Genomic DNA, 60,948 nt, shown 5'->3' with positions numbered 1-60,948 from the left:
TGTCACTTGATTCTTCTCATTTGGTCCAGCCTCAATCTCAAGTCAAACAAGCAACATTTTTCAACGTTGGTTGTAACTTGGCTTCCACATTGATTTCCAGGCTCTGTAAAACAGAACTAAATACTTTGAGATCCTATAGTTTTAAAAACTCTAAGACAACTGAGCCAATAACTTCTGCCCCATTTGCCCACTGTCCCATTTCTTCACTGCTCATACTCTCCCCCTGCCCCCCACCATGGTCAAAGAACTACCATTTTACCTTCTCTGCATGCAGAGGGCTTGGAAATCTTAATGGGAAAATAAAAAGACCATAAGCATATGACTGTTTCAATAAATACAAAAATGAGTGCTTGTTTAATAAGGCATGGCATAATGTATGCTTGGTGCATTACGGTTTTATATTTACAGATGCTTTGCCGTTTGTTTTTTCTTGGGTTTCCATCCATTTCTTTTATTTGCCATGTTTTCAAATTAAAGAACACAACCAAATCTTCACATAAAATCTTTTTTTCTTTAAAGTACTTGCATGAGTTACACAGCAATGAAGTTATAGCCACATAATATTTATCAAATTTATCTACAATGAAATAAGTATCGACCGTAAGTAAAGCTTTTTAGAACAATGTGTTGGATGGATCCCGAGATGGATCCTGAGAACTGTTGTCAGGAAGGAAGTCCACAGACTGTCCCTTTCCTTCCTCCCCCCCCCCCCCGCTATAGAGAGCAGTAGGAGGACCTTCCTGAAGAGCATGGAATGGGGCGGAGCTCCACCCAAGGTGTCTGTGCCTGATTTTGGCCAATCCTCTTTCCTACTCCATCCCATGCCATTCAGAAAGGTTCCCCAGTTGTCAGGAGACACTTTACAGGCCAGCAGCAGAAGAGAGGAATGAATGAATGAATGAATGAATGAATGAATGAATGAATGAATGAACGAACGAACGAACGAATGAATAGAAAAGGCCCCTTCTGCTACCTTCTTTCTGTGGCTTGCTGCTCATGGTTCTCAGTATCCAACCCATAGCTTTAATTTTGCAAACATTTAAGCTCTTGAATTGCTTTAAGATCTCCCACTGAAATTGATGGACCAACTTCCACATTTAATAAGGATTCTCAGGATACTTAAAAAAAAAAAATCAGAATGTAAGACTAGGCCTGAAAATTGTTACTGCTATTAATGGTATTCAGTGGAATTACTCCTGAATGACACCGCTGATTTTCCTGACTCGTAGTGGTATTCTCACATTGATGAAGCTCTGAAAAAGACAGAATTTCTTGCCAATCTATCCAATGCATTTTGTCAAGCAAATGAGCACTTATAGGCTCAGACCTTATGCAATATTCATACAGATTTCCATTCACTAAGAGAAAGGTTGAAAGGTTAAAAGAAAAATGTCTGAATCAAATCCTACTGATTTGATATCCCAAAGCTGCAGTACTTTGGAGCCAGCCAGCCAGCCAGCCAGCATTCACAGCTGTTTTGAAGCATTGCTGGGGTTCTCCTTTCAGACAAGATAATTAGGCTCGTTGCTATTAACATGATTTAATTTTAAAATGTCTATCCTACCCCATCCTTTTGGCTCATTTACAATGCAAAAATGAAAAGCTGCTCAAATGCAGATTAAAAACAACAATTAAGATATCCTCAGATTTATCCCCAGCCACTAAAGATGCAATCCTAAAACTAGGGAGCAAGCCCCATTAAACACCGTGGGATTTATATCCGAGTAGATGGCATAGAATTGTAATGTAAAAGGCTCTTTGCCTTAAAGTGGCAGAACTAAATGGATGCAAGCAGTGGAAACATGTGATATGGATACTGCAGGACTGCAGGTGGAGAATCTCTAGAAGTGAATCTAGTTTGGATGGAAAATCCTCCTTTGCAGTTTTGATGGATGCTCAGATATTCTTTGAATATTCTTTGGATGCTGTTTTTGGCATCCAGTTATATTTTACCTCCTCTGGGGGGAGGGACAGAGGAAGTGCAACCATGTTTGTGGCTTCTGTTGGATCTCTCAGTGGCTTTTGATAGCACACTGACCATGGTATCCTCATGGACTTTCTCTGCGAGTTTGTGGTTGGAGGCACTGTTCTGTAGTGGTTTTTCTTCTACTTACAGGGCCTGTCTCAAAGAATTGCATTGGGGCACTATGTGCCTACACCCTGGCAGTTCAGTTGTGGGGTGCTGCAAGGCACTATGTTATCCCAAAAGGCTATTTAACATCTGTACGAAGCTGCTTGGAACAGTCATAAGGAGAACTGGGCTCAGTGCCATCATTGTGCCTGCCAACGCTATTGTTCAATTAAATCTGAGTCGGGAGAGGCAGTGGAGCAGCTGAACCAGTGCCTGTATGCAGTGGTGGGCTGGATGAGGGTGAATAAACTGAACCTGAGCTCTGTTAAGAGAGAGAGGCTGCAGGTGAGTAGCTCCCAGCTCCTAGAATTGAGGGCTTTGACTGTTCTAGATGAGGCGGTAAAGGTAAAGGTAAAGGGACCTCTAACCATTAGGTCCAGTCGCAGACAACTCTGGGGTTGCGGCGCTTATCTCGCTTTACTGGCCAAGGGAGCCGGTTGTACTCACCCTGAAAAAACTGGTAAACAGTTCTTGGAGCCATAGTTGTTCATGGAATCCCAGGGGGCAAAAACCACCTACCAATCAGTGTTGGCTATCTTTTCTTGGGTTGGCAAAAATACTTTGGCTACTCTGATTCATGCATTGGTAACCTCATGTCTAGACTATTGCAATATACACAGTGTAGGGCTTCTCTTATGGCTGGTATAGAGTCTGTGGCTACTGCAGAAGGCCACAATCCACGCAGAAAGTGGCGGCCCTCACCAGATACTTATCATACCTGTACTATAGAACCTGCACTGGCGGTCTATTAGCCACCAAGCCAGGGCTATTTACATATAAAGCCCCCAACAACTCTGGAACAGATTTACCCAGATTTTCCTTCCACTGCCTGGCAAGGGCATTAAGATTCTTTTTAAAAAAGGGAACCTTGGTTAGCCTGGTCACAGACTGATGACCGTCAGTTTGTGGGACTGCAGTGATGAGCTTTTTCACTAGTAGCACTGGTGTTGAAGAATTAATTTTCTGCTGAAATATAAGAGGCCCCATCTGCATTGGCATTCTAACAGCTTTTGAAGATGCATCAGTTTATGTTGATTTCTTAACCTGAGTGTCCTGTTCTTAACTGTGTATTTTAATTATGAATATTTATATCTTAACAGTTTGTATAACTTGCTTTTAAACTTTGTGAACTGCTTAGAAGCTTCCCCCCTCCCTTTTTGGCATTAAGTGGTATATATATATATATATAAATACAAAATAAATAATATTCAATATCTTGGTAGTCGATATCTTGCAGTCCGTGATTGTCAGCATGCAATGGCATTTAGTTATGAGACAGTGCTGGCAGCTGGTGAAATGTGTCTCCACTACAAATCCTGGGGACAGCTATTTTACTTTTATTTTGCTGCGTTTTTGTTTTGTTTTTAGAAGTTTGTGAGCAATGGGATGTTATCATGCCCCTATCACTTCCAGGAGTCATCTGGTTTCAAGCTTCTCCAAGTGGCAATTACTTGTCTTTAATTTTTTAATAATAATAATAATAATAATAACGGTAGCTCCCTTGCTCAGACCACCAAATCAAAAAAGGTCTTAATTCTGCATTGATTTTTTTTAAAAAAAACAAAGATACACATTAACGTTGAAATGCAATGGGGCAAACTGCTCTTTGGGGGCATGAATAAATGGCATGGAGCATTTTTAGGCTGATCAACCCATCTCTATCTGAAAGTTCATTTTGTGGTGGGCATTTCCACACTTGATCTCACCCCCTGGCCTGAAAAGTTAATATGGGACAGGGAAATAGTTATTCTATTGCAAGTGTAGTTTGTCTCCTAAAACACCTCCACTTCTATCTGATCCATGCTCTAATAGTGTTCAAAGAGGAGCTGTCCTCCACTTTGTACCTGTGGGCAGATGTTGCCTTATGGCTTCAATGACTTGTGGAGTCCATTGTGTCTTTTAAAAATACAGCACTAGAACCTTGAGCTATCCATTCTGTGAACTACTATTAGACTATAGCTGTCTTTCTGCTATCCTGCTCCTTAAATAATGAGTACCCTGCACATCATACACACATTTTAATATATTTTATGTAATATATTATATATATGTATATATGTATTTACATCCAAACACTCCTGTATACCTCTATTTCATATTTTTAAGTATGTACACGCTAAGGCCAGTCTGCCCATCTCGTTGTGGCACAGTTCTTGGAGGACTTGGGTTTCTCCTCCTCACGCTGTGGATGGCTGAGTGAAGCTCCTCTGACTGGAGCTTTTGAGGCTCAGGACAAAGGTGGAGGAGTTGCTTTTCCTGCTAACGCTCAGGTCACATCCTTGCCGAGATTTTAAGTACCGGGAGGAGCAGCAGAGGAAGCGACGCAAGAGGTCATGGAAAAGGTGGCCAGTGAAAAGCATGTAGATCCAGGGGTTACAGCAGCTGTTCAGACTTGCTAGGAGGGTGGTGATGATGAACGCCACTTCTGTAAGGGAGAAAGGCATCACAGGTAAACAAACAGTGCGCAGTTCTGCGAAGTGTTAGCTACAGCACTATTTGCTGGGGGGAAAGGGCCCATATTGCCACCACCATGCCAGGAGGGTCAGAAACAAATTGGAAGGTGTTATACATGCCCGGCCTTGGCCCTCCTTCAGCCCAGCATGTCCTGCAGTACTTTCAATGGCATTAAAGAGGTGGAAAGCAAGAAAATATGACATGATCCTGGGTGCATGACTAGAACATGGTAACTGTGTAGAAATTGATAAGAGGTAAACCGACCCTACCATTTGGCAGCACCAGGAGATCCACCTTAGATGGCAATTTTTGACATACATACATTGAAAGAGCAAGAAACTATCACTCACTAAAATCCTGCCCAGGTGCTCCATGTTAAATCAACACACAAAGAGGAAGTGAGGCTGCACACCAACCCCTACATTATGTGCACTGAGTCACCCCCCCCCCCACTGCATCTCCACGTACAGGGCAAAGGTATTCAAGGAGAAGGCATCTATGCCTAAAGCTGTGAACACAAAAGCTTTCATGAGACCTGATTGCAGGTGGTTCCAGGTTGCGTAGAAGCCTAAGTCCCCCTCACTACAGGTGCTGCCTGATTCCAAAAATTAGAAAGTAGAAAAATCCATTGATACACTGAGAGAAAAATCAGCCCGTTACCATGTCATTTTTAGGCATGGATTTCTCCAACGTTTCACTCAGCAGAAAGCTCAAATCTTTTTCAGATGCTAACAGTCTGATTTACTTTGAACTAGGGATGAAATTCAATTCAGTTTGCATTTAAGGCAAGTCAATCCAATTTGCACTTCCGGAAATGATATGTGAACCAAAGCACAACTTTCTTTCAAAATTTGCACTTACCTGAATTTTGTGATATGGCTCTCCAACCAAATAATGTTTACAAAAATGCATATACTAGGGTAAAATGAAGCCTCCCCATCATCGCCCTACTCTTTGCTTTCAGGAAATTGGAGGTCAGGTTTTGTCACTGCACTAATCATACTAAACTTTTACTACTGTGTTTGTACTGTCTCATAGGATTTATGGCCTATTATTTTGTTTGTGCTGCTGTAAAAGTGTTACTGAAAAGTAATTACAATATGATTGCTTTCAGCTGTTTAATGTTCAAGGAAATAATGCCTGTAAGAATCACTCCCTTTGCATGCTAGATGGAAAGATTGGAAAAGGCTGGAGGAACTTTCCCATTCGTTAACTACGCTTTAAAATTACCAGACATTTTGGCAACTCATGAATTAGTTGCACTTTCTGTGAGGTCTGATTTGGCAGGGTCCAGTCTTACTCAAAAAGCATAGCTGAGGACATTGAGATCAATGTCAGCTTTCAGACTGCTGAGAGTCTGAGGGCCCTGCACCTGAGAGTCTGCTGAGAGTCTGAGGCCCTCTCTCCACCAGGCCCAGGGCAGGGCCTAGGGCTGCTGCTGCCCAAGAGAGAGTACTATTTACGTTCTTTTAAACTGCTTTTTAATTGTGTTTTTAATCTTTTTTACAAAATTAAAATTCTTTTTACCTGTTTTTATGTGTTTTGGGGAGGTTGTTTGGCGGTTTCTGTTTATATTTTGATTATGTATTTTGTGTTTTTATCTTGTAATTTTATCTTGTGAACCACCCTGAGACCTGTGGGTATAAGGCGGCATATAAATATAATGAAGTAATATAATAATAATAATAATATAATTCTATCAGTCTCAGTTTTCTTTTAGGTGTCAATATTACACAAGGCCCGTCGTGCACCACAGCCACCTATTCCCAACATGACAAAGTATTTAAAAATCACAGGAAAGGTTGTTTATATAACACACTATCTCTCTCTCTCACCCCCCCCCCAAAAGACAGTATAAGTTGCAACACTGAACAGCTGGATCAGTCCAATGGCCAATCTAGTCCATCATCCTATTCTCACAGTGGTCAACCAGATGCCCAGGACCAGCCAACCCGTGAGGCAAGGTGAGACAAATCAACCCAATTTGCACTTTCTGAAATAATATGCAAAGCAAGGCACAGCTTACTTTCAAAATTTGCACTTATCTGAATTTTGTAATACAGTTCTCCAACCAAATGATGGTCACTAAAATGCATATACTTGGTTAAAGTGTGGGTAATAATGACTATATTTGGCAGCAGGATCCAGCCTCCAAGGACTGCGTCAGCTGCTGCCGCCGCTACTACCATGGTGGCAGCAATGGCTGCAGCGTGATCCTTGGAGGCCAGACCTGCCAATGCTGCCTCTACAGTGGCCTCTTGGTGAATAGGAGGCACTGCTGTTCTTCTCCCACCCCCAGGGAGAAAATAGTGAGGGATGCCTCTGGGGTCTCCTGGGGTCTGCACATGCCTGGCTGGATTCAGAGTGGATACCTTTCCTCCCCCCCTCCCCCGCGATGGCCTTTGAGTCCCACTTCAACTGTCGGGTAAGGTTGATTTGATTCCATCCTTTTCTACCAATGTAGATCTTCAGTCACTCACTCCTCCCGGGTTGCAGGCGACACCATTTTGCAGTTCACCTCAGGTGCCAAAATGTCTTGGGCCAGCTCTGCAGATGCCTGCGGGAAGCCTGCAAGCATTCTGCTCGCTTGTGAATCCCAGCAACTGGTTTCCAGAGGCACGATGCCCCTGGAGTGGAGGTTGCCCATTCATTTGCCTCAACTGAATCTTTGTCAGCAGCAACACTGTGCTTTGGATTCTACAGGCTGATCTGTGAGAGGCTGCCAAGCAAATGGCCATCCTGTTTGGATAGAAGGCTAAGCCAGATGGGTTGTGTTTGCTTACCCTTCTAGTGCTGCCGTTTAATATCCTAACTGATTGCCTCAGGCATACCCTTACAACAGCTAGACATGCCAGGGCCATGGTCCTGCTTGCTTTAAAATGTTTTTGTTTTGTTTTTTAAGGTGACCCATATTCATTGTGGAATAAATCCCTTCAGATGCCCTATATCTGCCAGGAAAGAGGTATGTTCAGCTCATGTGGGGTCTTTGAAGTGTAATAAATCACAAAGCAAACAATGGTTTTAGCTATTGCTAGCAAAATGCCCTGAGTGGTATGTGTTTGTGTGAACAGAGGGCTTGCATATTACAGGGATCTCTGGGTATCTGGGCCTGTGCAGTGCATTGCACACACATGCATGTACAGTGGTACCTCAGATTACAGACGCTTCAGGTGACAGACTCCGCTAACCCAGAAATAGTACCTCGGGTTAAGAACTTTGCTTCAGGATGAGAACAGAAATCGTGCTCCGGCGGTGCGACGGCAGCAGGAGGCCCCATTAGCTAAAGTGGTGCTTTAGGTTAAGAACAGTTTCAGGTTAAGAACAGACTTCCAGAACGAATTAAGTACTTAACCTGAGGTACCACTGTACTTCTCTCTCTCTCTCTCTCTCTCTCTCTCTCTCTCTCTCACACACACACACACACACACACACACACACACACAACCCCTTTAAGTGAAGATTGAGTCATCTAGCAGCATGCATGAAAAGCAGGTTTCTTCGGGTGCTGTCCTTTATCTTTGCCAATGAGTGTGAATGCAATCTTTCCTTTCACATGGGAGAAAAGAAACAGGCTTATTTCTTCTGCCCCTGGCAACTCCATTCACTAAAAGTCATATATATAGTCCTGCCTCTTCTTAGTCACATGAGTCTGACATTAGAGTGCCCCAGTTCTGGAATTAACTTAGATAGATGTATATTAATATAACAGTGACCCATAAGAGGAAGGGTTTTCATTCCCATTGTTGCTTGGTCCACTACAAATGGTCAGAGACTGCTCATGCATTTTCATTAGACTTGCAATATTATCTAATTTATTCAATATGAGTTGTGTAACTATGAAAAATAGCACAATATCCTGACAAACACAATGTTATGGGTCCAAGGCAAGATTCATATCCGGCAAGCTCCTTTTACAAAGGTTTACATAGGTTTTATAGTAAATGTAGTAGGTTAGGTTTCTTCATATATAAATAAAATGTAAGGCTGTCATTATGCAGCCCCAATTAAAACATTTGTTGTGCTGCGTCACAATCCTGGATTTGCATGAAGTCAGGGAAGGGGAGCAAAAGAGGAGGCAGCTTGCGCAACAGCAGTGGCCATGGTATTAGAGCAAGAAGGGATGATCATGGAGAGGGGGAAAGTGGTGGTTTAATACAACAGCTGAAGTTTGAGTAAAGCAGGGGATGGAATGAACTGAGAGGGAAAATGGTGGTTTTAAACAATGGCAGAGGTTTGAGTATAGTACTATGTAATATTTGAGGGTTCCGCATTCTTAATCTCTCACATGAGGTAGCTGACAAATGGAAAACAGAAAAGTTTCAGTACAGTGAGAAGGGCAATACACTGAAAGGGAAAAAAGTGGCTGTTTTAAACAGCAGCAGAAGTTTGAGTAAAGTGGGGGTGGAGGAATACAGAGGAAAACTGGTTTTAAGCAACAACAAAGGTTTGAATAAAGCAGGCCACACACAGTTGTGCTGTCTCTTCTATTTACAGATAGGTAGCCGTGTTGGTTTGCCATAGTCAAAATAAAAAAATTTCTTCCAGTAGCACCTTAAAGACCAACTAAGTTAGTTCTTGGTATGAGCTTTCGTGTGCATTCTTCACTATCTGAAGAAGTGTGCATGCACACGAAAGCTCATACCAAGAACTAACTTAGTTGGTCTTTAAGGTGCTACTGGAAGGAATTTTTTATTTCTTCTATTTAGTAACTGATAAACTGTGTGTGCAGTTTTTTTCTGTGTTACTGTACATTAAGTTTTCATATAGGCTAAGATACCCACAAGCTTTTTTTTTTTTTCATTTAAAGGTATTTCATGTGCAAATAGACTTATTGAAAGATACATGTTTTAGTTATATTGTTAGCTTTTAATTACATCCTTGCATGTGAACCAGTACATATGTAAATATAAATGTTTATTATGTTATAGAATCATAGAATTGTAGATTTGGAAGGGACACAGAGGGTTCTAGTTTCATTGCTCTTTCTGTTGGGATACTACATTTTTTTATTTATTTTTTGGTAATGCTGGGGACTTATAAAATTTGACATAGTGGGTTCTCCCTCATGGAGAGCACAGGTTGCGGGCGGGGCTGACAAGACACCTCACTGTTACTAGGCAAATGGTTTGGCCATCCTTTAAGCAGGGGTGGGCTGTTACTGGGGAAATCTCGATGTTGCCATTTGTTGACTGACAGCCCTATTTGTTAAATACAATGCTCGCAGCGAGGAACTTCCTCTTTTTGCTGCTTACTTCGGATCACCCGCCCTCCCTTCCCTAATTTTAGGCTGTTTGCTTGACCTTGCTATGTCTGTCATGGGGTCATCTGCTTTGGGGCAGGGGCCTGGTAGGAATTTTGTCCATTTGGCTGATTAGTGTGTGCCACTTGGTTTTTGCCTACTGCGTAGCAAATCGTCACAACTTGTAAGGTTTGCGGTTAGGCATTGGTCTTGGAATTGGTTGGTGGAGGGGTATGGATTCGGCTGTGCCTGCCCCTCCAAAATGCTGCTGCTGCTGCTGCTGCTTCAAGGGTTTTCCATTAAAGGAACCCAGGGGCTCCCCATGCTTTTGTCTGAAACCCCCTGGCAAGGGGCTAGGGCCACGCAAGTCCCTGGGAGCTTTCTGGGGAGAGGTGAGGCATGGTTCCCAGTCTCGTCTCTCTCCCCAGGTGACTTACCCTTCCTGACTTCGCGGGGGGTGCGAATGTCAGAGCTGTCCCCGTGCGGGGGCAGTTAGTGCTACCAATGCCTAAGCAACCACTCACATTGCTGTAATTTGAATAAAGTTGTGGCCAAAATTATGCCAAAAACCTTAAACAAAAATTAAGTGTCAATTGTGTTTTTCTTTGGGGGGGTGTCTTGGGGACCTCGACGCGCAAAGCTTGGGGTCTAACCATGTCCTAATCGTTCTCTGGATAGCAGGATGAGTTTGGCTATCCACATTGTGTCTATGATGTATACAGACACCCACATGTATGTGTGAGGTTGGGTCAAAGGTTATTGCAGGCTACAGCGTGGTGGTGGTGGGGAAAGCAATCTAAAATGTTTAGACAAAAAGCTATTATGTTTGAAAGAGTCCAGGGGTATCAAGACTTCTGACGCACATTTGTTAATATAGGGGCACAACAACTCTGCCCAGAAAAGCTCTTTACAGCTCTACATCTGGAGACTGGAAGATAAACATTTTGCTCATTAGGAAACTTCATCGTGCTGCTCTCTCAAATGGGTTTTTGTATTCCAAACGCCTGACCCAGCCATGCCTCTGTTAATCAGAGTGCTTCGCTTGGTGGATTGTTAGCTTTTGCACTTTACATACACCTTTCCAACTGAATGCATATCAGTCTCTGACAAGCGCTGTAATGAAAGTTATTGCGTGATCCTAATCTTGTTGTCTCTGTTGAAAATGTCACCATGTGCCATGTGACTTACTGGTAAATCTGTGGGATTTAGTCCACAGTTCAGATGGCAGTCTTAGGGATCTTTCTTCTTGACTGTTTCGCCTCTCTGCGTTAATTCCTTGAATGATTCATATTCTTGTAATATGGATTTAAGTACTGGTAATTATAACGGATCAGCTTGCAAACTTGCAATAGAAAGCAAAACAATAGTTATTGACTGTGTTGGGCTTCCATATGGCAGGGGTACATCAAAGGGCACTGCGTCCATGCCCCCAACCCCTTTCTTACAGAGCACAATAGCCATAACCACTGGATTGTTCACAGTACTATTTTTCTAGAAAAAGAGGTGCCAGAACTTCCCATGAACACCTCCCTTATTCTCGTATAATGGCAATGGTGCCCACCTGAGAGGTGCCAGAATTGATCACCTTCTCTCTACTGGGTTTTGGCTTCGCTGGAACTCTAGTCAGGCTCATTGATGTTCCTCTCCCCCTGCCCTCTCTTCAGTTATAAGGAACTCTAAAGCATCACTGTCAATAGTTGTATCTCTCCCCCAGCTGTTATTTATCTGTCCTATCCCGGAGGAGAAAGAGGCATGTCTTCTCTGGCTATAGATTTACCTCTCAGCCATTTTCCAACTTCAAGCCCTGCTGACCAGGACCCTGGTCCAGCACCCACACTGGAGAGGAACACAGTGGGCAGTGGGGTGGTCCATGCCATCCATTCACAAAGCACATAATAAACACATTCTTATAACCATTGCCTGTTGAAATATCCTCCCCTCTTGCAAAAAAAATAGAAACACAGCCTTTGGAATTCCAGTTAATGGCTTTGCAAGTACGATATTTGCAAGTACAGGCAAAATACAGGATCAACAACATGTCTCCTCAGCTTACTCTGCACACAATGTGGGTCGTTTTGATGCACTGAAGGAACAACTCACCACCACCACATAATACATCACGTGTCTAGACAAGCAGCCATAGTAGAGTAATACCTTTATTAGGACCAAGTCAAATGTGACAAAGTAGTGCACAAGCTTTCAAGTTTTCTGGAACTCTTTTTAAGGATGGAAGACTGATAGTTAAGAAAACTGCAAGCAAGCAGAGATGGGGAGGGTGGGGGGCATGGGGGAGAAAACTGGCCATGATGTAAAAGCCGCAGGCTCCGTAGTCTGTAAAAAAATTAACTCTGTGTATCTTAATTATATTATGTCTCGCTAGGCGCAAAACAGATTTCAAGATGCAACTACGACTACCAGGACAAAGAACAATACTGGTTGTTTCCCTACTTTAAATCATTTCCCCTTGAAAATGCAAATGCCAGCAGTCACCTGGATCGACACTAAACAAAGTACACATGTCTTTAGTGAAGTAAAGAGCAGATAGTCCCCGAAAGCTAATTTTAGGCAGTTTCACTAGCTAAACTATCAATAGAATTTGGTAGTATTATCTAATGTTTGGTCCAGGGCATGTAGTCCCTGAAAGCTAAGTTCATTCTTTAGGTGATCATCTTCCTAGATACTTTTCCTGAATGAGTAAATTCTATATCCTCTAAAACACACAAAAGTTGTAGGTAGTATCAGTTGATCCTAAAAATTGTATGTAACTATTTTATATATGTTTTTGTTGCATTGCTTTAGTTTTTGGGGGTTTTTCCCCAGTGCACCAGCCAAGCTATCTATGATTTTTGTGGTCCAGATTCTAGGAAAGCACCTAAAAAATAAACCACAGTTTTCAACAGAATAGGAACTGCTAAAGAATACTTGTCAGGAAAGCCTAATGAGCAATTAAGTTTCGTGAAAGTTCCAAAGGCTCCCGAGTGCAGTGTTAATGTCTCTCCTTTTAGGTTATAGCTGAAATGACAGATCACAAGTGTCTGTCAACATCTGGATTCTAGTTTGCCAGGAGGTTCTCCCTGCTTTTAAGCTTCTCTAAGCAGCAAAATTCTCCATGGGTGTCTTGGCTCTCACTAAACTGTGTAATGGAGACAAGTATGGTTACCAGATTATGAAAGATCAGGATTGAACACTAGTATCCTTCATAAAACTGTCATGGGAGCAAACTCTTGCCTTGACCTACAGCTGTGAGTCATCAGATGGTGAGTAAACAAGTCAACGCATGTGTGAACCAGCCCCAGATTTATGAACTTATCCCCTGTTTCAGTTCTAGAGGGAACTATCTAGAACAGCAGGCTGCCACTCAGGACCAACCGAAGTCTCTAGGTTGCCATTCGCTCATTCCAATATATTTTGCGCAAGCACACAGTGATGCCTCGGTCCATTGTTTTGAAATAACTCTTCTGAAAGTGGCATTGGTCCTTCATGTGCCTGAAGGATGACAAAAGCGAGGAGTTCCTTGCCCTTGATATGTTCCCTGTATAAGGCCAACCACAAGATGAAGAGACCCCATTTTCCTTGCCCTGCACCCTTGTTAACTTTTGAAATAATTGGTAAAACATTTCAAAGAAACATTTAGCTTAGGACTCTGTTAGAATTTTTGGCTAACAAAACACCTTATCAGAGATAAGGAAACTTCATGGGGAGTGGGGGAAGCAACATTGCTCAAAAGGTGACATATAATACCAGGAAGTGTTTAATTCCTTTTATCACTCCTATCCCCAATTGAATTTGTTCCACACTTTTCATTTTACTGTTATCTCTGGTGAGAGATAAGTGGTTTCTCTGCACTCCTCAATTCTCACCCCTCTTTGCCACCTACTGTTTCCCCTCTAGTCCACGCTTTCTATGCTCTGTCACCTTTTGCAGATAAAGTTGTGGTTGTCAATTTCTGTTTTTGCTAGCAGAGGTGCAAAAAGTTTTCAAACAATGCTCTCGATAAAGAATAAGACAAAGGTCCCTCTGGTTCACTTAGCAGTGTATGCACACAATGATAATCATTTCAGACAGTCTGACAAAAACCTTTCAGTCTTCCTGTGATGCTTGAAAGAAACAGACCAGATATTGGAAACATTTGTTGCTATTTACAAGAAGCATTTGGTTCCCTGAAAGTATTAACAGGTATTAACAGGTTGTAGCAATCTGGTTCTCGTTTCCTCAGGCATACAGCTAAGGACTGGGATCTCCCCAATCATGACAAGGCATGCTGTGGGGATAGAGCTTGCTGATCTGAAAGAGCTAAGGCTATAATTGTCACAGAAGCCCCACCCAACAAACATAGTCTGTGTTATGCAAGTACTTGGGTTGAACAACTGCTCCAGGACTGCCTGTGCCTTGGCTGGCCAATGGCTTATACCAGTTGGAGAAAAGCAGTGTCTTTTGGTAGTGATTCAGGACCCTGTGAAAATGTTTTACAGATTATGTTTCCACACTTTTCTTCACTGCATGTTTTGCAACGTTAAAGCCCTGCAGGGGTTCTTTCACCAAAGAGTACTTGCCCCAAAATTGGGTTTTGGCTTCCAGGATAACAACAAGCAGAAGGTATTTGATTCCTGGATATAGTTTTAGCAGGAAAGAAAGGCTAGAGAATATCTTGCTTCAATACTTGGTACTCAGACATAGGCACTGATATTTATTGCATTGCATTCATATCACGCTTTTCCCCTAAATAGGCTTTGGGCGAAGAAAAAGTCTCTTGGCAAAAGTGTCCCTTTCTCAGTAAGCTTCATGGGCTAAGGGATGAATCTGGGGTTTTCACACCCAAACCTATCATTCTAGTCACCCGCAGCGCATCGGCTCTCAGTTCAAATAAGCAAGTAGCACATGTATCTTCTCCCCCACAAGGGGAAAAAAAATCAACTGGAGAAAAGATTTGAATGGGGAAATGGTTAGAGGAGAAAGTGTTAAGCAAGACTCTACTCTGCTGCTCCTCCATTTACTTGCAGTATCCTGGTGATGCTTGTTGTTGAATATAAAAAGAAGAAAATGGGGGGGGGGGATTGGACTAGACACGCAAGGGATTCCTGGCTTAAGAAACCAAGTTTAGACCACAGGAGCTAGGTGTATATGATATTACAGCTGTCAAAGTGGCATCAGTTATGAAAACTTAAAATAACAGAACTGGAAGATACCTTACGGGTCTCTTAGTACAGAGAGGGACAGCTAAATAGCATCCAGTCTTACCTAGCTCTCATCATCCCCAGCAAATCTTAGTGTTAAATCATTTGTCTATATTCACTTGCAAGGAAATTCTTCCCCACCTCCTGAGTTTTAACAGGTGGATATTTTTTTTAGGAGGTGTGTGTGCATAATAATGACTTGGAAATGTCTGACTGTGTGCTCTAGGTATGTAACTCCAAACCCCTCATTCCTAACCGACACATTTTGGAGCAGTTCTTGATGTCCCATTAAGGGGTTCAGGTTGGGCAGCAGAATATGCTTTTGACCCCCCCCCCCGTATGATCACTCTTGAGCCCCCCATGCCTTTACAAGGGAGCATCAGGGTTTGAAGTGATGTGAGGCAACATGTGAGTTCTGTCTGTGGGGTTTAATCATTCACACACATAAGTTTCTGCTTGATCAAACGACAAGCACACATGTGTGGTAGTTGATAGCCTTGAGTAGCTTTTCTACAGAGTGTTGTTGTTGTTGTTTTTCTTCTGTGTGCTGCTGGTGGATAAATGCTACATGGCTAAGAATTCTGAAAGGTAGCCTTAACCCATTTAGAGAGATGAGTGTTTCCTATTGCAATGAGTGTCTCCCCTCATAGCTCCAATCCTGAACCAAGCCCCCGGGGTGAGGTCCACTGACCCCTCACTAATGTGCTCATTAGCTTTTGGCAGTGGTTTTCAGAGGAACAACCTGGAACCTCCAGGCTTTGTGTACATAAAGTTCCTCCCTGACACAGAGGGGCAAATTAAGATTTGGAGAGGGAGGATCACAGACACTCAGTAACTGACATCCTATCTATATGCTAAGAGATCGCTTATGCCAACCTTTGTGGGCAGATGAGAGGCAGCTTTTACAAGCAAAAGGAAACTGGAGCAACCACTAGTTTCAGTAAAGGAACCCAATCGCTGTAATTTTGTCATTGCTCAAGAAGACGCACCTGGTCATCTCAGTTCACAGCACGGGAGACACCTCCTTGTCAGCCCTCCATTCAGCTTTTAAACTCGCCAGTCACTGACAAGCTGGCCACCCATTCACAAAATTCTTTTTATCATTTGGTCTCACTTCAGGGTGAACCCAGAGTGTCTTTGTGAATCCACCAGTATTTTCTTATGAATACCAGTGTTGTCTTATGATCATTTTATATTGCTTTATGGAAACCATTTACCCTTGTTTAAAAAAACACAAACAAATAAAGAAGCCCATAATATATTAGAGATCTATAAATGCATTCTTCTCCTTCCTGCTGCTTATTCTTTCTTCACATGCCTTACTATCCTGCTCCCCATTTTCAAAACATCCAAGTCCCTCATTTGGGCAGGCAAGGCAGTGAGGGAGAGAGATACCATGTAACATACCCAAGGTCACATAAAGAGTGGCCAAGGTCTCCCAGGGTTATATCTCAACCTTCTCCACCCCATCATCACCCTGCAAGTAAGCAAGCTGGTCTTCTTGCCATGCCATCTTAACATGTCACAATTTATTTTATTGATTTATTGTTGCTGAAATACCTCTTGCATATCTTATTTCACATTGCACTGCAGATCAGCTGGTTTGATAATGAGCTCAACTGAGATACCTCTGTATTTTTAAAAAAGAAATTATTGGGTGGCAATTCTCTATACTCATTGCACACAGCTTGTATAGGCAGGGAAAGGAGGAGAGAAGACTGTACCTTCTTTTGGAGCATTTTCGTCCCATGCAATCCACATCTGCACAATGAAAAAAGGAGTCCAGCACATAATGAAAGCTAAGACTATGATGAAGGTCATTTTGACAGTCCGGATCTTGGCTTTGGAAATGAGTTTGACACTGCTGACCCTGGAGAGGGTGCCTCTATGGGGATTCCTAGAGGTCAAGTTCACATTGGTGTCATGAAGGGTCTTTAGCTTCACATTCTGCCAAATCTTGAAGCTGATCAAGCCATAGCAGATGGTCAGCATGACCACAGGGATAACGTACACAGTCAAGGTTATCCAGGTGATGTAAGCTTTAGGTCCCCAGGGCTGGATGAAATTTGCCCAGCAATCGAACACCCCATTATCCACATCCTGCATGGAAAATATTTGGAGTTGTGGGATGCTAAACAGAAGGCACACCATCCAAGTGAGGAGGACAGACAACCGGTCAGACCTCCTACGTAAGGACCTCAAAGGCTGGCAGATGGCCAAGCACCGATCCAGGGACATCAGCAAGAGCATGTAAGTGGAAGCAAACATCCCCACCACCTGCAGGTATTTGATCAACTTGCAGAGGTAATCTGGCCCAATGAACCTGAAAGTGATGTCCCAGATGAGCTGAGGCAAAACCTGGAAGACGGCCACCACCAGGTCAGCAATGCTCAGGTGCTTCATGAAGAAGTACATGCGGGAGTGCTTGTGGCGGGTCGTGTGGATAGCCGCCAGCACACACAGGTTTCCAGTCAGGGCAAGGAAGAAGATGAGGCAGAGCACGGCCACCTCCACCTTGGCAACGTTCTCATTCCGCTTCACGTGAGTTCTGTTGCTTTGGGACGTCTGGTTCTCCACACTGGAATTGCTCAAGGAGCAGTTGTAGATCCACGGGTCACTTGCGAACAAGCAGAGAGTATCCATGGCTGGCTGCTTCCCATCCAGTGCCTTTTGCTAGATTGATATGAGGGTGGGAGCCTCTCTCTGTGAGCTGCAGTCCCCTTCACAGCTCTCCCTTCCTTGGGACCAGGCCTTTCAGTTCTGCTTTCCTTTTTCTGCAACGCCCCTTTGCTCCCATTTGGTCTTTTCTTTCCTAGATGTATCTCCACTTCGCTCCCTTTGGGTCATTCACTAGCGTTTGCACATGGAGAAGAGTTGTGAGTGGCTTTTCCCTCTCTGCAGGCTTAGCTGATCTGGGAAAAGTCTGGGGCTGAAAAGGTCCAAGCAGCCAGCTCTGTCTTCCTGTTACCTTCAAAATTACTCGACCCTCTTCCTCTTCGGCTCCTAAAGCAGTCACAGAAAAAGCAAGGAAATGTGTTTTTACCAGAAATCAGAATCACCATCCCTGCTGTCCTCTCAGTGCTGGACCCTTCCCAGAATGCTGCTGTATTACTAGGGCACTCATTCAATCTCAGGACCGTTTCAGTTTGTTTCAATGGATTGCTCCAGTTTACTTTAACGCAACAATGAGCCATTGGTTCACAGAGTCCCTTTGGAGCTGCGGTGTTTATTCCAACATATCACTACATGCAGATCAAGGGAGAGAATAAATAAATAAAAACTACACACTTGCACATATTATCTGTTGTTGCTAAACACGACTTTCCTATTTGCAAAGAAATCCTGTTTCTTACCTTTAACTCATTCCTTTCTTTTAGAAACTCATTGGCTGTAGAGTTCTTTTCTCCCTTTAAAATGTAGTATTTCCAGCTACCCTTCTCCAGATGAGATGATCCAAGGATTTCAGGTGAGTGTTTAATCCCTGTGACACATCCAGCTGCTCCACAAGTTTGCTCTCAAATGAATCCAGGAGGACAGAGTGGAGGGAGGGGGGGTGGAGGAGGAGCGGAGGCTGCAGTCAGCCCTTCAGAGTCATTCATGGGCAAAATATACTGCTACTGTCTAAACACTGCGGAGATCTGTTTTTCCATTAGGTGGCGGAATAGGCCACCGCTTTGCTCTCGTTTGCAGTGAGGGACTAAAAGCTCAGGAGAGACAGGTTTGAGATTCTACTCAGCAAGGACCGCTTTCCAAATTAGTTTTAGATGTGCACAGTTACACACAGCTGTGTCTTAAGAGGCATGGAAAAAATGCAAAGCCAGAACCCAAAGAACAGCAAAATCTGTTCTATGAGTCCAGATTTGGGGGGGGGGGGCAGCTACTTTTTGCTAACACCTCTCCACACAAATCCCTACTGTGCCTTTGCTGCATGCAAGACCAGCCCAAGATATTTTGCTGCCTGAGGCAGAACAGCAAATGGGTACACCACTAACTGACATCTATAATATCCAAGACTCACTAGGCTATTTTGGTGCTTGAGGCAGAAATAGACATAAGCACCTCTCCCTGAGAGCAAAAACAAGCAAACAAACCACAATAATAATTGACAATTTCCTGGCCTTTCATGAAGCTCATCTGCAGCTGTTGGAAGTGACTACTGTACTCTGCCTACTGGCAAAGCCAGCTATAGGACAAATAGTGAGGTGGCATGCTGCTCACCCACCCAAAATGGAGGAGTTAAAAATTCCACTGGCCTGAGGCAAAGCTCTTGCACTTCCCTGGACTAATGTGTGAAAACAGTGAGCAAAGATCTGAGGAGAAGATAAGTGACTGCACCTTCCAGCTAAAGATCAATTTCATCACATAAACAGAAACCACACTTTACATTTCCAAAGACCTGGAAGTGATTATTGCTACTATTGTTCTTATTATTAATTACCTGTCCTTAACCCTAAGGTCCCATGCAGGGCTTTTTTTCCAGCCAGAACTCACCGGAACTCAGTTCTGACACCTCTCAAGTAGACCCCATTGCCATTATAAGAGAACATATGGGAGGTGAGTGAGTTCTGGCACCTCTTTTCCTAGAAAAATAGCATTGGTCAAAGGGCAGTTTAGAGCAAATAAAACACAGTTTTAAAAGTGTTTTGTTTTTTTAGAACTGACAATCACAGAAAAAGGTGGAACCTACAAATCAAGTGTCAAGAGCCAGGGTAAAGAGGTGTGGCGCTTCACACATTATCTCCTCAGAGGCAAGATATAATTATTTGAACTGTGAGAGGTATGAGGACAGGCCTTGTGGATGCCCGAAGGAGCTGATGTCTCTGAGTGACACTTTTCTGGCTTTGTCAGAAAGCTCACAAAATTAGAGTAATCTGCCTCACAACCTTTGCTCCAATCTAGTCCTGGTGACAGTGTTTGCTTAAACAGCTGTCACACCAAATCCCCCAAAGATCTTTTTAAACTCCATGTTTTTTTTAGCTTTTTGTGGGGGGGGGGGGAGTACAGCTGTGCTGTGAGAAGAATCTTGGGTGCATTTGGGTACATTGTGCATTCCTCTGAGTCACAACAGTCATTTGCCAATTTACCTCTCTGGCTCTTCCCTATATTGTTCTGCACTAAATGCTTCTGAGTTTTCCCTGGGTATCTCTTCTCCCACCCTTAATTATTTAATTTAGGCAGGAATCCTCCCCCCTCCAATTTAACTGAAAAGCATACAGTACATGTTTTGGTTCAGCTGCACCTCCTGTCTTTTCCCTATTTCTTTGTTAACAAGGAGATAGTTTCATCCCGGTAGCTGGAAAAGTGGGGTGGGGGGATATGGGTGCTCTTTGAAGTGAATAGATTAGATGTTGATTTCTTGAAGTAACAATTTAGTTGTGTGGTAAAAGCTTTGGGGGAGAGCCCCATCTGTTAGGCTGGATTGGAGCTGCAGTTTAATTACTCTCCTTTTGTGTTGACAATCAGACTACATAAAAGAATGTCAGGCGCTAATGAAAAATGGCTTTCCTGTTTACAGCATTTACTGACAAGAGAGAGACAAGGGACAGGATCCAGCTCTTAGGGGTTTATATGCTGTTTAGAAGAGTCCAAATGCCTTCAAGTGTTTTGTGACAGGTGAGGAATGGGGGGAGACCGACAACTTCAAAGGAAATTTGAATTCTATATTCAATTCCCTGCAAAAATCCTAAAGTTGTAACCCCAACTCCTAATTTTTTCTCTCTGAATAAATTATGCAAGCAATTTTGCATATGTATGCTCCTTCACTTCTTATTTCCATCTCTGGTTTTATGTAATGCAATGGGGAAGAGGAGGTAGGACATACAGATCAGTCCAGGGTGATATTCAGAGAGACTTCAGACTGGTACCCATGATAAGTGAAGCAGGAGTTCCCACCAGCCCACTGAAATTCCCCTCCAGATTCTTACTAGTTTTAAAGTTTTTATTTGCAGACACTTATTTGTTTACTAACTTGGAAGCTGGACCAAATAGATTCAGCAGAATCCATCTAAACTTTTGGAACAACTTTAGGGGCATTTGAAAGGTATAAGAGCTCTCTAAGCATCCTCACAGCTCAGCTTCCTGTGACCAATCAGATTCTGTTATTCAAATCCCCTATTATTTAGGGGCGGGCTTCAATTGCACCTCTACACGCACACACACACACACTGAAAGAATGCACTGAAGGGGATATGGAGTCCTGTGAACAATCTCTATCCCTTGTTGCAGATGTGTGCAGTAGCCTCAGGGAGTGAGGCTACTAGACCAAATGGCCTTGCAACTTGCTTCATGGGCTATTTCAGTTCATGCAGGGGAGGATTCATCTGATCTTCCTTATTGTGAAGGCATTTTGGCATCACGTATGCCTTTCACAAACTATTTGTATGCTGACAATGATACTTCTACATTTGGACATTTTTTTCCTCAGAGAACAGAATTCCTTCACCAGAATATTAATGAAACACTGACCAACAATCAACTAGCACTCATTTTCTCGATTTAAATCAACAGTGGATGCAAGACGTCCCTTCATTTATTCATTTATTATTTCTGCTGTTCATTTATTTTTTGCTCCAAATGTTGTTCCTCACGCCTCGCACACATTCCATGGACTGCCTACTCCGGTTAAACGTACAGCAAAAGCATTTTATCCAGTGGGCCTTAAATAAGCAGTTTGAGACTGTTCTTTTCGAGGAAAGAGACCGATAGTCAAGCAAGATGTGGCTTTGGGAAGAAAGCTATGCCTCTGATATTGTCACCCCCCAAACCTGTGGGTAGCATGCGCAGCAAAGAAACATTCCCAGCTGTCAGCTAAACACAAGGCTAGAGATCAGGCCTTCTCCCATGAAGCCTTTTGTGTTTTGGTTAAAGGTGAGCCCAAATCACCACAGCTGCCATTTCTCCACTCCACTCCAGTCCTCCTCCAGTAGCTTTGCTTTTTTTAAAAAATCTGTAAATTACATAACTACAGCAATACTGCATTGTCAGAACATATCATTCTAGGTGGATGAGCCAGCGTTTGTCCCAAGCGATGGCAGTTGCAGTGGCAGCTGTAACAGAGCATCCCATTGCCTCTCCGTGGCCTCTTACCTTGAGCAGCTTGTTGTGGCTGCTGGAAAGTGGGCAAAGAGGAGAGATTGCCCCCACTGAAGCCCAGCCCTGTGTGATAATATGTTGGCTCTGAGGGGCAGGCAGAGGGCAGGGCTGCCATGGATGGGAAGAAAGGGGGAGCAGAGCAGAGAGCAAGGAGTCTTGATTTAAAACAAAAACAAAAAACTTGGTGCGTCCCTGTCTAATTATGCCCCTTTCTAAAATTTACAAAGAACAAAATAAAATAAAATCAGGAGTAAGGGTTTTTCTCAGGACAGTGGAGGGTGTTTGTTTTTGTGTCCCATTGTGTGGTGGTGGTGGTACACGCCCTTTCTCTGGTAGGAAATGCTTTGTGTGGAGGCTGTGGGGCACCAAAAAAGGGAGGTCAATGAGGGTCAGCTGTGGGGAGTGAGAACACCTGCAGGGGTGACAGAAACACAGGCGCTGAAGGGGCAACATCGCCTCCAACATTCCTCAGGTGAAAATGTCCCTATTTTCATCTGAGGAATGTTGGAGGGTATGTATGTGTGGGAGTGTGTGCCCACACGCTGTCAGGGACTGGGCAGAGGAGGAATGGTGGAGACTGCCTCCCCATCCTGACCCTTCCAGGGAGGAGGAAGAGGAAGACAGTATAGAGTTACAACGGGGGGTTGAGGGAGGTTGCAACTCAGCAGATGAGGGGGAAAGTTGGGAAATCGTGGGAGAGTCAGAGCAACAGCTGGCTGACACGTTGTCACTAGAAAGCAATCCAGACCCTCCATCTCCCAGAACCCGGCAAGCTTTAAAAGTAGGAGAGCAAAGAGCTTGAAGACAGAGGGCACTTAGTGGCACCCATAGGGGAGATGATGATGATGATGAAAGAGGAACTGGGAGAGAAGGGGGGTGGGAATGCACTCGGAACAATGCCATTATCCAAGAGGCAGTGTCCTATAGCCTCTCTCTGTAAAGTTTAAAATAAAAAGGGACTGTTAGAAACTTTTTCTTGTCTTTATACTTTCCTGGGCAACCAGCCAGAAGCTGCTGACAACACTTTGACATCACCATTAACGCCAATTTTGGGCAAGATTGTGCTGATTTTTTTGGTGATATCTTCCCCAAATGGATGCAATCTTGCACCAAATCAGCACTGGTTGAGGTGGTACTTCTCCACCACTAGTGGAGGTGACAGGTCAAGCAGGGCACCTGTGGGTATGCCTCCTTGGGGGCTTCTGGCCCCTGAAGCAGAGGTTTCACCCTGCCTAATAGCAGGGCCAGCTCTGGGAACAGGATAAAGACTTTTTCCATAATAGGCTAGTTTCCTAAGAGAGCAATCCTGTACATGTTTCTTCCTCAAAAGTAAATCCTGTTAAGTTCAAGTGGGTATTTAAGCAGTTTAAGAGGCAATGGCAAAGAATTTAAACATGTGGTCCTACAGCTGCAGTCTGAAGTGGTAGGATCTCAGTTTGAACAAGTGGTATAGTCCCCAAAGAGCCACACAACGTTTTTTATTCTGAACATGTTGTTTTATCTTTGCAAATTTTCTCTCTCTACTGAAATGCATGGATAATAATAATAATAATAATAATAATAATAATAATAATAATAATATTGTACCCCTCCCATCTGGCTGGGTTTCCCCAGCCACTCTGGGCAGCTTCCAACAAAGACAAAAAATACACTAAAATGTCACACACTAAAAACTTCCCTGAACAGGGCTGCCTTCAGATGTCTTCTGAATGTCAGGCAGTTATTTATCTCTTTGACAGCTGATGGGAGGGCGTTCCACACGGCGGGCACCACTACCGAGGAGGCCCCTGAGTTTCCTCAGGTAGTTAACTAAGTTTTATGCAGAGTAGACCTACTGAACTTAATGAGCAAGCTAGGGCTATTAATCCCAATGGAATTTATTTGGCAAAATCTCAAAAAAGAGAAGTTTTTGATCTATTCTAAAGGAAATATGCCAAAATCTACACTACCAACATGGTTTGCCATACGTCTGGATTTTCCTGGGCATTTCAGAGATTTCCGCCCAGACACAGTTTCCGACAGCCAAATCCTGGCTATGTCTTGGAAATTCTGGACATATGGCAACCCTACATTAAAGTGTTTATGCTCACAGCTGCCTGCTAGATGAAGTTAATTGTGCTTCCAAACATAGTTGTGCTGGGGCTCTCTGCTTGTTCTTCATATTCAGCCCATGCTTGACATACTCCATCCAGTGCACTGGCAGTGAAACTTAGTTACTCACTTCTCTCCTCTTTCTGCCATGCTACTCCTTGGTAGAATAAAAACCCATCCATCATGCGAAAAAGAAAAGGAGAGAAACAACAGGTTCAGAACAAAGCGTGCAATTTGAGTCAGTTTCTACGAATAGGCATTGATCTGCATACAGACTGATACAAATAACCCGAACTGTACCAACATAGACATTTGCATTTCATTTGCGTATCTTACCTTTGGCATCACGTGATTCATTGCTTCCACAGGCAACCTGCAAATTACCATACAGTTCCTTGTTTCCAAAGGTAAAAGTTAGAAGCCAACCAGCTTCTCTTGACCTTGCCTGACTGCCCTCTGCTACAGATTTTGTATTATTTTCTCCACTCCCAAGGTACATTACACTGCAGCACACATTCAAAGCAGGAGGCTGGATGTGACGGCTCGAGATCACTCTAGCCCCGTGATTCTATGTTTAGCAACACTCACCTTCCTGCTTATAGCATCACATTCTGGTGTGAAGTGAACGACCTGCCTGCGTCTCTTTTGGTTGTCATTCATGGAGTTACACTGTTCAGTCTGACAGCACTTTGCTTTGCTGGAAACTCCCACCCCACCCTTTTTAATTTGCTTTCTACCTAAGCAAAAAGAGCTCTCTTCCCCTCCCCTTTGTTAGAAGGAAAGGCTTCAGGGAGCAAAAGATGTAGCACTGCCAGCTTTATAGCTTGCCACCCGCAAGATGAAGCAGTGGAGCCTCAGTCCAGACTCAATTACGCATGCAGGGCACAGTAGTGCCGCTTTGCAGGAGACTTCTAGCGAGTGCTCTGCTTTCAAAAAAGGAAAACAGCTGCCTTTTGCTCCAGCAGGACATAGTGCTGCCTGCTGATTTCTGTAGGTGTGCGTGTATATGTATGTGTGTATATATATATATATATATGGCTCAGTTTATAAAGAGCAGGAATTTAGACAACTCTTTTAAAAAATGTGAGACTTTTAAATGGTAGGTCCTTCAAAAGCTTCTAAACTAGGATAGATAGGAAAAAGTGTGACCTTCATTTTTACTATTACAATTAATCCCTTACAAGCAGCATCAGTGGATATGGTGCAGCCCAAAGCATCACAAGCAAAAGCAAGCAAGGAAAAATTAGGCATGCATATTTCATTTTAGTATTTGTTTATAAGACTGCATATATCGGTTTCTCAGGTAGTTCCTCATCCAGACACTGAACAGAGGACACCAAAGCTTTAGCTGAGCACAGTGCCTCCAGGTGCATTTGATAGTTGGGAGAAGGGATTAAAACACGAAGGAAAATGAGTGTAATACAAGGCAAATAAGAACAAATGCAACCATCAGGGTTAGCCATCAGGCTCAGGAGCCACTAGAAGAAGAAGAAAGCCTTCTCTTCCACAAATTTGCCAAACCCTCTTTCAAAGCTATCCAAGTTGGTGGCCAACACTAGTGGGAGCAAATTCTATAAAGTCTGAAAAGTTGTGTTTAAGTTGAAGATCACGGGCTAAACCATGGGTAGGCAGACTAAGACCCGGGGGCTGGATCCGGCCCAATTGCCTTCTAAATCCAGCCTGCAAACAGTCCAGGAATCAGCGTGTTTTTACATGAGTAGAATGTGTCCTTTTATTTAAAATGCATCTCTGGGTTATTTGTGGGGCATAGGAATTCATTCATCCCCCCCAAAAAAAAATATAGCCCAGCCCCCCACAAGGTCTGAGGGACAGTGGACTGGCCCCCTGCTGAAAAAGTTTGCTGACCCCTGGGCTAAACTAAGGTCAGTTTAAGGGTGGCTTCAGGAGCAGCTTGTTCCTGATTCAGCCTAGGGATCAGCAATGGGAATGGATGTTTCTGCTGTGCTCTTCCTTGTTATCTTCCTCCTGGTACATGGATGCCCGTGGACAATAGATGGAATGCTTACAATGTAATTATCTGAATGAATATTCTTACAATATAATTATGTGAATTAATACAGGAAATGAAAGAGAGCTGGACTTCTGGTAGTTGCATATATTATTAATATTTGAAGCGGTAGCTCATGCGCCCCCCTTGATGAGAACTGGCACACCTCACCTCAGAGGAGGTGAAAGATGCCTCTGCTCTAAAGATCAACAGTATGCATAAATACAGGATGCATGACACACACACACACACACACATATATATATATATATATATATATATATATATATATATATATATAGCAAAACCATATGCAAAACCTATTGTAGAAAGGTTTGGAGTCTGATATCCCAGATCCTACGAACACATGTAGCATTGTGATGGCCAGAATGATGATTCATAAATGTCCAGTTGTTGATGATGAAAGGAGAACAAAGAGTGCATAGGAACCCAAATAGATGTCAGGATTTGATGTCTCCATCTGACTGTACAGCTATCCACCAATCATGATCATAGAATTATAGAATCTCAAAACTGTAGAGTCTGGAGGCACCACAAGAACCATCTAGTCCAACATTGCAATGCAGGAATCTTTTGCCCAGAGTGGAACTTGAATCCACAACCCTGAGATCAAGAGTCTTATCCTCTCCTGACTGAGCTATGCTGGAGGGCAATATGTAAGAAACACTTCCCAAGAAACTGGAACATTTTGATCATCTACAGGGTCATTTTAATAGCAATGCACGGAGTAATGCGTGGAGAATATTGTATACTGAAATACGTTTTACATTATGTTGAATTTTTCTAGCACTGTTAATAGTTTGTTGATTGCTCTTTTCTAATGAGACTTCCCAGAGATGGCAGAAAGGAGTTAAACATTGGAAGAATGCATGTGCCTCATGAATATTCGCTCCCTGTTCTGATAAGCATGCCACACACAAATTTGTCAAAAGTATGGTTGATTTAGCCACCAGAGTTTCTGGGTTCAGAATCTGGATCAGAATATTTAACCCAAATTTCAGGATGCCTCAGATTTCAGCGATGAGTTGAGAGTCCAACTTCCAGTACACCTGTGAAAACATAAACAAATGACTTACTTAAGATTCATGCCAATGTTCCACTTAGGATCCACTTAACTTCACTGTAGGCACAATAAATGTTCGTTTTAATTGATGAAACATCTCAAAGAGAGAGAGAAAGAGGAAGAAGAAGATTTAAAAGCCATTAAACTGGACAAATGGCTGATGTTACCTGCAGATAGATGAAAGCTTACAGTGCTGCTTGCCAGGACAGTATGGCCAAGTCCTCGCAGTGCAAGCAAAATATGAAAACATGTTATATAAAATCTAAACCACAATCAGTTGACTAGCTGGAATTTGATGAAGCTAAAAAACAAAACAAAAACCTGGGAAACATATAAAAAGAACCAGATGGTGAATGTCCTCAATAAATGCTTTATAAAAGATTCCACAAAGGGTAAACGTAAATGCAAAAGTGGGGAGTGATGGGGGCAGCATTTTTTGGCTGCAGCCCACAGCCTTGTATGATTCATGTAGTCTCAAGTTAAGAACATGAGAGTTGTCTTGCTGGATCAAACTCAAGTTCTAACTGGTCCAGCATTCTGCTTCCAGTTGTGGCCAGCTCGATGCCTCCAGGAAGTTTATAAGCTGGACATGAAAGCCATAGCTGATTTCTGTTGTTTGGCCCACAGCACCTGGCATTCAGAAGAACATGGGGACTGAATACGGAGTTGCTGTTGCTAATAAAAGGTTAAGGACCCCTGAATGGTTAAGTCCAATCAAAGGCAACTATAGGGCTGCGGAGCTCATCTCGCTTTCAGGCCAAAGGAGCCAGTGTTTGTCCACAGACAGCTTTCCAGGTCATGTGGTCAGCATAACTAAACCACTACTGGCACACAGAAACACCATTTACCTTCCCGCTGCAGTGGTAGCTATTTATCTACTTGCACTTTGACGTGCTTTCGAACTGCTAGGTTGGCAGAAGCTAGGACAGAGCAACGGGAACTCACCCGGTCGCAGGGATTCGAACTGCCGACCTTCTGATCGGCAAGCCCAAGAGACTCAGTGGTTTAGATGACAGCACCACCCGCTCCCTTAGTTGTTGCTAATAGCCATAGACAGACCTATCCTTCATGACATTGTCCCATCCTTGCATAAAGCCAGTCTTAGTAAGTGCTAAAAGCCATTGGTCTGGATCAAGTCAAAGGCTGAATGTGCACCAGGTTGCACATGTGACTTGCACATTTGGTCACATGGGTGCTTTCAACCAGTGTTTTTTTCCTTAAAAAATGTTTAGGGGTACTCTCATTTTCCTACTCATATTGAAACACTGCCCCTCAATGAGGCCAAACTTAGATTCACAAAATGTTTAAGGATATGCGTACGCCCAGAAAAAAGCACTGCTTTCAACTGAACACTTCTCTCAATACTTCTGGCCTCACTAGTGGGCAGTGTTGGATGGGATGTATTCGCACTGTGTATTGTTGTCCCCTTCCCCTCAGTTATTACTTCCCCGCCCTACCTAAGTTCTGGAAACTACAGGTCCATTGTGGGCCCGTGTGCAGGTATTTGTTTACCTATGCACAAGGCCAATTCATTTTTTTTGATGCAGGTTTTTCAAAAGACCCAGTGTCCTTTCTCCAGAGTTTGCCTGGAGAAAACCGGTTCACAGATTTTGAAAGGGTTGTCTTCTCCACTCAATGCTGGGGATCATAAAGGGGGAGGGTGCTGTCACATTCAGGTCCTGCTGGCAAGCTTCCCATAGCCATGTGGTTGGCCACTGTGAGAACAGAATGCTGATCTGGTTGGGCCTTTGACCTAATCCACAAGCACAACCCATCACAAACCCTTTATCTTCATTCTGTGAAGCTAAAATCCATGTGTCATGGTTCCTGGGTCCAGATTTCTGTGCCAAGTCTTTAGCACGGCTACGAATACTGTGATTTTACTAAGATGTTCCTGTCAAGACATATTCCTGAGCATTGCCTGATTTCTTTTTATTTTCTTTCGACACAGCTTGCAAACTGAAGAGATAAGGATACCAGTATTTCTATTTGACAGGCTACTCAGTACTACAAACAATGAAATGTGGAAAGTTCTCCAGTGGCATAAGAGAGCTCTAATTCTTCCAGCAGGCCTTGTTCGAATCTGGGCCAAACACTTGGAGGACTTAAAGCCACAGTGCCCATCTCTACTGTAGATAATTTTGCAAAGCCTAGAGTGGCCATGTAAAAAGCTATTTGGAAAGAACATCCTATCAAGCCTACACCCTGTGGGGCTTAAAGCTTTAATTGATTATTCTCTGTGATTAATTCATTAAAGCATTAATCCTGCCTTGCAGATAAGTACACACACATAAATAAAAAATTAACAGCCCCCGCTCCCCCAAAAGACATGCTATTTTGTCTGCCCACGTACATGTTCCTGTGTGGCTCAGAGAGGCTTGCATGTTAGGTCTGCCAAGCTTCACTTCAGCAAGACATTCATACTCACCCCAGGCATGTCAGTAACTGGGCAGTTATATTAATTTCAAGATTTCTAAAAGGTTTTCAGTTAATTAGTGACTGTGGGGAGCTGCAACATAAGTGGTTGCAGAAGACAGCATGTTCTGCATTTCAGATACCCCAAGGAGAAAAAGATAATGTGTCTGCAGAAGCCGCCGCAGGCAGAGGCCCCTCGCGACAAAACCTCTTCCTACTCCAAAATCTGGGAAGGGCATTCCAACCCCAGGCAAAGAATAAGCTCCTGTCATTAGTATTGAAATTTGTGCAAAGAGAAATTATCAGATTTATGGGGCACTTTTTAAATGGCTTTTCCATCACCCTTGCATCAGCTCTAGAAGATAGATCACAAACATTCCCCAGTTACAATGGCATGAGCTTTCATAGCCTACCGCCCACTTTACTGAATACTTTGTTATATTTGTTAGTCTTTAAGGTACTATAAAACGATCTGTTATTTGCCCAGGCAGGCACATTATGTGACCCGTGAGAGCAGCAAAATAACCAGACTGTACAACAGTGTTGGGATAAAATCAGGCCAAATCTTTATTGACAGCAGCAGGCAGGGCCAGGGTTGGCATGGCATTGGGTCCTAGGGTCAGTTCATCATTCCACAAGCCCCATGTTGATGGAATGGATCTGCTGGGTTTGGATCACTCCAAACCTATATGATGGGAGTCGGCCAGTGTTGAACCTTGCATTGGTGCAAGCCAAGCAAGCAAGGTTTCACTGGGGTACCAGGGTGCAGATTCCGACCAGGCAAATACCGAACCCACACTTGGGTTTGCCATGGTCAATCCTTGCCCCAGGCACCTTATGGGCCCCCCCTTTACTATGTTGATCCTGACCAATGAATCAGCATTGAAAGAACATATAAGAACAGTTGAAAAATCTCATGCAACAGAAAATGAAAAAAAAAAATTGTTCCCCAGTATACTGTGTACCCCAAGGGAATACTTTTTTTGCATACCTCCAACTGTACATAGATATACATGTCATTTTCAATGCTATACATGTCATGTTCAATGCTATATAAGTCACTTACATTTATACTCATATTGTACTAATTTGTCTATGTGTTTAATTAAATATTGAATAAAATTCTTGCATTGTGAAAAACAAAGATTATGATGAAAAGTGAAAAACATGAATTGCAAAAAAAACCTATAGCTTATAGAACAAAACTAACTTCATATATGAAATCAGCACGTTGAAATTAGGTTAGAACAATTGCAGGTGTCAATGCAGCAAAAATTGTGTTTCCCAGTGATATTCTTCCACCTAACAAAGGAAAGCCATAATTTCACTGAGGGAAAGGTGGTGGGGGTGGGGGACCCAACCAAGTGCCAATCAGGTTGAGAGAGAAACATTGCTTCCCAGCCCTGTCAACCAGTGACCCTAAATTGCTCAGTGAATGTTCTAACCTGAGAATGGGCAGGCAGGAAGCTCTCAAAGCAAAATGGCTGCGAGCTCCAGGGGAAGCAGCCTTATATAGGTTTCCTCCTTTCTTCATCAGCAAGGGCTCATGGGTCACCTTTTCCCCCATGAGCCCATCACACAGAGAAGATACTGGGCAAAACCTTGCCCAGTGTTTTGCTGCAATCTATGGGACACAGTGCCGCCGGGTAAAGGCGTCCAGTGCTTCTTGGGCAGAGAATGGGGCTTCCCAGATACCCTAGAGAAAATCTTACTTGCTTGCACAGCTGCCAAATCCGCCTGGTTAAAAATGCTTTTTAATCATCTGAAACTGACCAGCACACTATAACTCTGAGATATATTCCAGAAATAGGTATATCCTAGGCTACTCAATGAACTTTCTACAGTACAGCATATGCACCGCAGATGTTGGCAATGCTACGTTTTGCCACACACCCAGATCTCCAGACCTACAAGGAACGCATCCTGACGGTGGTATTGTCACCAGATTAAAATAATAACTGAAGAGCTAGCACTGATAAAAAGGAAGCGTGCCACTTGCTTTACTACAAGGAAAATGTAACATGAAAGCAGCCTTTGCATTGCTGTACACCCCACCACCGAATTCCTACCACGTGATCAGTCATTCTGATTTAATCATCAAAAGCAAGAATCCTGAAATACAGTGAGAAACATTTTCCCACAGTGTATCTTAAACTCAGCAGTCGCGTGTCCACAAAGACCCAAAACTTTAAAGCTCATCAAAACTTCAAAGTTTTGAAAAGTTTGGGTCTTCTTGCTTGCTGATTTTTGGTGGTGGGGGTTTGGTTTTTAAAAAAGTACTATTCTACACTTCTGAGCCTCATTCATCAGTTACTTTTAACATGAAAGAAGAAAATTCAGTTTGATTTTTTCCCCCATTCCCTTAGTTCGCAGTGTTCCTGTATTAAGAACAGAGTGCAGTCATTCACACAGAAATTATGTATGGAATATTTTCTTGTAATGTCCAGCTCTGCTGCCTCTTAGCAATGAGTGTAACAGAAAGGAAAAACCTAAAAGCTCCTGGTATTTCTTGTTCGACGACCGTACTCCCAAAGGCTATGCGTACATTTGCACGACCCTTTCTATGTAAGTCAAGAGGTGTACAATAGAAAAATCAAATGATTTAAGTGTGTGCGTGTGAACGAGATTGAAGCTATTTTATTTATTTATTATTTGAAGCATTCTTACCCTGCTTTTCAGCTCAAAGGGCTCCCAGAGCGCTCATATAAGATCAATAAAAATAAGCCAGTCCCTTCCTACAGGCTTAAAATCTAAAAGACACAACAGAAAAGGAAAAGGGACAAGGAGGGAAGAAAACAAGTAAACTCAGGCACTGATATTCTCCTCACAACAATCCCATGAGGACTGTCTCAAGATCACTCAGAGAGCTTCATGACTAAGTGGGGATTTGAACTTTGGACTCCCAGGTCCTAGTTCAACACTCTAACCATTACACCAGTGTTTCCCAACCACTGTTCCGCGGCACACTAGTGTGCCGCGAGATGTTGCCTGGTGTGCCGCGGGAAAAATTAAAAAATTCGAAAGATTTTTTTTTTTAAGTCAAATTTTCGATTGGGGCGCCGTCACTAGATGACCCCTGGGGTTCCCTCCCTCCCGCTCTGCGCCTCCCTCCTCCTCCGGGGAGGCCATTCCTGGCTCTCGGCCAAGGCTTGGCGGCTGCCACTCACTCACTCGCTCGCCCACCCATCCCTGCACCTGGGGTTCCCTCCCTCCCGCTCTGCGCCTCCCTCCTCCTCCGGGGAGGCCATTCCTGGCTCTCGGCCAAGGCTTGGCGGCTGCCACTCACTCACTCGCTCGCCCACCCATCCCTGCACCCGGCCTCTCCCCCTCCGTCCCCGGCGCGGGGGCTGCCGGGATCCGTAGTCCCCTCGCCCTTGGGCACCGCGACCGCGCAGGGTGCGCGAACTACGTTTCCCAGCGTGGCCTGGCGGGCCGGGCGTTTTGTTTGAAGCGCTCTTCTCCCGGCCATGGAATGAGCGCAGCAGCGGCGGCCGGGCGGGCAGGGGCTCTTCCGCGCAGACCCCGCGCAGCCTGCCTGCGCCCCCGCGGAGATCGGCCGGCAGGATGGAGCCCGGGGATCCCCGCGGAGGCGGAGGCTGCCCCCCAGATAGGGCTGCGTCGGGGGGGGGGTATTTTTGCAATGCTGCATCCGCGCCGGAGGGGACTCATCAGACCGCGGGGAGACCCCTTGGCGGGCGTGCAAGGCAATGCATGCGTGCAGGTGTTGCATGGAGTGCAGTGCAATGCAATGGCAACGCGGCGCCCTGCATGCATGCATGCAACTTCCACTGGCGCTCCGGACTTGGCAGGTGAGGGGGGTCCCCAGTGGGCGGCAAAGAGAGCCGGGAGGGCGAAGGGGAGCCGGGGGGGAGCAGCGCTGCTCCCCGAGCTGAGCCCGGGGGGAAACTTCGGCGTCGTTGCGCCGGGTGTTGGAAGCGGAGGCTGGCGGGGGCCCCTCACCTGCAAAACCTGGTCGCCTCTCATATATTTCGTGCATTGCATTCATCGCCCGCTTTCTCCTCCAAGGAGCTCCCGGGGGCGCGCGTGGTTCTCCCCGTGCTATCCTCGCAACAACAGCCCTGCGAGGTGGATCAGGCGAGTGGCCCAAGGGAGCACCCAGGGATTGTCCTGGCCAGGTGGGGTGATTTGAACCCTGCTCTCTGCCCGGTCTTCGTCCTCATTTAGCCCCCACATGTGCATGACTGTGCATGACTGAGGTTTTCCCCCCTCGTCTTGGCTATGGTGTGAGTCTGTCCTGTTAATTAATGGGGTTCTGCCTTCGGAGAAGATGAGCCAGCCCTCAAGGAGGTGATTATGTAATTTGCTAGCAATTCATGTCCCTCCCGGCGTGACGCTGCGCGCTGACGTCACGGGGTTGTAATGGTGGTGTGCCTCGAGATTTTTTTCATGAAACAAGTGTGCCTTTGCCCAAAAAAGGTTGGGAAACACTGCATTACACTACACTGGCTTTCTTTGTTAAATGTATGCCCCTACATTTCTATTTTAAAAAATGCCCCAGCTAGGCATAAAAGCTGGCAACAGTAGAAATCCAGTCAGGAAAATAAGACTGGCCTAAATTGACTTGTATACAACAGAAGTATAGGCATCAGCTTGGTGTCTCTTGGGAGCGTGTTCCAAAGACAGGGGACCATCACCAAAAACATTTTGGTCCCAGTTGCCCCACTTCTAATCTTTGATGACCAGGGCTCTAGGAAGTTCAATGGGACTTCCTCCCAGGGGCTGCAGTCCTATGCTTGGAAGCAAGTCCCATTGAATTCATTGGGACTTATTTCCGAGTAGAGATTTAATTAATTGTACTCTTCATATCCTCCCCCCCACCAACCCAACCCACCGTCATCTTGTAATTTATATGAGGCAGGGAACATGGGTTGCTGTTGTCGGAATTATTTATTGCTCTTATTGCTGCTTTTGTTATTGTTATGTTATCATCATCATCATTTCAAGCACATACTCTAGACTAATATAAAGCTCATCACATAATGTTATATTTCATTTCATTTTAAGTAAAATAACCATCTCAAACCCCAGCTTTGTAGTCCCAGTAAGGGAAGCCACTTGGCAGAGCTACTGCTTCCACTTGAGAAAAGGCTATTGACTTGCAGATCTGAATTGAAAGTCACCCTGGCCCCTTTCCTCTTACGTACAGAATCAGTAGCAGAGCTTTCAAGCCCAAATGTTTTATCTGGCCAACTCTCCGTGGGAAAGCATCCTGATAAAGTGGTAGATTCCCAGCACTTAGATCTCATCACTAACTTCCCTTGCAACAAACAGACCAACTTTTTTTAAAGTGTGGGTTTCATAGCATTAGGAAGAGCCATGCACCCGGGGAAGGCACAAGCTGCTTGTGAAGGCAAAAACCATTCATTGTTGTTAATCTGCCGCAAGGCAAGCATTTGAAGAGGCACGCTTTCCTCTTACCCAGCTTTGGCTACAAAAGGTGAGATTGCAGGGTTTGCTGCTGCTGCAAAGGTAGCCAAAGTAAGCCATTTTGGTGTGGTGGAATTCAGCTCCCATTAGCCTTGACCATTGGCCTTGACCATTGGCAGTTGTAATCCGTAACACCTAGAGGGCACCATGTTACCTACTCCTATGCTAACAAATGCAACAGGCTACCCCAATGTGGCATCCTCTGTGAAATGTTGAACTCTCATTATCCCTGGCCATTAGTCGTGTTGGCTGGGGATGGTGGGAGTTGAAGTCCAAAATATCTGCAAGGCACCATGTTGGGCAAGTCTGGAATGCAGACTCCAAGTCATATGGTTCCAGGTGATTAGCCTATTTTACTTTGATAAGACACTGCTGCTCCTACACACTCCTACAGCTGACTTATGGTCAGAGCTATAAAAAACCAGACATTGCGCCTTGTGATACATCAATATCATGACTTGATTACCAAGAATAAATAGCTGCTATGGGCTCAAGAACATGCCTTGCCATCTCACCTTTCCTTGAATTATTTGACTAGCCAAGGAGGCCTTAAGACTCAGTGCAGTTTGTCACATGCAATCTGTCTTGCAAGATCAGACTGCAGCCTCCAAATGATGTGTGTACTCCTTCTGACACACTTTTGACTGCACATGAACTGTGTGTTCATGAACAATCCTCCTCAGACATACAGTCCTGCAGCCTCACACTAGTTTTCATTTCTCTGGAAAAGCTCATTTGAAAGGGGGAGACATCATACTTCGCTCACAAAGCCCACACAGATAGGGAAGGAGCTTCAAAAGGTGAAAATAATCCATTAGGGAGACTCCCTTGGTGTGTCTCTGTGAAGTGGATTTCAGTTCATGAAAGCTGGTGCCATCATAAATTTAATAATGTTTAAGCTGCTGTACAACTCAGTTGTGGATTCAACACCAGATATGACAAAAGATCTGTAGGTTTCAAAGACGTATTTTTCTTTGAATGAGATTTGTGTACAGGGGCTGCTCTGATAGCTCACACAGAGCAAATTCTAAGTCTAAATCTGGCTTGCCAAAACCAAATCACATTGCATTGCATTACATATTATATAACCTTATATGGAAAAGTGCATATAAAGTTTTAGCAGAGCAATTATATCAATGTCCATTCAGAAGGAAGTCCCAGTGGGGCTTATTCCCAGAAAAACATGTATAAGGTTGCTGCCTTATATAAATATGTAAAGAGAGGTAGAATGGATGTATACAGGGGCAAGGAATAGTACTGCAGCAGCAGACTCTACCCCTGACCACAAACATTCAGCAGAGTTTTATGAGCCACCTTGAAAGGCTTTGAGGTCAAAAGGCAGAATATAAATAAACAAGGGAATCAATCAAGGAATCCTTTCGCCAAGCATTCATACTTCTGGAAATAGCCTCAGAATAAATCACACACATAACAGTAAATTGGTGCCAGTGTACACAGCGTGAATAATTTATTGTGTCGTCGGGAAATGAAGTTTTGTGGCATGTGCAAGAGGGAGTGGATCACACCCTTATTTTGCATCCCAGCCTTTGCCAACCTGCTGCCCTGCAGAAGACTTGGGCTCCAACCACACCGTCATCCTCAGCTGCCACCACACCAGGTTAGCAAAGTCTTTTCTATCCCTATTTGAACAATGAACTGGTTTGTTTAATGAGAAAGGTGTGTCAAGGACTTCCAGTGTCTTTACAAGTCTACTCTTAATGAGTTCACTTTACAGTATTTTACCTGGCATACGTTTTTATTAATCTTTTCAAGCACCTCAGACTGAAATTATACAAAGCCAAAACTATGGCCGCTACAATATGTTGGCAATGCAGGCAAAGTTTATTTTTCAGAACGTAAGGACAGCTCTGCTAGATCAGACCAACAGCCTCTCTAGCCCAGTATCCTCTTTCCCACAGCGTCCAACCAGATGCGTCCAGGAAGCCCTCAAGCAGGCCATGTTGGTTGGGGTTGATGGGAGTTCCAACAACATCTGGAGGGCACAAGCTTGGGGGAGGCTGGCCTAGACTGGGCTGCGTATTCCCTCTGTGTGTTTTCTTTCTCTCAAAGCAGGCTGCTCTTTAAACTCCTCAAAGTCTAAGAAGCATTTGAGATGTAGCTACAGTAAAGTGCATGTCTCAGCAGCATCTCCCATTGGTATCTGAAACCAGATAAGTCTAAAATAACATTTTGAGATTTCTATGGGAAACTTTATGAAAGGCAGAGGAGAGTGAAAGGCAAACCAAGCGGACCTGCGTTCAGTTTTCCTGAAACTGAATAACATCTCTTCAAGTGGAGTGGGAGCGTGTCTATCCACTGAGTTTTTATTAAAACCAAGATGTTTCCTTTTTTAAAAAGAATCTCAACTGATCTCTGAAAATTATTTCCACAACTAATACTATGTTTCTATCCATACACATACTGGACTGTCATTGTAGGAATTTTCTTAACCACTGGATTAAGTGCCATGGTTTTTGTTTTGGAAAAACATACTCTTGTAACATTTATTTTGGAAAATAAGCAATTTTTTTAAAAAAGGATTGCATTGGAGATCATATTGAAGGAAATGCCATAGGGCAACAGCTTATATGGAGGAAGGCAAACCTTGGGATGTTCTTCTCACAGGACTAAACTAGGAAGCTTGTAGCCTGGTCCTCACAAAATGGAAAGCCCAGTGTTGGAAGTTTTCATGTTACTCTTGAATATCCCACTGAATATGCTAATAAAAGCCCCTGGGATCTCTCTGGATGTTTTGTAAGCACAGCTACAACTATCCAGATTTAAGGCCACGGTCCCTGAGGTCAATATAAGAACATCAACACTAGCACAATTAAACCAAAGGAACACAGAAAAATAATGGCAGTGTACATTTGTTCTGGTAATTTTCTTTATGATGTAACTTTCCCCCACTGTAATACTATCGTGCCTGGAGCTGGCAATAAAGCAGGGCCAGGAGTGAATATTGGAGAATAGCCACCAAGAGTGGATATATTAGGTCACAATTTTCATTAAAATGAATTTTCAGATTGATATGTCAGGAGTGCAGAAGTGATTCCTCATGCCATTGCATCATATCTACTGCCAGTGGGGCCTCCCAGTGCCACTCAGCTGGGTTGAAGGTGAGCCATTACCCCCAGAACCCCCTGCTTGTTTGGCCATGGTTCAGCAGAGCCCTAATTCCCCACCACTTAGTGCATACATAGACGGCCACCTGTCCTGTGTTCAGGAATTGAAGGATATAATATTCTCTTGTTTTCAGGAATGGAAGTATATAATATTTAGTATATATAGTCATATTTAATTGTTTATAATAGCCACTCAATGTGTTTAATCAGTGAGTTAGCCAAAAAACTTATAATTTCAGAGGAACCACCATGTTAAGGTGTTGCAATTGTGACATCTTGAAGACCAACACATATTATGTACTAAGAAATAAGCTGTGCCTAAGTAGACTAGTTCCTGGCAACTTATCCCATAATCAAACTTGTTAGATTTCAAGGTGCCTGAGTTTATAGGTATTCTTGAGGAATAATCACATTGTCTATTGACCTTTTAACTAAATGGTGCTCCTGAGGAGGAGGTGTCCATTTATCACACCCAGGTCTTGTACATAGGAAGTGAGACTATCTGGTCCGGCTAGCTCAGAATTGTCTACACTGGCTGATGGCATCTCTCTGGGGTTTCAGGCTGGGTTTTCTCCCATGCCTATCTGGAGATGCTGGGGACTGAACTAGGGACCTTCTGCATTCAAAACAGGCGCTCTGCCGCTGAGCTAGTAGTGTGGACCTACAGGATTCAGGCAATTGGTAACAGGAACAGTCTTCAGGATCTAATTCCAGATGGAGCTTTCTTGTAGCTGTTTTTGGCTCACATAGCAAGCCTCTACAGAAACATCAGGAGGACAAAGGAGGGCAGACAATTGCATAATCCCTGCTAGTCGTTGTTTCCCTAGATTGTACCATGGCACATTTCAGCAGTATTGACCTTCCCTCAAAGCTAGTGCAGAGGAGCTTCTAACCTGTTTGGTTGGGGCAAACATGCAACACGTGTGTGCATGTGTTGTTGTTGTTTAGTCGTTTAGTCGTGTCCAACTCTTCGTGACCCCATGGACCAGAGTACGCCAGGCACTCCTGTCTTCCACTGCCTCCCGCAGTTTGGTCAAACTCATGCTGGTAGCTTCAAGAACACTATCCAACCATCTCATCCTGTGTCATCCCCTTCTCCTTGTGTCCTCCATCTTTCCCAACATCAGGGTCTTTTCCAGGGAGTCTTCTCTTCTCATGAGGTGGCCAAAGTATTGGAGCCTCAGCTTCACGATCTGTCCTTCCAGTGAGCACTCAGGGCTGATTTCCTTCAGAATGGAGAGGTTTGATCTTCTTGCAGTCCATGGGACTCTCAAGAGTCTCCTCCAGCACCATAATTCAAAAGCATCAATTCTTCGGTGATCAGCCTTCTTTATGGTCCAGCTCTTACTTCCATACATCACTGCTGGGAAAACCATAGCTTTAACTATACGGACCTTTGCTGGCAAGGTGATGTCTCTGCTTTTTAAGATGCTGGTGTGTGCATGTACGTAAGATGCTGGTGTGTGCAATTTTTTATTTTTTATTTTGCTCATATTTTGTGGAGGCTGAAATATTTCCTTTTGAAAGGTGGTGACATTTACATAATCTACCAATGCAACCTTTTAAATAGCATATAACATGCTCAAAATGTCTGTGGCTGCTGCCATAATTCTGAATCAGCTGATGCTGAATCAGTATCCTCAAGGCGATGCATTTTCTAAGCGCAGTATGAAGTTTCACTCACACACAGCTACTATGAATGTTGATGGGTGTCATGCAGCACAAAATCGATTATGCACTTCACAACATGCTGTGGTTTATATGGCTGGCTTGATACCTGACATAGAAGTATTTGGACACAGCATTGAGGACCTGTTTTCCTTGTTATATCAGGCACAAATATTCCAGTGATCTCAGTGTTATGGTCTTTTGGGATTTTGATAATTTAATCCAGGGATAGGCAAAATCGGCCCTCCAGATGTTTTGGGACTACAACTCCAATCATCCCTAGCTAACAGGACCAGTGGTCAGATGATGATGGGAACTGTAGTCTCAAAATATCTGGAGGGTCGAGTTTGCCCATGCCTGATTTAATCCTTATGTTGTTTAGATGGGTAGAAATTGTGCCAGTCTGAGTGGAAAAACTTTGAGAATTCTCCCCTGCACCGCCGAGAGGGACTGCAACACAGCAGAGGCCCCAGGTGTGACTTAGCAGGTGATGGGTCTATCCTCAGACCTCTTAGTTATGGCAGCCGGGAGCCAGCATAGTAAAATAAAAGGAATACCTGCTCCCCACCTTCTACCTTGGCCAACAGTAGATCCTCTGATCTGCTTCTCCACAGCTCAAAGTTAGGATCGCTCTGCTATTTTGACTACACTTTCTGCCTTTGGTCCTCCAGATGTTGCTGAACTGCAACTCCCATCTGCCCTAGCAGGCCTGGCCAATGGTCAGGGAAGATGGGAGTTGTCGTTCAGCAACATCTGGAGGGCCTAAAGCTCCCCACACCTGGTTTACTGGAAAGAAAAATGTCTTGGTCACCTTGCAAACAATAAGGCAAGTTCAAAACCTGCACCTACAGAAATTCTGAAGAAATTCTAAAGTGCCATGAGAATGAGGCAGAAATGGAGAAACCTCTTTTGCAGGGGAAGCAAGAAATTGGAGGACCCATTTTTGGTCCAGCACCAGTTAATATTATTCCAATAGGAGTTGTATGTATTTTTTTGCCTAAAGTGTGTGAAGAAATCACAGTCATCCTTTGGACGAAGGCCTTGGGCCAAATTTTAATCTCCATTTTGAACCTGGCTCACTTTGTTGCTTCTGGATTACTTTAGAATAGATTCATCATCTGGTGACCTGCACTAGGGCTGATGGATGACATCTGTACAGGTCACTTGGATCATCTGCCAGCATGGTGTTTTTGCTGCTAAAACAGATGTCATTTATTGCATTTCCAGGAAATTTCATAGTGTCTTCTTCTCCCTTGGCAGCCACTCTGAATGGTTTAATACAGGTTCATTTTTCTTTCTTTCTTTCTTTACTATGGTGATACTGCACGATCCTTTATCCTTTTCATGAGCAACTCTACAAACCAAAATAACTATGTCACCAATTCAGATCCTGAAGTTATCCCAGCAAGGGAATGTATATTTCCCATACAGCCAAGGAACAGAGGAGTAAGGCTCAGACATGTACGTTTAGTGCTCTTTGGTTAATCGCAATATGAGATCCCAGTTTGTGAAGCTGGACTGTGAGGGTTCATGAAGGACAGAATATGGGTCTATTATAAAGGACACATAATAGGACTCCTGGAATATCCCAGGGTGCATCTGTTGCTGGCATGAGCAGCTGCAGTCCTAAAATTTATTGGCATTTGAAAGCAGGTCCCTGATTCTTCAGCTGATAATAGACTAGACAAAATTCAGGTCTCTTCCACCTTTTGCCCCATCTTTTTCTAGCCACAGATCCACACTTTAAAGCTCTGTGTCCTAGCACTCTTCTCTTTTTGCCCAGGTGCTTTCCCTGTGAAAATCCGCTCTTTAATGCTGAATCGTAACAAATGGCACTTTGGATTTTCTGTGGATTGTCATTTGCTCTGATTCAGAGGTAAAGAGCTTTCATGGGGAAAGCACTAGGGCAAACAAGAAGGAAAAAGCACTTGGGTGTGGTGCTTTAAAGTGCAGGCCTGTGCCTAAAAATGCACCACAAAAGGAAGTCTGGATGAGCCCTCATTCTAGTGAACAAACCCTGGAAGAATGATGAAAGCAAAAGTATCTTTTCTTCTCCCCGCTCCACTTTGTGGTTGTGTGTGGCTAGGCTCCCTCTTCAAACTACAGAAAAACTTCATCCCATCTCATCTCATCTCATACCATAACATCTTATACCATCCCATCCCATCCCATCCCATCCCATGTAGGGACGCGGGTGGCGCTGGGTCTAAACCACTGATCCTCTTGAACCTGCCAATCGGAAGGCTGGCGGTTCAAATCTGCATGATGGGGTGAGCTCCCTTTGCTCTGTTCCAGCTTCTGCCAACCTAACAGTTTGAAAGCACACCAGTGCAAGTAGATAAATAGGCACCACTGTGGTAGGAAGGTAAATAGCATTTCTGTGCGCTCTGGTTTCTGTCACAGTGTTCCGTTGTGCCAGAAGTGGTTTAGTCATGCTGGCCACATGACCCAGAAAGCTGTCTGTGGACAAACACTGGCTCCCTCGGCCTGAAAGTGAGATGAGTGCTGCAACCCCATAGTCGCCTTTGACTGTACTTCACTATCCAGGGGTCCTTTACCTTTACCTTACCTTCTACCATACCATACCATACCATACCATACCATACCATACCATACCATACTATGTTATTTGATTGTTTGTTTGTATGTTTGTTTGTATGTTTGTATGTTTGTTTGTTTGTTTGTTTGTTTGTTTGTTTGTTTGTATTATTTAGAATATTCATATTCCACTTTTCAACAAAATGTTCTCAAGGCAATCTACAATGTAGCATGCAAATATTTTTCAATAATGTGATTTACATTCATGGCGGAAATGAGATTTTCTTAACAACAACAGCAGCAGCAGCAACAACAACAACAGTAATAATAATAATTATATGTGCACATCCAGTGAGTCTGAATTGTTGGAATATTCAGGTCAGATAAAGGAAAGTACTTGTTCACACAGCTTATAATTACACTATGGAACTCCCTCCCTTAGAAGGCAGTGATGGCCACCAATTTAGATGGCTTTAAAGGAGGACTGGACAAATTCGTGGAGGAGAGGGCTATCGATACCACTAGCCATGTTTTACTCTAGTTTGAGGCAGCGATGCTCCAGAATACCAGCTGCTTGAAACCACTGGAGCGGAGAGTGCTCTTGTGCTCAAATCCTGGTTGCAGGTTTCCCCCAGCCATCTAGCTGGCCACTTTGAGAATAGAATGCTAGACTAGATGGGTCATTGGCCTGACTCAGCAGGCTCTTATGTTCTTACATTTCAGTTTGAACCCTCCCCTGTGTGTGTTTAACTTGCCACAGGATCTTATCCCCATGGCCAATCTCTCCATTCCTCACAGCTACATGAACATGACATAGGTGAAGCATCACAACTTGTCAGCATAGCACAGCGGCTTCCCTCAAGCAAGCAAGGGGGGGAAAAGGTTGTTTGGGCCAACAAGGTCACAGAAACCTACCTACATATATATATATATCCTGTAAATGAGTCTGCACTTCAGACACACTCCTCTGTTCCTTCAGGCACAAATAAAATGAAAGCACATTTCACAGCAGTGCAGGAGAACATTTATCAGAGAGTAAAGTAGTACAGGGTGGCATCACTTTATCACTTAAGGTGATGAGAGCGACAGGCAGGAAGAAGGGAATTTAAAAGCATGGGAATATTGTCAGTATTGACCTACTTTTGAATCAGATGTTTTTAAACACTCTGATAGGCTGCAGGGAATGCTTTGACATCACTGGAACAACTCTGATTGGCCAAGAGCAGCTGAGATTCCAAAAGACCACATATGCTTGTACCCAAAGGTACTTTGCTGTGCAATTGAGTTTATTAGTGAAATGTCACACTGAGAGAAATAAGCAAATGTTAATTAGACCAGATGTTGAATATTTATCTTTCTTCTCTGGGTCCCAGGAATCTCCATGAAGAAGCTCTAAGCCACCTGTGGTGAGAAATAATATTTAGGCCTTCACTTCCACACAGGCTTTAGGGATATTCTCTCTTTCTGCAATGTATGCCTCCTTCTCCTGAATCACCCCGAGAACAGTAAATGTTATACTCATGGCTGCTGAAGTAACTGATTCACCTTTATCAGAGGCTCAGGGGATGTTAGTACAAGTACTTAAGCGTTATTATTCTAGAATATTCTGTGTCAGGTATTGCTGAAATGCAGCTACTGTATAATCCCAGTAACCTGCACAAGAAGGAGGAGAAGAAAAATTATTAGATGGAGTGTTGCTGCCTATGGATGAAATTATACCGGGCAAAATCCTGTACTGTGCATTATTTTATTTGTTTATTTCAAAATATTTATGAATTGCTCAAAATCATAGATCTCAGGGCATTTTTTCAACAGAATAAAATAAAGAAGAACACACGCTACACATAAATCAGTAGAGTATTAAAAGTGATCAGGTAAAACTGACATTTCGGAATTGCTTGTTGAAAGAAAGATGTTTTCATGACATGCTGAAATCCATAGGATGTCAGTATCTGCCTCACCTCCTCTGGGAGGCTGTTCCATATGCACATAATGGAACAATATCAGGCACCGTTGAAGCCAGTAGAGTCTGGCGCATTGGGGTAAATGTGGCATTCTCACTGTCCCATCAACTTAAGGGCTGGTGCTATCCTTAGGCCAACACTACAGTTCTATAATTCTATGATGGGGGGAAGCAGTAAGATCCCTTTCCCAGTCTGGTTCAACCACTCCTCGTACTTGTTATTTGGTTTTTAAAGAGCCATATGAGGGCAAATGTTGGACATAACTAGTTTCTCCCTGAGAGAACACAGAAGACAGCCAGCTCTGCTCCCCACACTAAGTAGTGCTGTGGTTATCAGTAAGTCTATTAAAATCCCCAGAGTGGCTTCAGGGAGAAGCATCAGTGGTTTAGATGCAGTTAAAAGTACAGACAATCACCTAGTTTGGAGTTCTCTTGTCTTCAAATAGGATTGATTCTTATTCTCTGCCCACCTGGGAGTTTTATATATCACCAGGAAGTGAAAAACAGAACCAATGTATGCCACAGCCCAATTTGTCTGCAGCAAATTATCTCACTTGAGGATGTGGGGTGGGGAAGCATTTATCCTGTGTGCCTGCTGCTATTTTTCAGACTATTTGTGATTACAGGAACAGGAACACTTCTGGTTTCGGCCTATACCCCTTGAATTTTTAACAACGTGACCGTGTGTCTATTACTACCTGCATTCTCAGTATTCTTATTTCATTTTTAGAAGAAAAAGAAAAAGATAAGGTGAGGTGAGGTGTAATATCCATCAGACTCCTGTGACACCACCCATGTTTTGAGATAGCTTGTCCTCTTTCCTGGTGCCTGAGCCACCCTTTTCTTTTCAGAACTTGTTTACTCGGGTGTAAAACAAATGCAGAATAATCAGTCAATTGGTTTTAGATTATTAAATCCTATAATTGGTAAGATTAAACAAAGGGCATGATCCCCATTGCTCCTGGCACCATGGAAAGCTGTTAAAGTTTTTCATCTTGCTTCCATGTCCTGGGTGGATAGTTGTCCCACCCCCCCACCCCCCCACACACTTTCAATCCTGTGATTGGGTTTATATGCATCTCATACTTGGCCCCTCACAGCCATTGCCGTGGCACAACATTCATTGTTGGATGTATGCCAATGTGGGAGGAAAACAAATATGAACCATCTTATGCAACCCTTTTCGGAGTAAATTGCACTTAAACTGGTGGGGTTTACTTCTGAGTAGATGCAGAGAGTATTCCACTGTGAGGCAAAATAAAAAAATTCCTTCCAGTAGCACCTTAAAGACCAACTAAGTTAGTTCTTGGTATGAGCTTTTGTGTGCATGCACACTTCTTCAGATACACTGAAACAGAAGTTGCCAGATCCTTCTATATAGTGAGAAGGTGGGGAGGGGTATTACTCAGAAGGGTGGTGGGAATGGGAGATAGGCAGATAGCTGAGATGAGCCTGTTGACGACTCTTAACGACTGTAATAGGTCTTACAGGAAAAGGCAAGGGGTGAGAAGGTGAGAAATGGCTTAGTCATGTATAGTGAGATAAGAATCCAATGTCTTTGTTCAAACCAGGTCTCTCCATGGTTTTAAGTTTGGTAATGAGTTGTAATTCAGCAGCTTCTCTTTCCAGTCTATTTCTGAAATTCCTTTGTAGTAAAACAGCTACTTTGAGATCTTGTATAGAATGTCCTGGGAGATTGAAGTGTTCTCCTACTGGTTTCTCTGTTTTGTGATTCTTGATGTCAGATTTATGTCCGTTTATTAATCTGGTTTGAAATGTCGAAAGATAACTGCCCAGGTAGAAGAGATCAACACTTTCCTATGTTACACCATTGAGCTGGACCTAAGGAACTGGTGGCAAGTCACACCAAGGCAATTTCACACAGGTTGAATGGGAGAACTCCTCCGCAATCTGAAGTTTTGAAGTTTCTGGCTTTGTGCCTTTACAAAGTACCTTGACTCTTTTCAGAATGATTGCCTCCTCATTGCTTTCGACTCCTTTGTCTTGCACACATTGTGGAAGGCTTTCAGATCACTCAATTCCATGGCATCATGGAAATTCTTTATCAGTGTGCTGCTTTTAAGTCTCTCAGTCCTGACCTTGGCATAATTCAGGTGTCTCTGTTGGGTCTGTGGATAAGCAGCTGCATTCACTTCGGAGAGAATAGTACAATGTGCAGCAGCAAAGGGATTGGTCCAGCTCATCAGCAATAATGAAATCCTCATTTTTATTTTTATTTTTATTCTTGATTTTTGCAGCTTTCCATTACAAAGAGCAGATCTGTTGCTGTGCACCATTTCTTGCATCTGAGCCAGGAAGGGACGTCTGCTATAATGTATTCTATTTAAATGGCACCAGAAATGAGGCTGATCTTATTGTACTATCTGGAGTCTTTGTTTTAGAGCTATTGTGAAACCTTTCTCCCCACTATTATTGCTCCACTGATTTATTCAGTTTGAGGGAAAGCAAGTGGCTTTACTCAAAGTAGCCCCAGTGGATGCTTCCCTGATTTAATTCTTCATCTCAATATCTCCCTGACCATTCTGATTATGGAGATGATAGCACATCACCAATATTAAAATACTCTTGGGGCCTGTTATCAGCACCCACAACGATTCTGTGGAGAAGTCTGTGGGGGATTTCTAGCTTGCTGAACTCAATGCCCTCTTTGACGTACAGAGTGGCATCACCTCCAGTGTTGCTTTTGCTATAGAGATGATATCCAGAGATATATGTGTCCCACTGGTTCTCTGCTTTTCTACCAGGTTTCCATTCTGCTTACTATATCAATGTTGTCTTCTAAGACCAAGCACTTCAGTTCACCCATCTTAGCTCAGAGGCATCTAGCCTTAGCATATAAACCAGGCATAGGCAAACTCGGCCGTCCAGATGTTTTAGGACTACAATTCCCATCATCCATGACCACTGGTCCTGTTAGCTAGGGATGATGGGAATTGTAGTCTCAAACATCTGGAGGGCCGGAATTTGCCTATCCCTGGATTGTTTGTTGTTGTTTAGTTGTTTAGTTGTGTCCAACTCTTTGTGACCCCATGGACCAGAGCACACCAGGCACTCCTGTCTTCCACTGCCTCCCGCAGTTTGGTCAAACTCATGCTGGTAGCTTCTAGAACACTATCCTGATATAAACACTTGTGTAGTGTCTCTCTCTTCAAATGTCTTGGGCACTTGCGTTTTGTCCAGCTGTGCTTTGCCATCTATGAACTGCTATCCTCTGCCTCTGCATTTAAATTTCCATCCATTTTATCATCTTCATCCCAAGGGGGAGATTTGCTCCAAACCTGACCCACCTCACAACTCCTCAACGATAGCAAAAACTGTGCGCACAAAAATTGCAAGGGAATAACTTCTACTAAATTACAATCAACTTTACTTCAAGTGAAAGCACTTATTTTATTCCCCAAAATAAATTTTAAAAATGCCACAGCAATTTGGTGACATTTAACTTTTATTGCTAGAAATTATAACGCAGATAATATTTAATGGCTTGCAGATTGGTTTCTTGGCAAAGGATAAATCTCTGATACATAGCATGAAATTATGTCATAGTGCTGGAATATTTTGTTTTGTACAGTGTTACATTTACCCCCTTAATATTATCCAACAAAGAACTCACATAATAATATTTTATTTCTTATACCCTTTCCATCTGACTGGGCTGCCCCAGCCACTCTGGGTGGCTTCCAACAAAAATACAAAATCAAAAATCAAAAATTAAAAGCTTCCCAAAACAGGGCTGCCTTCAGATGTCAATGAAAAATTGTATAGTTGTTTAACACTTTTACATCTGCCAGGGGGGAATTTCACAGGGTGGGTGTTACTACTGAAAAGGCCTTTTGCCTAGTTCCCTGTAATTTCATATCTCACAGTGAAGGAACTCTTATGCAAAATGGAAGGGACAAAACAGAAGTTACAAATATCATGAATGTTGCACACCATAACATTCTGATGGGATTAAAGGAGCATCTGAGCCCTATTGGGGGATTCAATGAGAACATGAGGGAAGCATGAAGCATGCAGGGTAGGGTGGTTCATAAAAAACTTTTTTTTTTTTTTTGAAAATGCCTGCTCCAAAGGTCTTCTCTTACTACACTAGGGATTATATAGCTTTATCTGAAATTTCATGCATATCAGTTAATATCTTGAACCTACTCCGTGAAAATAGCTGTTTACTTGGCCGTTTTTCTATGTCGTGAAGGCTGAAATTTCAGTTCAGTGGAGCTGTGGTTACTTTGATTTGGGTATAACTGTAAGCTGCTTATCACTGTTGTTGTTATTATCATCATTGTTGTTATTATTGTCGTTGGTTTTTATTGATTTATTGGTTGGTTTGTTGCTTGTATAGTATATCTTGTTTTTTAATGTTTTATGTTTTGCTGTGTTTTATATGTTGTAAGCTGCCCAGAGTGGCTGGGGTAACCCAGCCAGATGGGCGGGATATAAATTTAAATTTTATTATTATTATTATTATTATTATTATTATTATTATTCAGAGGCATGAGTGCTGCGTCCGCTTCCAGCATCCCCATACATACATGCTGGCTGGCTGCGCCCTTCACCTGCACTGACTGTGGAGTTCTGAAAGGGGGTTCTAATTATTTTCAGCTGAACACGCTAAGAAGTCTCACCATGATCCCCTCCGTTATGATTATGGCTCCTGAACACAGGAAGGATTCCAAGGCCGTTTGTGAAGAAGCCCCCTTCACACCTTCCACCCAGCAAGCAAAGGGCTACAGCCAGCAGGGACAAGGCTAGATTGCACAGCCCCACTATTCCTTCAACACATCTTCAGGCAAGGGCTCAAATGGGGACCTAGGAGCTGGGTTACCATGAGATGAATTTGATGCTGTTTGGAACAAGATGGTGGGGATATGTAGAATGATAGCAAAAGGTTGCCTAAGGGTTGCTTGTTTGATGTGGTTGTGCCATGTCAGCAGAGGGCAAAAGTTGTTATTCATCATCACTGTGATGAGTTTTTATGCTCATTACAACTACTACCAGGTGACTGGCGTGCTTTGCTGTTCTGAGCCCAAGTGTCAGGGACCATGATGAGGAGGGCTGCACTGAGGAGAAATGGTGGGAGCCGCCCCCTCCCCCTGCTCCTGAATCTTCCCAGGAGCAGGAGGACAGTATAGCTTTGGAACAGTGGTTTGCAGAGGGACATAGTTCAGAAGGCAGAAGCTGGGAAGTACTGGCTGGGGAACAGCTAAGAGAAGAAGCACTGGGGGTGTGTGCGGAGAGTTAACAGATTCACTGTCTCTGGAAAGCATTCCTCCACCCAGCCCAAGGAGAAGAAGAGCTGATAAGGTGGAAGCACAGAAAGCACAGAAATTACGAGCTCAGTTTACAAGATGCAGTAGTGACATGGGTGGTACCCTTAATTGGGAGCACCGCCATTCCTGTGAAATGGATTCTTTGTCTCTCGCTGTGATCATTAATGTTTCTAACTGGTAACGAGACTCCTTTTCCTTTGTTCTGCTTATCTACTGCTGGTGTGTGTGTGGGGGGGGAGCCAATTCCCTAAAGCCTGACACCAAGAGACTTTGCGCTGTGAAGGGTGGCTGTGGAACAGCAACAACCCCCGAACACACAGATGCTTTCTGGCCTTTGTCTAGGTCAGCAGTGAGAAAGCCTCACTCAGATCCAATATCCTAGATGTAATTTGTTTGCTACATTTGCACCGCACCCTTTCTCAAAGGAGTACAGGGTGGTGCCTATGGTATCACAAGCTGCCTCCAAAGGTTAGTGTGACCGTTTTCTGGAATCAGTGAGAGTCGCTTGTGCAGCTCATAAGAACAAAATGACAGTCCATTAGGCACCAAAGCACGCTGTCACCTGACACTTTTAAAAAGTGGTTCCCTGGCACTGAAATATATTCACTGGGGAATGAATGGGAGGGTGTTAGGCATGCACCATTGGCTCATAGTTCAGGATCCTGGAAAGAGCCAAGAATGAGCCTACATGTACACATTCCAGTTCCATCAAGGTCCAACTCAAAACGTATTTGGAGTTAGGACTGCAGTGCAGTTTAATCGCAGCATGTTGAAATTAGAGATTGGAGATTAGAGATGTCTTAGAACCTGTTGAAACGTTCTGTCTGGGATTTATTGACACAGAGAACAGTGATGTTTTGCAGCTCACCCAGTGTAGATATGAAGAGTGCCTTGTTAGGCAACATTCCTCACCAAAGTCTCTATTCTATCTGTAGTATTACATCAGCCACAAGTAAGGATGGGCAAATCTGTCGATTTCAGTTTCTCTCAGTTTTTCATTTTTCCAGTCTTGTTCAGTTCCCCACATTTCCACATCAGCTTGCTAATAGAAATTTAAAAACTAGTTCAAATAAAAATTCAGTAGCATTTTAGTATGAATTTGTCCCAAGACACCCATTTTTGTTTGCAATTTTTCCTAATGCCCACATTTGTGCCAAGTATTTCCCCCCCCCATAAGAAGCATTTTTGTGTGCTATTTTCACTAATGCATGTACTATTTTGCACATTTGTTTAGTCGTGTCCAACTCTTTGTGACCCCATGGACCAAAGCACGCCAGGCACTCCTCTCTTCACTATTTTGCACACTTCACCCTAATACAAGCATTTTTTTTAAATACAATGTTTGGCTAAAGAGCAACATTGCAAAATTCTGAGAAGTATGAATTTTAACTGATTGCAATATTTGCAATATTACAAATGAGCCACGGACACTGGATTAGAAGGAATCAGCTTTACTTAGCAGCATACTGCTACCAAACTATATACAAGACTAAAACTAGTCAGATCTTAGCTTTCTTACCTTGCTGGTTGCTCCCAGAACTGATCCCCTGCTTGCATAGTTGTCTAATTCTTCCTGCTCACATGATGTTCTGTATTTCAGAGTAGAATGGCTTCTCCCATCCCAATGCCAGAAAACCACTCTTTCAAATCTCACTCCCTCATGCTACCTTTCCCTCAGCATCCTCACAGCCCCATTGTTCCGGATCAGGAGATTGGGTTAAATATATTGGTCTATTTTGCAGAATTGTTATTTGAATGATCGTTTAAATAACGTGCGTGAAGTGCTTTGAGCAGCTCAAACTACAACAAGTAGTTGCTAAGCAGTAACATTATGATCATTGTTGTTAGGTAGAACATGATTCAGCTGCAGTCAAGAAATATGAAACCCCTTTGATTTCAATGAATCTTGGCTGCAATCCAATACACACTCACCTGGGAGTAAACATTTCAGTGGGACTTACCTGTGAGCCAGTATACATACAATTGCACTGTTAGGCATATAGTTAACTTTCCCAACAAAATCAATACACTTTAAAGTGATTAGCTTTGGCAGGATTCAGCCTTTTTATATATATATAGTATAAGTGCTTTACATCTTACATTTTACATTTCAAGAGATCTTACATTTTATTTCAAGCTAGGTGCATTTGTCTATTTCTCTATGCAAACACTGGTGGTGTTGTGACAACACCTTCTATTTTAAGGGCAATTTTATTTCCAAAAGTGACTGTAGGATTGATTAAATGACTATAAATACATGTACATGCATAGCCTTGCATATCAAGATATATTTTCAACAGGCTCGTGTTTGGCTTTTAGATGTTCAAGCAAATACACATTTGTTATGTGAAACTGGGTTCTGAATGCAAACTTGGGCATGGAGAGACTGGTCACATTTATCTCCTGCGGCTCAATGGGAAGTTGCTAGAATGTGAAGATAATTTGTATTGGGGCAAAGAAAGGCCAAAACCAGTCACAATTAATAATATGATCTAGTCCGGTGTTTAGTTTGATGCAGACTTCCCTAGGGATGCACAGGCAGTTGCCAGGCTGGGCATGAGATGATCATTAACCTCTCCAAGCATTCATGTCCATCAGTCCAGAAGACAACATATCCCTCAAGTGTTGTAAATCAGTGTGTTCCAAGAAATTATGTGCCTCATCCTTTGTAATAGGGGCCAGTGGGACAATCCATTGTCTTTGCAGCATGACTGTCTACCAGCATGGTTAGATACACCATATGGGGATTTCTGGGCCACCCAGTAGGTTAATCATAATGAAGGATATGATGCTACAGAGTAGCTTCAGAGCTACAAAGCCCTTCTAGTTTACACCAAGTAGGAAGGGTTCATCAAGTCTAGATTAAAACATAGTCTCTTGAGTTCCACTCAACGTTTTTCCATTCATTTAATTAAAAATAAATAATGAAGGAAATACATTAAACAACACCAAAATATCAAACTCTGAAAAATGTTTTTGAAAAGCACAGTCACACAATCTTGAGAGTGATATAGAACACCTAGCTATGACCTAAATCCCTGTTTCAAATGCCCTTTCGATCACAAATTCAGTAGGTGAATTCGTCTTGCAATCTTATCCCCTCCCCACAACCAACAAGATGAAGGTAGTAAGTCTGACTTATTAGGATTATCTGTAAGGATTCCTAGAGCCCATATCTCATGAGAACACTGTGTTCTATAAATGCTGAGTATTGTCATTAAAGGAGAGCATACATAAGTGCAAAAGGGAGGACACTTGAATCATAGAAGGGATTATGAAGACCATCTATTTAATCCCCTGCAATCCAGGAATATGCAACTTTCCCCGAACCTGCAACCTTGGCATTATCAGCACCATGCTCTAACCAGCTGCCCTCTCCAAACCTGCATCTCTTCTTTCCGCACAGCCTGTTAAACTTTTAAATTAACCTACAACAGCAAGCTGGGTGATTAACCTCTGCTATTCAATGAGAGCACACCATTCTGAATGGCTAGGGCATCTTAGAGGAAACTGCTGAAGTGCGTAAGATTGGACACACTTCAGAACTCTCACTTCATAAAAGGACATGACAGCTGGGCTCTCTGACCTGCTCCACAGCCTACTTACTCAAAACCAGCCCTTGGCAGACTCAATTAAATATCATTTTAGGGTCTATTTAAACAAAACATTACTTTGAGTTAAATATCCTGAAGCAAGCGATGTGACCTCCAGCCCAGCTTCAAATGATTAGGATGAAACTGATTTCAGGCAAGCAAAGTCATTTGCTTCATTAGGAACATTTCTTGCTTTCATGGTAGAATGCACAACTGCAATGAATGACATACACTTTGCATGCTTAATGAATATAGGTGCAGACGAAGGATGGGAATGTATCAATCGACCATGAATTATGATTATGCTGAAGCAAAAATGAGAGCAACTGGAGCTCCTTTATTATGACTAGCAAGCAAAGAGGAGCCTGGGCCAATTGTGATGGGTTGGATTTCAAAACTCTCTGAACAAATATTGCATCACAATGACTGAGGTAATCAGTTTCCTTTTGGCTCAACCTGTTTCCTACATCTGACAATCCTCAAAGCATAAGGCTGCATTTATCGGATTAATGCAACTCCTCTCTTCCAAAACGGCAGTGTCATTAGTTAATGTTAGACAGATTAAAAAGAAGACAGACACCTTGCACTCCTTACTTAACTAAAGAAATCTCAACTAGGAGGAACAGGGCACATGAGTGTAAAAGGGATTTATTATCTAAGTGTTTTGAGTTTTGGAAATCCATCCAGGTTTTTGTTTTCTTTTACATGACTGGTTTTTGAACAAATGGGATCACCTTTGTGACTCTTTAGGAAATGATAAATGAAAAACCACTGAAAATCTACTTTCTATAATACAGTGGTACCTCAGGTTACATCTGCTTCAGGTTACATATGCTTCAGGTTACAGACTCCGCTAACCCAGAAATAGTGCTTCAGGTTAAGAACTTTGCTTCAGGATGAGAACAGAAATTGTGCTCCGGTGGTGCGGTGGCAGCAGGAGGCCCCATTAGCTAAAGTGGTGCTTCAGGTTAAGAACAGTTTCAGGTTAAGAACAGACCTCTGGAACGAATTAAGTACTTAACCTGAGGTACCACTGTACTTCTGATAAAACGAAAGAGACTGCCTCTTGTTGCTGCAATCTCTAAGGCTGGAACTATGAAAACTACTGTTTCCCAAATTCTTCTTGGGAATATTCTAAAAAATGCAGGAGTTGTGGAGAACTTGCACAGAGGCATCCCTACTGATGCTTCCCTACAAATTAGTGGGAATTTTCATCCCCTCTCAAAGCCACCTGTTTTGAGAAGAAGAAGAAGAAGAAGAAGAAGAAGAAGAAGAAGAAGAAGAAGAAGAAGAAGAAGAAGAAGAAGAAGTTATTATTATGACCATTGGCTGAGACTCATGACTATTGTAATCCAACAACACCTGGAGGACCACAGGTTGCTCACCCCTGGTCTACACTCTCAGAGGAGACATTAGCTGGATCCATTTTGATCTCTTTTGAAGAGATCACCAAAATAGACTTGGTCACCCTGGTGGATGACCTATGCTGAAAGAAGGACAGAAGGAGCATGAAAACCATGCTAGGTCTCTAGGACCATGTCTAGATTGGGGATTTGGGGAGGAGACACTGTCTTTCAGTGGTTGTACTCCAGCCCTGGTAACTAACTGCAGAAGATGGTACTGTAAGACTACTTCCCAGACCCATGGCTTTTATCTATCCTACATTACTATGTCTTGTCCATTTAACACAGGGATAGCCACAGTTGTGTCCTCCAGATGTTGTGGACCACAAGTCCCGTTACCTCCAGTCAACATGGCAAATGGTCTCAGGTGATGAAAGCTGTAGTCAGCAACATGTGGGAGGTGTTTTCTTTAATTGCTTTCAGCTGTTCTCATGCTCTGTTGCACTACTTTATCTTGGTGTGGTCAGTAGGATTTTATTGTATTGTATTAGATTATCTTGTTATATATTTTATATTAGGTGTTGTTTTATGACTGCCTGAGAGTACTGAAGCGCTTCATCTCCAACTTCAACTAACTTCAGTGCCCTTCACTGGGCAGCACAAACCAAGTGCCTTACCCTTGCCAGCCAGTGTCACCTCTGCCAACATTTCCATTTCGGTGCAATTAAGAAAAACAGAAGCACTGTACTTTAATTGGGCGGCAAGATACAACACCCTTTCCCTCTTAACATGAAAAGCAATTAAAGCAGATGGCATCAAATGGATCCACCTGCATCATATCCTGCAGATGGGGTGATAGCGGTTGTGTGTGTTTTAATGAATATCAGACCTGGCAGCATGCTTTATCAAGGTTATGTTTTGCACGCCTCACTGTTAGTATGCACACTGGAAGCTTCAGCAGTTTTGCTCAATGTGTGCATAGCAGATGTGTCGCAGAGCTGAGCAGCTTCACTCAGTTTGTGAAGTTTCCCTGTATCAACATTTTTCTTGGTCATGGTTATGCCTTGCAAATTGGGCTCGCAATTGGCAATGCAGTTTTGCCCTATTTGGCTGCTCCCACTGATGTGATGCAATGACAAACCTAGACAGCATCTTAAAAAGCAGAGACATCACCTTGCCAACAAAGGTCCGTATAGTTAAAGCCATGGTTTTCCCAGTAGTGATGTATGGAAGTGAGAGCTGGACCATAAAGAAGGTTGATCGCTGAAGAATTGATGCTTTTGAATTATGGTGCTGGAGGAGACTCTTGAGAGTCCCATGGACTGCAAGAAGATCAAACCTCTCCATTCTGAAGGAAATCAGCCCTGAGTGCTCACTGGAAGGACAGATGCTGAAGCTGAGGCTCCAGTACTTTGGCCACCTCATGAGAAGAGAAGACGCCCTGGAAAAGACCCTGATGTTGGGAAAGATTGAGGGCTCAAGGAGAAGAGGACGACAGAGAATATGGTTGGATGGTGTCCTAGAAGCTACCACCATGAGTTTGACCAAACTGCGGGAGGCAGTGGAAGACAGGAGTGCCTAGCGTGCTCTGGTCCATGGGGTCACAAAGAGTCGGACACGACTAAACGACTAAACAACAACAATGAAATATGACAGTTTATAAATATGACTTTGTCCATGATCTATATATACGCTGTAATTGATTTCTGCCTGCAGTACACCCCTAACAAAGGAATCAGTTCTAGACTTGCTGTACTCTCTTTGAAGCCTTTTGGTTTTCATGAAGACTCCACTTCAAAGTGTCCTATGTATACTTACACAGTATTTTGAAACATGTACTTTCCTTGGGTTCACAATAAACAAAAATTCTTTGGGATCAATCATTATTAATTTTATTTTACAGTTGGGAAACTGAGGCTGAAAGATAATTATCTATTGAAAGTCAACCACTGAATTCATGGCACAGTGAAGACTGTTGCTTATATAATTCCACTGCCATCAAGGGCCAGTTTTCCTCTAATGTATTGTGTTCTAATTGAACTGTGGATCATGCTGTGAGTCCATATTTTTTAAAGTTCAGAGCATATTGATAGTAAAACTCTTCAGTTTCTCCTGAAGGAATGATAAAACACTTGACTGAGAGGAGAAAGGCAAGAACTGACCCCCATGACTTCCATTCCTTTACTTAAAATAAGAGACCTATAAAAAATTCAACAGCCCACCAAGGCATTATGGCTGGCGGCACCTGCTAAGCAACCTTTAGATGAAGTCTATTTTGAGAAGTCTATTTAAAAAACCCACATGCACATTTCAAAGTTTCCAAATATAGGGTCAATTTTTCCGACTTGTGGGAGCCAGCATTTCATGATAATAGATCAGCAGGCGTTACTTCTTTGTTCTGTTTTCATCAATGAGCAGAAGCTGCTTTTGAAGGGACTGTCGCTCAATTTTGTTCATTTTCCTCACTCCTTTGATGTGTTTAGTCATCCCACTAGGTTTTTCTTCTTATTTCTCTTCTTCTAAATGTCTTTGATTACATTACCTGAATCTACCCATTACTGACAACTATAATTTCTTTGTCCTCTTCGTTTTAAAGCAAAACCTTCCCCGCACTCCAAAGATTAAAGAGAGTTAAACCACTTAAAAGGGACAAGAAGGAAAGAGTAGTATGTTGACACCTAGATGTCTAAGTTCTGTTTCCTTTTGTACCAAAAAAAGTCACTGCAATCCATTTTTTAGGATGGAAAACATTGTTTCTGGAAGAACTGGATTCAAATCCTGTTGTTGCCATCCATAGGAGCCAACTCCTAGGAGCTGAGAGGTCTTTGTCCCCCGTCCCCCCCATAAAATTATTTGAGGGGGCTAGGCCCTCCCAAAGTTGATGGACATTACCATTCAAAGTGCATGCACGCACTGCATCATGTGATCAATTATTTGGGGTAGGGCTTACCTGGGCCCTCAATATTTTATTCCAGTTGGCACCCTGTTGCCATCAATTTCGGTAAGGAAAGAGGAAGTGCTGTCTCTTCATCTCAGACTGCCTAATACGTGATATGGAAAATGGGTTCTGTGGGGGTGTTCTGTGGTTGAACACTTGAAACAACTGCAATGTACACCCCATTACAAGTAATATGAATACAGTCATACCTTGGAAGTTGAATGGAATCCATTCCAGAAGTCCGTTTGACTTCCCAAACGTTCGGGAACTAAGGCGCAGCTTCCGATTGGCTGCAGTAAGCTCCTGCAGCCAATTGGAAGCCGTGGTAGCCACGGCCGACATTCAGATTCCAAAGAACGTTTGCAAACGAGAACACTCACTTCCAGGTTCACAGTGTTTGGGAGCCAAAACGTTCGTCTCACAAGGCGTTCAGCTTCCAAGGTATGACTGTACTACATAACTGGAGAATGCTACTAGTTGCAAGGTTTACAACAAGATCAAAACAAATTCCAGAAGAGCAAAATCTAGAAGTTGTAGCAACAGAAGCATTTTAAAGAGGTAAATGGTCTTTTGGCTCTCTAGAGGGGGAAAAGGAGCATAAGAAAAGCATGATGGATCAGACCAAAGACCCATCTAGTTCAGCATTCTGTTACCACAGCAACCAACTATATGCCTATGGGAAGCCCAGAAGCAGGACACAGTCCTATCTATGTTTTGCATTTTTATCTTTCAACTGCCTTGAGACGTAGTCTGGGGGAAAGGCGGGATGTAAATGAATATAATAAAAATTAAAATAATAATAATGCCCCAGTCACTGGTATTCAGTAACTGCAGCCTCCATACGCTCAAACATTTCTCCAATGAAAACAGGGAAATCCTAGTTCATAATATTAATAATTTTATTATTTATATCCCGCCCATCTGTCTGGGTTTCCCCAGCCACTCTGGGCAGCTTCCAACATGTATAAAAAACATAATAAAACGTTAAACATTTATAACCTTCCCTGTGCAGGGCTGCCTTCAGACGTCTTCTAAAGGTTGTAAAGTTGCTTATCTCCTTGGCTTGGAGGTCTCATAACTCCATACCCTCCAATGTTTCTCCAATGGAAATGGGGAGGTCCTAAGGAAAAATGGGACATTCCAGGATCAAATCAGAAACCGGGACAGCTTTTGTAAATCCAGGACATTCCTTGGAAAATAGCAACACTTGGAGGGTCAGGGCCTCTGATCCCGGAAGTAGTATACAGCCTTAAGGACTAGTGTCCACTGAGAGCCTTACCCTCCATGAATTTGTCCAGTCCCATTTTAACATCATTGAAAGTGATGGTCATATCCATTTTTTCCCCATTCAGGAAGGTTTTTACATGTTCCATATTTTATACAACACCTCTAGCATATTTGGATGGGCAATGTAACAAAATTTTGCTAAATCTATGTGTATGTGATCAAAATATAGTCAAGAACCTATGTACAGAACTTGTACATCAAGTTCATTTTCTATTCTGCCAGACTGCCAGGAAGAGATTCCTCACAGGTCTTTTCAAAGTTCAAACTGGATTAATAAATTCCAGCAGAACCCATTATTTGCTGTCTGGTTCAGATAAAAATGTTAGTTTTAAGACAGTAACATTAGTAATAGCCGCTGAAACAAAATCAGATATAAGTAGGTACCACTGATTGCCATGGAGACCATCTGATATAATATTTATCGCAATGCTACTGTTGCAAATGTAAATCTTTCCACCTTTATAAAAACACATAGTAATTTGCTATATTGCTGAGCAAGTGTGGATCTAATACCCTGAGCTATATAGATAAGATACATCATATCTAATACCCTGAGCTATATAGATAAGATATATCATATGTAACATATTGCTTTTACAAGGAATGTTAGTTTAAATAACACATCTTTTGGGGGAAATGGAACCAATTCCATTCTCTTTTTCCCACTGCTTTCCAATGAAATTAGCTCACATTTTCAATTGTCAGTCACGAGGTGTAGAAAAATTAAGCATATATGTGGATAAGTATGTGTAAAGCTGACCTTGATACCTGGCAGCTAAGATGTCAACTCACTCCACTGAAAAGTATTGCATATGAAAACAAAAGAAATGGAAGTTCTTTCTGGGGTGCTATACCTGGGATGGTCCATTGACATATGCAAGTCATCACTTGAAATTTAAGACATCCTCAGATAATAAATGTGTGTGTATGTGTGTGGACCTGCAGATATATACCCTCCAACATTTCTCTGATGAAAATAGGGACGTCCTATTCAACAACAACAACAACAACAACAACAACAACAACAACAACAACAACAACAATATTTATATCCCCCCATCTGACTGGGTTGCCCCAGCCACTCTAGGCAGCTTCCAACATATAAAACAAAATAAATAAACATTAAAAACTTCCCTATACAGGGCTGCCTTCAGATGTCTTCTAAAAGTTGTATAGTTACTTATCTAATTTGGCTCAAGGGTCCAATGAAAATAGGGATGTCCTACCATACCTTCCAACATTTCTCCGATGAAAATAGAGACATCCTAAGGAAAAGCGGGGCATTCTGGGATCAAATCAGAAACCGGGATGCCTTCTGTAAATCTTGGACGGTCCCTGGAAAACAGGGACACTTGGAGTGTCTGCAGATGACAAAGGCAGATAGCAGGGTGGTCAGTCATGGTGTCTCCTGGCCTAGTGTTGTGTTGTGTTGTGTTGTGTTGCGTTGCATTGCGTTTTGACACAGTGCTGCCAAGAACATCTTGAAAGGCACGTTTTCACATAACTGCAGAAAAGTACAACCAAAATTACCATAGAGCTGTGGCAACTCTTATGGAATGTAAGGTTATAACATTTGGAGCTATTCATTTTGGAAAAGAAGCAAGTAATGATAGACATGTATATAATTAGGCATGACGCAGAGGAAGAAGATATAGTGAAGTTTTTGTACATTTCACATAGTTCTTGAATTTAGGATGATCCAGTGAAATAAATGGTGAAGGAGCAGTGGCATAGACAGTTCTCCCACACAGGGCACTGAGCTGAGGGGGCGTAAAGTAAACAATAACATCAACAACACCTATATTTATGCAGGTACCTACAGAAAAGATCAATTTTAAAAGCAACTGTACCAAAAGGAATTATGAGGAATTGTTGTGAAAATAAGAAATGGAGGGGGACAAATTTTGTCATTGCTCAGGGTGCCACATTACCAAAGTCTACCCCTGTGGGGAGTCTGGAGAGACAAGGCCAATGACTTCTTTGAACTTCCCCAAGATGCAGCAATGGTCAACAACAAGCAGCTTTGAAAAGGGATTAGACAAATTCATATTACAAAATATATGAAC

General features: G+C 43.0%; 1 protein-coding gene across 2 annotated transcripts; it reads right to left on the bottom strand.

The window, feature by feature from the left end:
- Positions 1–321: 321 nt before the first annotated feature.
- Positions 322–24,862, bottom strand: OXTR (oxytocin receptor). Of its 2 annotated transcripts, none has more exons than XM_083486862.1 (3): positions 24,518–24,862; positions 16,723–18,001; positions 322–4,556 (listed from the first exon to the last, which is right to left on the bottom strand). In XM_083486862.1, exons 2-3 carry the CDS (start codon positions 17,639–17,641, stop codon positions 4,309–4,311), a joined length of 1,167 nt encoding a protein of 388 aa, XP_083342988.1. In that variant the 5' UTR covers positions 17,642–18,001; positions 24,518–24,862; the 3' UTR covers positions 322–4,308. The 2 variants fall into 2 exon arrangements, with proteins under 2 accessions (XP_083342988.1, XP_083342987.1); XM_083486861.1 differs by lacking the exon at positions 24,518–24,862 and adding an exon at positions 18,352–18,543.
- Positions 24,863–60,948: the final 36,086 nt, after the last annotated feature.

This window comes from Podarcis liolepis (assembly GCF_965112155.1).
Source record: "Podarcis liolepis genome assembly, chromosome: 2".
Lineage (NCBI taxonomy): Eukaryota > Metazoa > Chordata > Lepidosauria > Squamata > Lacertidae > Podarcis > Podarcis liolepis.
This window is presented reverse-complemented; position numbering and strand designations above follow the sequence as displayed.

What these genes read in the sequence shown, in the direction of transcription:
- OXTR (XM_083486862.1), bottom strand. Translation starts at nt 17,641, where the DNA reads ATGGATACTCTCTGCTTGTTCGCAAGTGACCCGTGGATCTACAACTGC. An exon ending in CGAAAATGCTCCAAAAGAAG is followed by an intron (nt 4,557 to 16,722) that starts GTACAGTCTTCT and finishes TCTCCCTTACAG; the next exon opens with AAGTGGCGTTCATCATCACC.